We start from the raw sequence: 72,089 nt of genomic DNA, 5'->3' as shown, positions 1-72,089 counted from the left end.
CTCTGCCTTCGGCTCAGGTCATAATCTCAGGGTCCTGGGCTCAAGCCCGCCATCAGGCTCTCTGCTCAGCGGGGAGCCTGCTTCTCCCTCCCTCTCTGCCTGCTGCTCTGCTTACTTGTGATCTCTGTCTGTCAAATGAATAAATAAAATCTTTTAAAAAAAGGAAAAAAAAAAGCCAAGGAAATCTGAATAAAGTAGGCTTTCATTAGTAATAATGTATTAGGATTGGTTCATTAGTTTTGATGAGTGTATTATATTAATGTAAGATGGCAATAATAGGGGAAACTGGATATGAGGTTTATGAGAACTCTCTGTACTATTTCACAACTTTTCTGTAAATCGAAACTTGTTCCAAAATATATAGTCTATTTTTCATAAAGATAATGCTGTAGTAAACTTCCTTTACCCAAAAAATGCAGGGAAATCTTAAAATCTAAAAAAATTATCTATATATTTGCCTTCCTGCAATATTATTCCAAAATAAAGGTGATGTTAACATTTTTAGCACTGGGGGGCCTGGATAGTACAGTCATTTAAGCATCTGCCTTTGGCTCAGATCATGATCCAGGTTCCTGGGATCAACCCTGCATGGTGCTCCCTGCTCTTGAAGAGCTTGCTTCTTCCCCTCCTCCCCACTTGTGCTCTCTCTCACTATCTCTCAGATAAATAAGTAAAATCTTTTAAAAAAAATTTGTTTTAGCACTTAAAAATATGATGGAAAATTTATTTAAAAACATTTTAAAAAATATTTTTATTATTTATTTATTTGAGAAAGAGAGAGAGAGAGCACAAGCAGGGGGAGCAGCAGAGGGATGGAGAGAAGCAGACTCCCCATTGAGCAGGGAGACTGTTGCAGGACTCAATCCCAGGATCCTGGAATCATGACCTGAACTGAAAGCAGTTGTTAACCCAACTGAGCCACCCAGGCGCCCCTATTTAAAAATTTTTAACTTGGGGCAACTGGGTGGTTCATTTGGTTAAGTGGCTGCCTTAGGCTCAAGTCATGATCTCGGGATCCTGGAATAGAACTCCATGTCTCCCTGCTTAGTGGGGAGTCGCTTCTCCCTCTTCCTCTGCCTCCCCCATCCTCCTCACGCTCTGTCTCTGTCTCTGTCTCTCTCTCAGATAAATAAATGAAATCTTAAAAAAAAATTTTTTTTAATTCACATAAAGTCCATACCTCATACCATTTACCAAACTAAAATTTAAAATTCAGTATGACAAAATAGACAATTAAAAGGAAAATATGTGATTGAACTATTTTACAATGATTATGACAAAAAAGAAATAGCCTTAATTTCTAAGTTCATAAATTTTCAAAAGAAAAACACCAAAATCCCAAAAGACAAATAGTTAGAAGAATTAAACAGACACTTCACAAGGAAAGAAATATAATAGCTATTATATGTTTAATGAAACATTTTATCTTCATCACTGAAATAATCAGTAATTGTCAAAGCTGGATGATAAGCCCTAAGGATTCTTTGTACAATTCTCTTCACTTTTGTATATGTTTACAATTTTTTCATGGCATAAAGTTAGGTTAAAAATTTCACCTTATTTAAAATGATGACATATTATAAATGTAGATACAGTATCTATGAAATGGCATAGAGTTTTATGTGATTATTTCATAAAATCCAGTTATGGAGATGCTATACTAAAATGTTACATTGATACTCAGCTAATGGAAATGTACATTTGTAAAACCTTCATGGAAAGCAGTTTCATCATATATTTATATATATGTGTGTCATATATATGTCATATATGAGACATATATGTATGTATAATACATATATTTAAGTTTTTATCTTAATTCTAGTTAGTCAACATACAATGTCTTCTTAGTTTCAGGTGTACAACACAGTGATTCAACAATTTCATACATCACCTGGTGCTCATGTGTATATTGTGCCCTCCCTAATCCCCATCACCTAATTCACCCATCCCCTACCTACCTCCCTTCTGGTAACCACAAGTTTGTTCTCTACAGTTAAGAGTCTGTTTCTTGGGGGAAAAAAAAGAGAGTCTGTTTCTTGGTTTCTCTCTTTTTCCCCTTTTACTCATTTGTTTCTTAAATTCCACATTGTGTGAGATCACATGGTATTTGTCTTTGACAGACTTATTTTGCTTAGTATTATACTCTCTAGCTCCATCTATGTTGTCACCAATGGCAAGATTTTATTTTTTTTATGGCTGAGTAATATTCTATCTTCTTTAGCTATTCATTCGTCAATGCGCACTTGGGCTGCTTCCATATCTTGGGTATTGTAAATAATGATGCTATAAACATAGGAGTGTATGTATCCCTTTGAATTAGTTTTTTTTTTTTAATTCTTTGGGTAAATACCCAGTAGTGTGATTGCTGGATAGTTGGGTAGTTCTATTTTTAATTTTGGGGGGATCCCCTATACTGTTTTCAAGTGGCTGCACCTCTTTGCATTCCCACCAACAGTGCAAGAGGGTTCCTTTTTCTCCACATCCTCACCAACACTTGTTAGTTCTTGTGTTTTTATTTTAGCCATTCTGACAGGTGTGAGGTGATGATATCTCATTATGGGTTTGATTTGCATTTCTCTGATGGTGTGTGATATATCTTTTTTTTTTAAGATTTTTTTATTTATTTGAGAGCACAAGCACAGAGCGGGAGGGAGAAACAGAATCCCTGCTGAGCAGAGAGCCTCATGCTGGGCTCAACCCTAGGGCACTAAGATCATGACCTGAGCTAAAGGCAGATGCTTAGCTGGCTGAGCCACCCAGCTGCCGCATTATTTATCTTTTTAAAATAAATAGTATTTATTATACATATCCATGCACACACACAAACTTAAAAAGTTCTTCTAGGTTAAGATGACAGACTGAGCACATGTTTATCACCATTTCATCCCAAATCTTGTTGAATTCTATAAAAGATCTATGGAGGAGAACACGCGAAAGAATACTATTAGCTATCCCGAAACTTTGAAGAAATTCTGGAAGACAGACAGCAAATAAAATCAAGTTGACAAAGAAACTACAATAAAGACATGCAACTCAAAACAAAAATTAGATCAGAGGAGGCCACCTCTCTAGAAGTCCTTAGTGGAAAACTAATAGAACTCCAAGTTTGTGATGAACACTGGCTGTTATATGCAACTAATGAATTGTTGAACACTACATAAAAATTAATGATGTGCTATATATTGGCTAACTGTACATAATAAAGAAGTTTTTTTTTTAAATTAAATATTTTTAAAAAAAGAACTCCAAACTTGGAGTGAGATAAGGTAGTGAGGGGGAATAAATCTTGGGGCACTCATCATGGTAATTAATTAAAAACCTGGAACATCTAAACCAGCCTCCTAAACATGCATCTCTCTTCCTTTCTTGCAATTGTAATGGAATTTGGAGTAGGATCTTAAAATAATTTTGATTTTTAGCTAGAGAAAAAAAAATGAGTGAGATTAACTTTTTTAAAAAGATTTTATATATTTATTTGACAGAGAGATAGAGAGAGAGAGAGCACAAGCAGGCAGAATGGCAAGCAGAGGGAGAGAGAGAAGGCTCCCCACTGAGCAAGGAGCCCGATGTGGGACTTGATCTCTGGACCCTGGGATCATGACCTGAGTCAAAGGCAGCTGCTTAACAGACTGAGCCACCCAGGTGTCCCGAGATTAACTTTTTTTTGAGATGTACTTTTTTTTTTAGATTAACTTTTTAAAAATAAAAATCAATGATAATATGAGGCCACTAGACTTTCCAGCTATTAAAATATATCTAATGAGACTTGGCTTGGTATAAGAATAAACAGATCCCAGCAGCAATGTCCACAATAGCCAAACTATGGAAAGAACCTAGATGTCCGTCAACAGATGAATGGATAAAGAAGTTGTGGTATATATATACAATGGAATACTATACAGTCATCAAAAGAAAGGAAATCTTGCCATTTGTGACAACATGTATGGAACTAGAGGGTTTTATGCTGAGAGAAGTAAGTCAATCAGAGAAAGACAATTATCATATGATCTCCCTGATATGAGGAAGTTGAGAGGCAAAGTGGGGGGTTTGGGGGATAGGGAAGGATAAAATGAAACAAGATGGGACCGGGAAGGAGATAAACCATAAGAGACTCTTAATCTCACAAAACAAACTGAGGGTGGCCGGGGCGGGGTAGAAGGGGTAGGGAGAGGGTGGTTGGGTTATGGACATTGGGGAAGGTATGTGCTATGGTGAGTGCTGTGATCTGTTAATAAAAAATTAAAAATTTTAAAAAAGAAAAGAAAGAAACCTCCCTTGGCCGTTTCCTCCCCGTGAGGACATAGCAATAGGCGTTATTTATGAACCAGAAAGTAGACCTTCACAAGTCACCAAATCTGCTGGTGTCTTGATCTCAAACCTGCCAGCTTCTGGAATGGTGAAAAATAAATTCTGTTGTTTATAAGCTAAAAAAAAAAGAAAGAAAGAAAGAAAGAAAAAGAATAAGCAGATCCCGAGAGACCACTGTCAAAATAGCTTGTCAAGAATGTCTCTGGTCATTATAAAGACATTAAAATTCAAGTTCTTAATCTGATATGGAATCTGAGCATACCTTAATCTAGGCTGTGACAAATTTAACTTGTGCTTTTACTACTTTTAGTCTTTGGCATTTAGGAATTTCTCATTCTTCCTTGTGAATACAAGAAAGCATTAAAAAATTTATCTGAGGAGCACTTGGCTGGCTCAGTTGGAAAGAGCGCTTGACTCTCGATCTCAAGTCCTGTGTTCGGGCCTTACAATGGGCATTGGAGTCTACTTTAAAAATGAAATAATAAATAAATATTAAAAATTTATTTATCTGAATCCATTCTAACAGGTGAAAAATTAGTTTATAACTCCTTCCCCCAGGAGAGAAACCAAACAGCCAACTGAAGCTTGAATCTCCAAATCCAACTCTTAGCTTTCTCAGGGAATGGAGTTCATACCCTAATTTGGGTCAGAACTTCACCTCTGACACAATCAACTATAGCTTGAGTGACAAAGTCACGTATGGGAACCTGGCTGCTCCCACTGTGACCTTATGAAGGTCACAAGAAAAAGGAAGGAAAGAAGAGACATTCCCAGAAAAGCAAGAAGTAAAAAACAATGGGTCCAAAGCTATTTGTACAACTTAGAGCTAAGTTGAAATGATTGTTGATAAGGTGATTTCAAGGTTCAATACAATTAGTAAGAAAACCTTTTAAGAAAATAGAAGCATAATAATGACTATCAGGGAATAAAAGTCTAGATAATTTCAGTAAGAGATGTTTTATTTGTTTGGAAGGGAGGTTATATATTAATCACTTTTTAAGAGAAAAGTATCAGCTAAATCTCCTGTATTTCATGACTGCTTTATAATAAACAATTATTACATTTGCAACTTTAAAAGATAATGAGGACAAAAATGTTCAAATTCTATGATATACGTATTTTGCTGTTAAGAATCTATCTTAAGAAATAATTTGAAATGTCAACAGACATATGCACAAAAGGTTATTATAGTTGTTATTTATTTATAAGCATAAAAAATTGAAAATAGATTAAATGCCCAGCTATGAAGAAATTATTTTAAATAACTCTTGACATATTCACAGAATGTATGCTATTAAACCATTAAAAATGATGTTTACAAAGCATTGTTATTAATGAAAAAAATTCTTAGGTTTAAGTAAGAAAAACTAAATATGAAATTGTATAAGCTCAAAGCAGTAAAAAAAAAAAGTATTTCATAGTGAACAAAAAAACTACAACAAAATTCTAATTAGAGAAATAGAGAATTAATTAGGGGAATAAAGAATAAAGAATATCAGCAATGCTTGGGGCTTGTTGGGGTTTTTATCCAAAGGAAGAAATAGGTGAGAAGTCAGCCTGTACAAAATGACCTATCCATGCACAAAACAGAGCCGAGAGTATCTTTGGCTTTATGAAGACTTTAAAAGTCAGATTCTTAAGTCTGTACTGAATCCTATAATACCTCCTCTATTCAGGCCTGTCATCATTTTAACTTGTACATTTTCTACTCTTGGGTTAACTTTACCAAAGTGACCTGTATAAGAAGTAGGAGGATGTGAAGGCTTTCAATATTTTGCTGACATTTGTCCCCACTCGGTCCTGGCTTTCTCTGACTGGATGCAGTTCTACGCCATCAGAAGGGATGCTCCCGACACAAGATGAGGGCTATGGTGCCATAAGAAGACAGAGGCAGTGGCATCATCTTCCCATTGCTTTTTTTTCAATGACTTCAGCTTGTCGAGCCGAGGCAACTGCCCGGTACATGCATTAAAACTGGTGTTAAAGCACAGGTGTGTGACTTGATGGGTTTGGTAGCACAAAAGAGAACACTTGGACCACTAGTCCAGTGACCTTTCTCAAGAGGGGTTCTATGAGAAAACGAAGCCCTACTGAATCTGATGAGAGTGACTTTTCTCAATTATCCCCCCAATGAGACATGACTAGTGCCACTGCAGACACAGAGATGTTCCTTGGGTGTAGATGCTGAATGCTTTAAAGCTCGATCTTCTCATGAAGTCATAGTTGAGAGGGGCTGGGGAGAATAGCTAAAATAGACTGCACTTGGGTGCCTGGGTGGCTCAGTGGGTTAAGCCGCTGCCTTCGCCTCGGGTCATGATCTCAGAGTCCTGGGATCGAGTCCCGCATCGGGCTCTCTGCTCAGCAGGGAGCCTGCTTCCTCCTGTCTCTCTGCCTGCCTCTCTGCCTGCTTGTGATCTCTCTCTGTCAAATAAATAAATAAAATCTTAAAAAAAATAAATAAATAAAATAAAATAAAATAAATAGACTGCACTTCTCCCAAGCAGAATGAGCTGCTCTCACTGAGCAATTCGATCTTTCAATCCACTAAGTTCCCGGGCAGCCAAAATTACAGGACAAATAACTTCTTTTATTATCCGGGTTATGACTTCAGGAAATCTCGTGGCCTAAAAACTTTAATGGCCCAGGTTTGTATTAGTTTGCTCGTGAGGCCATAAAAAGGACCACAAATTGGGTGGTTTAAACAACAGACGTTTATGGTCTCGTGGTTTTGGATGCTAGGAGTCTGAAGGCAGGGCTGGTTCCTTCTGAGAGCTGGGAGGGGGTGAGCTGTTCCAGGCCTCTCTCCTTGGCTTGCAGATGGCCATCCATTTTCAGGTTCCCATGACATTCTCTGTACGGTTATGTGTGTCCAAATTTCACCTCCTTATAATGACACAAGTCATGTTGGATTAGGGCCTACCCCAGGGACCTCCTTTGAATTTGATTGTCTCTGTAAAAACTCTACCTCAAACTGAGGTCACATTCTGAGAGCTTGGGTTTAGGACTTCATATGAATCTAAGGGGGGCACAATTCAACCCGTAATAAGGTTGTATAGGCAACTAGATGATCTACCTGCTTAGTATCCATTGCTTTCTTCCTGAACTGAAATCGTTACAGTAATCCCCACTAGTTGTAGGGCAAGGGTAGCCTATAATTCAGCCTAAACAATCAGAAAAAGCACAACTCTCTGGCATTATGCTTGGTTCAGGGATGCGCACATAACTCAAATCGAGCCAATTAACGTTCTCACTGGGACTTCCACTGTATCAACCAGGAAAGATGGCAGCTGCCGAGGATCCTGTAAGCCTTGCTGCTGGTGGCCCTCGTCGGTGGCACATGGAAAGACAGTGCCTGAGAAGAAAGTCAACCAACTGGGTACATGGCACTCTGCCCAGATCATTGCTTTAGAACTGGAACATTTATTTCCCTAGTTGCTTGGACTCTTGGCAAATGATGGCTCTCCATGGCATACCCTCAGTCAAATAGCCACCTGGCCTAATGACTGCATAATGTGGACGGTGGGGGGGGGTTATAAAGGCCCAGACCCCTTTCCTCCAAGCAAAGCAGCCCTAAGTAGTTATCCAGAGCTACAGAATCAACTGCCTCCCTCTGCTCAGTCCTGGTTTTTCATTCTACTTGCACATGTTGATGCCAAGAACATTCCCCGATAAACTTCCTGCACACAAATCTTTTTTTTTTTTAAGATTTTATTTATTTGACAGAGAGAGAGATTACAAGTAGGCAGAGAGGCAGGCAGAGAGAGAGAGAAAGGGAAGCGGGCTCCCCGCTGAGCAGAGAGCCCGACGCAGGGCTCGATCCCAGGACCCTGGGATCATGACCTGAGCTGATGGCAGAGACTTTAACCCCCTGAGCCACCCAGGCACCCCTGCACACAAATCTTTATCTCAAACCTATGATACCAAACACAATGGAAAGCAGTGCTACCGGGTCCTGATTACCTTATTTGAGGCTACAGACTCAATAAACCTCTTGGTTATAGGAGCTAATAAATTTCCTCTTTCAATGAAGCCATTGAGTTTTGGTTTCCTGTTACTTTCACCCAAAAGAGACTTGATGAATTATAACACCTTGGATACAAGTGTCAGAAATAATCTAATGTGATCAGAAGAGGAATGCATATAAATTCATTCAGCAAGAATTCTTGACCGTCTACACATCCACGTTGTGCCAGATTCTGCTCTAGGCTCTGGAGACACAGAAGTAGGTAATTCAACGTCTCTGCTCTCAGAAGCCTTACATTTCAGTGGGGAGAAGAGAAAATAAGCAACTAAGAAATAAACATTGATTGGGACTTTAAGTAGAGGCTACCCATCAAGAGCTGGCCATGGGGGACTAGAGTGCTAAGAGATTGGCTCTAGCAGAAAGGAGGGCATTATAATGGAGTAGAAGAGGCCATTCCCAGGTTCTGACCTATGCCATAATGTCTCTCTCAAGGGCTTCTATGGCCTGCTTAGAATCATCCACAGGGACTAGTAGTAGGGGGCATGGCAATCAGCATGCTACCCACCACTGCTACCATTGACCAAGGCCTAATTAGGCAATTCGGGAGACTGCTGTAACAGATCTTAACCTTCTGAGGACTCTTTCTCCATCAACTTCACCCCAGTTCAGCCTTTCTCAGATCATCCTAAGTGCTTTAGGTAAAGATTAAATTTAACTCTCAAAACTACCTTGTGAGCTATTACTACCTTCACTGATAAAAAAGAAATTCAACTCACAGAGAGGATAAATAATTTGTCCAAGGTCAAACTTCTACTGAGTGGATCTGATTCTGGAAACCTCAGCAGCCCTTTGGAAAGGCTTATGACTTGGTAATTCATCCCCATCAGACCTGCTTCTGGGTCTGCATTTCTCAGAAAGGTCAAAAATCACGAGGAAAGGATTAACATTTACTGGGCACAGACACTGTTTCAAATACTTGACATGTATAAGGTTATTTAATCTTAAAAACCAAACAACCCTACAAGGTTGTCATTACCATCCTTATATAATAATGCCAGCATACGTTAAAAATGTGCCCACTTCTCCAGCTAGTGCTAGAGATGGGTCTCAGACCTGGATCTGGCTGATTCCAAAATATGTGCTCTCTTATGATTACAATGGCACATACTACTTCTCCAAATAGGTCATCTTCTGGATACATTGAGGGGTAGTTGTTTACTTTCATCTATTTTCCTCTGAATGAAACTGATGCTATTGAAACATCTGAACAGGATTCCTTCTTTTGGAAACTGAAAATGTAAAGAAATCAACTGATAGGAATCCAGCCTACACTATGGATTTGCCCAGCTTTTAATTCAGACATATATTGGTATCGATAAAGAGTAGTATACAGGAGTGACTTGTCCACAGTCCCCACAGATTTTCACGCTCATTTCCAGCCACAGGTCAGTGGGGACACAGCCTCAGTCCCAGTCATTGTCCTCGGCCTTCTCCTCTCCTAGACTGTAGGCTTGATCTGGCCAGATTACTCTGTCTCTTATGGTAGTCATGACCTCGCAAGATTCTCCCCAAATTCCCTTGGGCTTTTTGGCTTTCCTCACATGACCATGCTTACTTCAATGTTTTTATACCTCCTCTTACGGCTGGTGTTCACATCCATTCATCTATAATACTAAACCGTCCACTGAGTGCACTGATCTCTCTGTGAAATCCCAAAGGTAGGATTCATGGTTTCATCTGTGATTCTTTGTCCGTCCTTCCACCTTCTCAAAACTACGATTTCCCTCTGTGCAGTGGGGCCCAGAGACAATCTTCCAAGGGAAAACACCTTGGCTCCAGGATCACAGCCTCTTTCTGGCCTTCTTCAGCCTCTGGTGCATTCCTACCATCTGGGGGTTCCTTACCATGGGGGTTCCTGTTGTCCTCCAGAATCTTGGGTTCCTGCTCACACCTTTCTGGAAAGAGCTATTTCTACCATCTGGAGGGGAGGATTAAGTCCCTTAGGAATATTTGACTCCTTTCTCTATAGTTGCTTCCTGGATCCCTTTTGAAAAGGTCTCTCTTCTTCCACAGCTTCAGGGCAAGGAACAAAAAGATTTTTACTTAATATGCAGATCTTGCAACCAGTTCCCTAACTGCTATTCCTGCAGAAACCCCTTTTCACTACTTAAAAAATCCGTTACTTTTCATGCTGTGCCCCTTTGCATGTGGGTTACACATTCGTCACAATAGGATAACCTATTTAATATATCTTCCAATATATTTAACGTAATGACACTATACAAAAGAGCTGATGCTGCTCTTTAAGCATCTAAGTTAACTGCAAAATATAGACTTAAACTTTGGGGCTGATAGTAAACACGATTTTCTCATTATTTTATCATGAGATATTTATAAGTGCCCTGGTAGTAACAGATTGGGGTATTCTGATTCTTAATGCTGTTTCCTCCCAAAACCAACCCTTTAAAATTTTAAACACAATTCCAGTCCATTAAAATGACACACTGTAGTTTGTAATCATTCTGTAAGAATAAAGGAAATAGCTTATGTTTAATGAGAATGTACTATGTGCCATGTTCCTCACCAAGCACCTTATAGACTCATGTACTCCCTCAACACCTCAAGCACCTCATTTACTCCTTCACAACTCTAAGAAGCTGGTATGATAATAATAACCTCCAATAAGCTAGTTGATGTTCAGAGCAGTTAAATAACTTTAGTGGAGTCCCAGAATGAGGCCACAATGGGGCTTGCCTCCAAAGTCCAAACCTAAGCTATCAAGGGACTTTGCCTCCCAAAACTAGGTAAAGAAAAAATGTGTGTATGCATGTGTGTGTGTTGAGAGACACTGACACACACAGGGAAATACATACAGTAAGAAGTCCTTCTTCATCTTCCTAACCTTCGACCCCATTCAGATTTCCCTAGGTAGAGCCTCTACTGTGAATAGCAAGGTAACTGTTGTTAACAATCAGGACATTCCATTTATTCGATCATAAAAGGGACACATCTTTTTTCTCTTTTGAGACCACGGGAGAGAACTTGCCTTAGGTCTCTCATGAAATAACCTTCTCAAGTCTTGCTTTACTCATGACCCGTATTTGCCCACAAATGTACTCAGATTCCGATCTATGGACAGTGCTCAACCTACGAAAAGTGTGCTTGATCTTCTGTGGTGCTCTTTTGTTTGTTCTGAGGTTGCAGGCTTAAAAATAGGCTGGCATCCTGTTACATGTAGCCATTCATGTAATTTTATAAGGTTACAAGAAAATTTCTTGAGACACAGTCAAACAATTAGGTCTGTTGTGATTATTTAACTGTGGTCCATGGGAAACAAAACAGTGAATGAGCCAGATAACCCCTTAAGACCACACTGTGTTCAGAGTAAGGTGCCCAGGAAGTTGAATTAAGTTTTTCCATCTCCCAGCCTATAAAATTACCATTTGGTACATTGCAACAGGCAACCACTTCACCCAGATTTCATTGTGGAGAGGGTTGCGGTGTTAATAATAGCATTGGTAGTGAGTCATCCTGGCTGTGGCGGCAGCACAGCAATCTTGCTACTATATTTATTACATGGAGATGGTGTTATTAAGGCTACAAAACCAGACATGGCACATTCATCTCATCATCCCGCCATTTATCTGGAAAGAAGTAAATGACACCTGTTCTGTGCCAGAGTAGGTCCAGAAAACCCAAATTTGCCCCTAGACTGATGATAAATGATAAGGCCTCTTTAGTCTCTCTCCCCTGTTGCTCATCCAGTGCTGGTTCTTTACAATTGTGTGAGCTCAGTCTGAATTGCCTGCCCTTGCCTATTGCTGCACACTGACATTCACAAAATTTCCATTCCAAGTACATAAGGGGGTTCTGGAATTTTCCAAGTCCACAGCTCCCACCTAGCAAGAATTCATCATTCCCATTGACCAATGACCACCAGGTGCTTCCTGTCCTTCTCTTTTCCAAATGATAATATTAATTGAAGGTACCCTGTGTCTTCTACTCCATTGTATTTTGGGGGTAAGTGGAGGGAAGAACATGTGCCTATTCATTTGTGATCAACAAGCCAAAAGATCTACCTGTAGCCTGGCTGGAGAGGACTGCACATGACCCAGAGCTCTTGGATTTTTGAACCAGTTGTAGTCACTGGAAGGGAATTTGAACTGTCCCCTTTAGGGAGGGAGTAAATGTGTTCAGTGAGTGGAAAGAAGAATATGCATACAGAGAAGGCAAGTGGGGAGAACCGTGGACGAGACTAACTGTCCACCAAATCCATTTCTTCCTTTAATGATAGAATTCCCAAGTGCCAGGAGCATACAACTGCCAAGCTATAAGATATATCTCTCAGCAGACTGCACAGTTGGTGTCATCATATTACTAAATTTGGGGCAATAGAATGTGGATAGAAGAAACTTATGCCTCTTTAGAATGGTATCCCCCGAAAAGAAGCCATATGCTCTCCTGCCTTCCCCACCTTTCTGCTGTTTGGGAGATGAGGAGCTCTGGGAAGGAGAAGACACGTATTGGGTATGGCAGAGCCTCCCACTGGCCCTGACCTGATTAATTCTGAACTGTTACATGACAAAGTCATACTGTTGTCTTATTCAGGCCACCGTATATTTAAGTTGCTTTGTTACAAAAGTTTATCTTGTATTCACTTTGTGATTTACTATACTAATGTAGAAGCAAATACAAAAGTTAATGACTAGCAGAACTGATAGCAAAATTTGACTAAACTGGAAATAAAAATTAGAAAAAAAATAAAAATTATAACCACTTATAATAATTGTCATCCTTACTACTCATTGTAGTGGTACCAATAATGGCATATTTTTAATAATAATTGTGGTTGTTACTACTACAACCCCTGGGGTCTTGCATTTCTGTACATCTGTGGTCATCCCTATGGTATCTTTATTTCCTTCTCTTCCCTCATCTCAGACTCTGGTGTCCTCATGATCTTTCCATTGACCCCTTCTCTGAACACATTAGTATAAAGGAAGACTAGAAGACAACTCATATATTGTATATTTTCTCTATGCCTAACATTGCACATGATGTGAAGTAGACAGTATTATCATCATTATTTCTCAGATGAAAAAGGTGAAATTCAGAGATATTTATTAACTTCTCTTAAAGTAACTATTAGGACCTGGCTGAAAATCTGTCTCTCACTTTAAAACTTAAAGGTGTACAGTTATACCAGACTCTATTAGTGTAGTTTCAGGTGTCTCTGAGTTGGATAGAAAATTAGGTTTCCTATTTGTGCTCTGAGTGGAGCACTGAATCCTGGCAAAGAAATATTCACACACTTCTGAAAGCACATTAATACTTTAACTCCTTTGGGGGTTTTTAATTAATGTATTAGTAATACAAAACATAATGCAAGTGACTACGGTGGCTTTTTCTTGCATTAATGATTAAACACTCTTGGTATTTTCCAATACATTATGTATGCTCTTTCCTTTAGGAGTAGCTAGTCCAGTGCTTTCCATCCTGAAGATTTATTGAAGAAAACATGACATTCTAATGAAATCAATATCATCATAGCCCAGTCTTAACAGGAACTTAAACAAAACATAACAGAGTATACCACAAAATAAAATATCACACTATATTGCTTACAATATAGGTGAGCATTATTTTGTGAAAATACTGTATATTTGTATATGTTATATACATATATATTATCTATTTTATTTATTTATATATTTTATTGTATATTTTTATATATTTTATTTATTTATTTATTTGACAGAGAGAAAGAGAGAGAGAACATAAGCAGGAGGAGCGGCTGGCAGAGGGAGAGGGAGAAGCAGGCTCCCTGTTGAGCAGAGAGTCCGACGTGGGGCTCTATCCCAGGACCGTGGGGTTAGGAGTTGAGCTGAAGGCGGGTGTTTGTCCCACTGATCCATCCAGGTGCCCCAGGAGAGAGATAACACAGCATCACAAACTGCATGGTATTGGCACAACCATGTTCCCTCTGAAGACTCTAGAGAAGAATCCTTCATTGCCTCTTCCTAGCTTCTGGTGGTTGCTGGCAACCCTTGGTTGCTCTTGACTTATAGCTGTATAGCTCCAATCTCTGTCCCTGTCTTCACATGACCTTCTTTCCTGGGCTCATGTTTGTTTCTGTGTCTCTTCTGTTTCTAGAATGACATCGGTCGTATAGATGAAGGGTCTAGCCTAATCCAACATGACCTCATCTTAACTTAGTACATCGGTAACAGCCTACTTCCAAACCAGGTCACATTCTAAATTCCAGGTGAGGGGCGCCTGGGTGGCTCAGTGGGTTAAAGCCTCTGCCTTCAGCTCAGGTCATGATCCCAGGGTCCTGGGATCAAGCCCCGCGTTGGGCTCTCTGCTCAGCGGGAGCCTGCTTCCTCCTCTCTCTCTGCCTGCCTCTCTGCCTACTGTGAGCTCTCTCTGTCAAATAAATAAATAAATAAATAAATAAATAAATAAATAAATAAATAAATAATAAATTCCAGGTGAACATGAATTCAGAGGGGACACCATTCATCCCAGTAGAATGTGTGTGTGTGTGTGTGTGTGTGTGTGTGTGTGTGTGTGTGTGTGTGTACTGGCCCAATTTTATAAAAAAAAATTTTCTCTTCCTGTGGCTTATGATCACAAATATGAAATCCTCTGATTCTAGTTGGAGGGAGTATGGCACCTGCTTATCACAATGCTGGCAAATACATGTCAAACACCTAAGTCCTAATGGGATGCAAAGCGAAGGAAACAAGTGAGGTGTGTGCAGCCCAGGAAAGCACTTAAGACAACACCCACTCTCACTCTTATTCGACAACAGATGTGCGGTTGTCTGGACTCGTGAGTGGAGCTCATCACAAAACTCTGGACTCAGACAGTGTTTTAAATTACGTTAATGGTGGTCTTTACTATGTGTTGGTGAACATCATGAATAGTAATTATTTTGCAGCCTTGTGAGTCATCATAATAAGCTGGGTTTGAGCTAGTCACCTGGAAACGGGTTTCTTGAGCATACTGATAATACTTCATGGACTTCAAGGATCAACCTAGCCATAGTGTGAAAATGAGAGACTCCAACTGTATATTTTTATGAAACCCACACAACTAAGGACTAGAAATTCACTGTAAAACATAAGTTTCAGGAGCTCAATGAGCAACCCACATATTTCTTTTTTTAAAATCTATCTCACATATCAAGTTCTCCTAAGCTAAAAAAACTTCCAATATATTGCTGGTAGAGTTAGAAATTAATTGGGAAAGAGCTAAAGGAACTATAACAAAATGATAACATTTCATTTTGGCAAATCAATCAGCGACTTCTCATAATATCCTCTACATTTTCTTGTAGTTAAAAGCATCTCTTTCTTACTCTTTTGAAGTAATCAGTTGTGCCAAACAGTGTTATTATGTTTATTCAGACCTGGAAGACTCAAGAGATGGCTGCTGGGTTCCATTTTCAGAGCCCCTGACTCCCCTCCATGGATATCTGGACAAGCTCTTCCTGATCCGTTCTCTTTCTCTTGAATGGCACATACAGTCTTCAATTTCAGGAGAAGACTTGGGCCTTGAGTCTCTGTTGTTGGATGGCTTCCAGGCTAATCCTGGCTTGTCTTCTCCAGCCATCCTTCAGTCACTCTGGTTATGTCTCATGATCTCAGAATGTCTTCAGAACTAGCTTTTTGACCAGCCAGACCCTAAAAAGGCTCTTGACAATAACACTGCCTTCTAGAAAAAGTGCGGTGCCTGGGGACTAACCCAGCTCTGTGAAAGGGGCAGGGCAGAGGAACCAGGAGTATCTTGTATGTAGCCTACCCATGTGGGGCCTGGAGCCCTGGAGAGTCTGTCTGAGGGGCCAGCTCTCCTGAATGACAGTGGTCTTCAAACTACATTTTGCTCCACACCCTAAAAATTTTATGTGTTGACACAAAGATTTTCTAAAACTATGTATCCCTTCACATATTTTAAAGCTAATTCCAGGAGTGTTTGTTATTGTAAGGTTTAATAGCTGCATGGAATATAGTTTCCAGTTTACATTAAATATTGATACATTTGTTAAAACTGTTAGGTCACTCTGTTTAAAGTAGCCAAAGGAATCTAAATATCCTAGCCATTTGATACCCACAAGTATCTGTTTTTAAAACATATGAACAAGAAGTTCCTTTTAGCAGTCAGAAATTTTAGTTTGTTCCTGGCTAACTCTTTTCTCCCTCCTCCGCATAAATTTATCCAAATGCAATATCATTCTAAGCTTGAAAATCTTTTATAGATCACCATATTATCTTATCTGCAACATAAATGTATATAAAAATTGAACATTTTTTATTGTATGTGCACATAATGCTCTAAATGTTAAAATTTTCTATCATTATAATTACTAGTACACAGCTGATCAATACAACATTGATATGCTGATGCTTTCAATAGATAATTATTAAACATAAAATAATTTTTTTCTTGGAAATATATCTCTTAATAAGATGAATGAGGCTGCATTTTAAAAATTAGTTCATACAGTTACCTGTGAATATTATTACTGCTGGTATGAGAAAGATTTGGTATATTTCTTTTCCTAGTTTTCATTTTTGTAAATATAAGAGCTAAGCAATCTTTAATTTTTTATTTTTTCAGTGTTCCAAGATTCATTGTTTATGCACTACACTTAGTGCTCCATGCAATACGTGCCCTCCTTAATGCCCACCATGAGGCTCACCCAACCCCCCAGGCCCCAAATACCTCAGTTTGTTTTTCAGAGTCCACATTCTCTCATGGTTCATCTCCCCCTCCAATTTACCCCAATTCACTTTTCCTTTCCTTCAAGGACTAAGAAACCTTGTTTAGAAATATGTATGAAGGAATAGAAAAGATTTTGCTGAAACAAAGTCACTTAATTCTTTGAATTCTTTCTAAGTTTTATGTCAAAAATCACCTAGTGATTTGTCATTAAATTGTTTTTCATGTTCTATCAAATGACAGCTTGATTATGTTTGCCTTCAATTTTGTTGTAAGAAAAGATTTGGAAACCACTTGGCTTGCCACCACATTTTTATCCAGATATTAGCTCTTTCACCAAGAAAGCTTTGCCAAGACTTATCAAATGGCTATTAATTTTATATATACATATATATATGTTATTTTTGACTTAGAGGAATTTTCTAAAATAAGATATATTCAGAAGGATTTGGAACATAAAACTTCTTTAACAGTATATCTTTGTGTAGTCATAATTAAAAATAAAAGCATTCTTATCTTATCACATGTTTTAAATATATTTTTATCTAAATTTTGATGAGCTGAAACAACAGATTTAGCTTACTAAATATGGGGGAAATAGTCACCATCTCACCATCTAACCAACTGGAAAAATCAGCCATATCATATGCAATCTCTTCAGAGAGAAACCTGACTTCAGTTATCAATTCAAGTAAATATTTTAATCTGGAATTTAAGGAATGTCATAGAAATTCTTTTTTTGTCAAGAAAATTCTTGAGAAATAAATGTTGAAGTGTGTCTTACAAAACAGATTGTTAAAAGGTAGTTGAGAATACAAACACGTAATGGTAATAAAATTAATTATTCATTTTTACAATGAATTATAAAACAAGTGACACATTTCTCATGACAAATCTGTAGTCAAGTGATAAAATATGACGTTCTAGCTCAGCAGAAGTATGTCTTTCTCTTTAAAGTGGGAGAAGGATTTCTGGGAAAGGAGAGGCCAAAAGGAAGAACCCTGGTAAACATGCCAGCCAGTTCTCAGGAAGATCAATTTCAAATAAGAGTATGCTTGGAAGTGAGAACCTGGACATTGATTCCCTGAAAATTGTCTGTGCTTATATGCCCCTTGGAAAGTCTTCTCCACCGCAGAGCACCCCAGTGTGAAGACGACTGCTAGTAAAAACCAAATAACCAATCTGATTTAACATCAAAAGGAACCAGGCTTGTAATCAGTGAGAGTTAGGATGATGAGAAAGGCCAACAGCTATGTATAGGACAAGGACTCCCAAAATTATCATCAGTCATGCTTTTTCATGATTTTGAGATGTGAGCTGAATAGCACAGCTGGGTGACTCCCAGATTACCTCAAACAGCACATCCCTAACTGAACTCACGTGTCTCCACTCAGTCCTGCTACTCATCCTGCATGGCCTTTCTAGGTGCATGAAACCAACATCCACTGCCCCATGGAGGGGCACCTGGGTCGATCAGTCTGTTAATCGTCTGCCTTTGACTCAGTTCATGGTCCCAGGAGAGCCCTGCATCTGGCTCCCTGCTCAGCAGGGAGTCTGCTTCTCCCTCTCCCCCTGTTTGTGCTCTCTCTCTCTCTCTCTGTCAAATAAATAAAATATTTTAAGGGAAAAAAAAAATCCCCTGTGGAAAACACCTCTGTTGTTCACTCACTCCCCATTTTTCCACTAATGGAAACACTGTTTAGTTCAGAAAGGAAATATACCCAGTTTAAAATTCCCTTACAACTAAGGGTAGCTATCCAAAAGAGTTCTGACTAATGGGTATCATAAACACAGGGATGGGACTGCAGGAAATCTCGTTAGGCGGGGCAAATTCAGCCTTTTTTTTTTTTTCTTTTTTCTTTTTTAAGATTTATTTATTTATTTGACAGAGATCACAAGTAGGCAGAGAGGCAGGCAGAGAGAGGGGGTGAGGGAAGCAGGCTCCCTGCTGAGCAGAGAGCCCAATGCAGGACTCGATTTCAGGACCCTGAGATCATGACCAAGCCAAAGGCAGAGGCTTAACCCACTGAGCCACCCAGGCGCCCCCAGATTCAGCCTTTTGTCCTTCACCCTTCTTCATCCAACCCCGTCCATCCGGTGCGATGCGCAGAGTAGCTCGTGCTTCCCGCAGTAACAGCACTAGAGCACCGTGAGGATGGGGGCCCATGTGAAAGTAGGCAGAGCAGAAAGCTAGGAGGAGCTTTCACCCCAGCCGCGTCACAGCAGTAGACCACACCTGCGTCTTCTTAGCCAAACAGCAGCCTTGACATCTGAACCAACCCAGAAACCTGGATCATTTTCCAGTGCTCCCCTCACCCACTGGGTGTGTGATGATTTTATCTCCCTCGCATCTCTATCTTTCCCAGTTTCTCTGTCCCTACAACCACTGCCTCGTTCAAGTCCTTGCCCATCTCCCTATGGCACTGTTTTCTTGCTAGAGTCTCAGCTTGCTTGCCACCAAAGGTTTAAATGGCGTCAGCTGGCGCAGAATGAAGCACCAACTCCTTCAAATGAAACCCTAGGTCCTAGGATATGCTCTGGCTCTGGCTTGCCCTGACTTTGTCTCTTCCACTCTTCACTCCAGACAAACTGAGCTATGCTAAGTTGTCTGTTGTGTTTAGACCTTTTCTCTCTGCCCACTTACTTTTTAAAATAACCTTCATCCCTCACGAAGACATCATGGCAGACACCTATTCTTTTAAGCCTCAGTTCGCATCCCACTGGAAGGTTTTCCTGATTTCACCCCTCCCTTGCTAGAACATGTAAAGAAAGGACTTAATAAAATTTGATTTAATAATCATTTTATTCTTTTCTGAGAAATGGGAATTTAAAATGCTACAATCTCTACGAGGATGTAGAAAAATTGCTTTTTATATGGATTATGTATTTATATAAGTATATAATAAATATGTACCATATATTATAATATATAATACATATTTTAATATATATGTGTTTTATATTTATAACATGTAATAGATATATTTTTTGAAATCTATATATATTTAACCCAAACTATACCCTAAATCAATCCTGTTACAGCTAACATAAGTGTTTACAGATTTCATAGCTTTGTTAAAGTTAGTATCTTCACAGACGCTAGTGGTAAAATGGAATTATCCCAGAACTTTCTAAAAATGCCATACCTACCAGTGTCATTACTTTGTATGTCATGTTAACATCATGGGTTTTTTTGGAATAGTGAAAGGTGCCTGGGTAGTTACCTGTCTCATTAATTTGGCTTATGTAGGGTCTAATCACAGCTCCATCAATATGTCAGCATTTAATAAACATTTGGGGATGATAATTGAACATTAATTATGTGAATTGTTCATTTAATCATCTTAATACAGGCAGCATCATGCCTTATGTGCTGATTGTCTACTCAGACTTGAGAAGAAATAATCATGCGTAGATTTATGTTTGACTATATTAAAATTAGCCCCGAGTCTGAAACATCTGGCCAGTCTTTGTTTCCCTATAATATGCAGTGATTAGCAACTATTTTTAAAGGTCCTCTGTACAATGCTAGAAACCCTGGTGTGATAGACGCGTCAAGAAAGAGGACTGGACTTGAAAAACGATTTCCTTAATTTCACTGAGCATTTATTTTTAATTTTCATATGATTAACTTAATTGAAAAAGTGGCAGGGCACAAAGCCCCAGGAATGTGGTGCCCAATACCTACAGTGAGGGCATCTCTCCGTACCCCTCGGGACACAGTGTGAAACTGAGTCCAGGGACGCCGCTTCAGAAAAGGCTCGCTCTTACTCTTTTACACAGAAGCACCCTTCCCACCTTCCTGCCCGGTTCAGTGTGTCCTCCTTTTCATTCTCCCCCCACCAAGCATAGCCCCCTGTTTTTAATTCAGATCAAGTGTTTCCCAGGGGGAGAGATAGGCAGGATTGTCCATGATTCCTCGCACAGAGCGGGAACTGGACAGAAGTGGATAGAGGTAAGGAGGAGGGGGTCAGGAAGGAGTTAACAGAGAGACTTCTCTTCTTGCTAAATTCCTCCTCCCCATTTACCTTCTTTAAAAAGAGAAGTGACACCCAAAGAGAAGGGGCTAGAAAAGGAAGGAAAACTGCTCTTGGCTTACCTCCTCCACCCTTGGCCTTCAGGTCTGTCTCCCAAGGCTCCTGTCAACACTATCTTGGAGCCCCTGCCCCAGCCTGGCTCAGCCGTAACGCTGGGACTCTCTGGGCCACCCCAGACCCAGGCATGGGAACCCTCACCAGAAGAATGGAGGCAGGGGAGATGTGCTTTCACAGGTTGTTGGTGAGAAAACTTGCTGCCAGGATGACAGTGAGGTGAGATCCAGACAGATGGCGGAAGGAAACAAAGAAAAAAGGAAGGAAGGAAGGAAGGGGAAAGAGAGGGCAGATGGGTTGAAGAAAGAAAGAGAGAAGAGATGGAGAAAGGAGAGGCAAGCAGAGGGGCAAGGAAGGGGAGGATGGATGGTGACCTCCCTCCCTGCCCCTCATGGGGAATTCTTCCCACAACCATGACAGGAGAGGATCTGAAATTGCAGGGAGGGAGGGGGCGGGGCTATAGCATCATGGAGGCTCTATCTTCTCAGCTGAGGGAAGAGAGAAATAAAGGGCCAACTGACAGGTGCCTGGTCTGTTCTGGAGTCCCCAGAAGGAGTCACAGAGGACCTCTCTGAGGGGACCCCACTGGTAACACCTCAGGGAAGCCAGCTGGGGAGTGGTTCTGGCACCTGGGGAGCACAAGCCAGGAGCTCCCATCGTTTGCTCTTACCCATTCCATTTGTATGAAGTTGAAAAACAGGCAGAACTCATTTATGGTGACTGATGTCAGAAGTGTGGTTCCTTGAGGGAGTAACAGTCCCTGAGAAGGGGCCTGAGGGAATCTTCCTGGGCCAGCAATGTTTTATATCTTGATATGTGTGTGTATACGTGTGTAAAAATTCATGGGACTGTACACATGAGACATGTGCTTTATCAGATATTCTAGAAAACTCAAAAGCAAAATAAATCACTGTATTTTCATTTTTTAAAGCTAATCTGTTTCATCAACATTTCTAAGGTAAGAGCAATTCCAAAGTTTCCTGGATATTGTAAGAACCAGGAAGGTGGGACTCATCTCATGAAAGATACTTGAGGAACCCAGAAGCCTATAACATAAGCAATGCCTGGGGAAGGGAAGAGAGAGCGCTGTTTCTCAAAGCACGGTCTGGGCCCAGCAGGAAGCACATCACCTGGGAGATTCTCAGACGTGCAGTGTATTGGGTCCCAGTCCAGACTCTGCTGAAACACAACCTGCCTTTTAACAAGACTTCCAGGTGATTCTTAAGCTCCAAATGGAAAGTAGAAGCACTGATAGAACAGTAAGATTCACACTCTTTTTTTCTTTTTAAGATTATTTATCTATTTATTTGACAGAGAGGAAGAGAGCAAGCACAAGCAGGGGCAGCGGCAGAGGGAGAGGGAGAAGGAGGCTCCCCATGGAACTGGGAACCCGACAATGTGAGGCTCGATCCCAGGATGCTGGGATCATGACCCAAGCCGAAGCCATGACGCCTCACCCGCTGAGCCATCCAGGTGCCCCTGTTTCACACACTTCTACTTTAACTTCCTAATTTGTAAACTTCTTGAGGACAATGTGGAAGAGTGATGGAGAGCTACTTCCAAGCTGAGTCCCTTTGGGAAGTTACTAGATTCCCCTAAACCTCATAATATAAAGTGAGAGGAAAGACAGTAGTAGTAGTAGTACCTATTTTGTGGGTGTTGTGAAGATTAAATAAAATAATGTATGTAAAGTGCTTAGCATATTGCTAAATATAAAAGAATAAGAAATGTTAGCTGTTACCATCACCTTCATCCATGGTGCATGAGGTGAGGGACATTCATTCATTTATTCAACAAATGTTTTATTGTGTGCCTACTAAATGCCAGGTACTGTTTAAAGCACTAAGTAAGGATGCACCTCTGAACTAAATAGACCAAAACAAAACAAAACAAAGCAAACCCTTCTTTACAAAAAATTTTTTTAATCCTTGCCTTGTGGGGGTTTCTACTTTAGCATGAAAGGGGGTGATGGTGTAGCCGATGAGAATGTAAACAGAAGGAAATGGGCCACTCTGGGGAGATCTCCTAATTGAGTCCTAAGATATCAGGGATTGTCATGCACTGATTTTTCCTCCCAGATGGGCTGTGACCACTCTGAGTAAAAGAGGTATGCCACAATATTTTCACACCTGCCCTGGAGACAGCCTACACCAGTGAAAGAGAAAATGTAGCACTTGCAAATCTCTGGCTTAAAACCCTTTTTAAGAAATTCTTGTTCTTTTGATATTTGTGCTTCTATAAAATAAATTGGGAAGAAACATCTCCTTTTGCACTTCGAGCAAGGGAAAATTATGACAAGATGTCCTATGGGTCCATGATTTCTCCTCCAGGGGAGCTGATAGCAGAGGTCATAACCCTCCTCTCTTTGCTGGAACAGGTACCCAGGTGGGCACAATGACCTTGTGGTCATCCTCTGTCTAAATGAGCATTTGCCCTGGGGTTCTAGCCTATCAAAGCCCTCCACTTTCAGCTGAGGGCTGATAACAATGCAAACAGTAGTTGAACATTTAGCATTTGATGTGAGAGTAAAAGAAGACAAGCCCTCTCACAGCTCACTGTTTCTTGGTGTTCTTCAGTTTTTGTCCTATTGTACTTTAAAAAAAAAAAAAAAAAAAAAAAAAAACCAGAGTTTATCCCAAAATAGAGTCATGTTGGATTTTGGAAGATCCTAAAAGAGAGGCTAGTGAGTTGCTTTGGGGAGGTCTGTATTTTTGCCTTTCTTCCTCTTCTACTACATGAGTCCATGCATAAAAAGCCACTGAAAACACCTGAACCTGTTCAGAAAATTATTCTGAGCCTCAGACCTTCATTGTCAGCCTTCTTGTCCTCCCTTCTCTTGTTGTCCCATTCATTGTTGGGTTGAATTGAGCCTTGGTGACCCTCTTAACACAGCAGAGAGTAGTCAGGCTTGGAATGTAAGTAATCCAGATGCATCCATGCTTTTGCCTAGTTGGAGAGCTAAGATTGTGGGCTTGAATTCAGGATTCAAGTAGCTCCCAGGGTGAGCATCTCTGAAGTATAGGGATTGATACCCTCAACCCAACTGGGTCAGCTTGGAGTTACCCACATACCCTGATACTATGATCTCTTCTTAGAAACCCAGTTCTGTAGATGTGTTTGCTTCCTTAGCCCCAAGCTGACTGACTCTTTTTTCTGGCTCCTCTTTCTGTCTGCTTGATGCTGCTCTGTCATGCTTTGCAATCCTGTCTTGCTGAATCCTGAAACCTAGTACTTCCTAGTATTTGATAACAGAAGTGAAATTAAGACTCTTGTCTCAAAAACAATGAATACTGTTATGCTGAAAATAAATTAAAAAAATGATTTTAAAAAAACATGAAAAAAAAAGACTCTTGTCATAACATAATAGTTTTCATAGGAATTTTCGCTTTTAGGACATTTTCCTGTGTCACCAACATACAAGTAGCTGCCCTTTGTTAAAAGTTTATCAAGCTATATGTTTATACATTGTATCTCAAACTTTTTGAACCATAGTACATTTAAGTAAGAGTAATGCCCCCAAGTACCACCAAACAGTCTCATTTTCCTGGAGGAGAAAAAAATAAGTGATAAACAATCGCCTTACAAGCACATATTGTAGGTTTTATATACACATCTTCTCTAGTATTAGATTGTTTGCATGCCAAAGCCCAGTTTTAGAAAAAATTGTCAGCCACAAATACCATTGCCTCAAATATGTGTCACTATTTGCAAGTGTTCTGATTGCCAAAAGTTCATAAATAACAGAAGTAAAAAAATAACTCACCGAAGTAGCAATTAGTAAAAGTTTACTGTGTATCCACCAAAGAGACAGTTTGCAAACAGGGAGCATGCCAACCAAACCATGGGATGAGACTCAGGAATATATTGTGCGAGATTGTTGATGAGAAAGCAATGATTGTTCATTCTTCACAGTGATTGGTTATAATATTAGAATTAGAATTAAAAGAAGATGAGGATTTTCTTAAATGATAGGGAATGGGCTAGTGGTTACCTCATAACAATTTTGAAAAACAGGGTTTTTTTGTTTGTGATTTCCAGAAGCATAAGCAAGAAATGACCCAGGTCAAGCTGGTCTTACAACGTAAGCTAAATTGACCTTTGTTCGTATGACTAAACTGGTTTTCATCTGCTCAGGGAATTTTCAAGGCTGGTCTCAGTTTATTTTTTTATTTTAACATAATAAAACAGAATACGAATCAAACAAAATGTTTTAAAATAAAAAACAAACAAATTTATAATAATGAAGCTAAATTCACATTTTTTCGTTAAGTAGACAGAATGGGAGCAATTGAAAATCCTGAGCAATGCAATAAAACACTGATGATACACCATTAAACAAAATGTCCCTTCAAACAGGCGTGGGAATTCTGACCATCATTCCACGTGTGCAATTCGAGCTCTACAGCCCGTGCCCGAGTGCCAACCAGACTCATCAGTAGCGTACTGAATTAGCTGCTTTGTCAATTCTAGTATGCATTACATTTCGCTTACAAATAACTATAGTTGGCAACCATTAGATTTTAGCAGGTTATTATGCTAGTAAGCATCTCTTAGCCCTACATAAAACGAAACTTGCTTGTCCTTCGGCACAAAGAAATACCTGGCAGATGTAGACCAGTTTGAAGTTGCTCAAGAGGACCCTGCAATGGATCCCATTTTGAAAATTATGGTAAAAACCTAGAACATGCGAACAACTGTTCCTTTAGGGCACACACTGCCCATTGGTCTTGGTTCTATTGGTATCTCTGCCCTACATCCCCTACATCCTCCTCTCTTTCTTATACTACTGTCTACTTGACCTTTGTCATTTCTTCTCTCTCCCCCCAGAAGTTGGGGTCCCCCCAGACTTCCAGACTTATTGTTATTCCAAAATAAAAGTTGTCCAAACTCTTATCCAAATCTACCATTCTCTACTCTTGTTCTTTAATCATCTTGTTGTTGTTTACTCAACAACAGCCTCTTCAGCCAGGCCCATTTATGGTGGAAACTTCTAGAGGGCTCAGCTCTCTGGGAAAATTGTGACCATCCTGTCCCCAGCCCTCCTACCTCCCCCAACATCACTAGCTCCTGTGTATATAGGGCTCTGGTCCCCAAATATGCACAAGCCTAAGACTAGATTGTTCTGGATTCATTCCAAAACTTTTCAATTTTGGCTTAGCCTTGCAAACTCTCATTTTTATTTCTCTAATTATGAAACATATTCTAAAAATCTAGCAATGAAATGAAGGGTTTGTTATTTCATAAAATGCAGGAGCCATGTGTTACCTTTCTGTGAGAAAGTACTCATTTATCAGCCAAACACTGTATAATAAAAGCTGACAAAATGCTGATTTAAAAAAAAAAAAAAACTATAGCACACAGCCAAATCAAAGAAGTGTAACTGCCAACCCATATTCGTTCTTATTAAGCTGTAAGTGACCATGGGACATGAGCATTCTCCTGATACCCAGAACAACAACCAAGTTCTTCTGCTAAATTCATCATTCAGCCAACCTTTCACTCATCCATTCATTCAACAACTATTTATGAAGACAGCACTCTTCTAGGTACTGCTGTGTCATCAGTGAACAAAAAGACAAAGTCAGCATAGGATGGACAAAGGTATGATGTGTAATAGGAGGTAGAGATTTGGCCTCCAAGCAAGAATCCACCAAAAGAAAAACTACCATTTGTAAATTTGTCTCTGGAGTTAGGCCTCTGACTTTAAGCAAGACTTAAACAAGTCTTGAAGGCTGATGCTATAAGACCTTGACCTTGACCCCTTCCCCTATTTGTATTGTTGTCTTTGATGCTCAGGTTATTTTCACTACAGCACGGAAACAAATAATGGTAACAATTACAACTCTAACAGCAATGTCCCTGCCAAGACAAATAGTGGGGCACTGGGATGGCTCAGTTAAGTGTCTGCCTTCAGTTCAGGTCATGATCCTGGGGCCCTGGGATGGAGCCCTGCACTGGGCTCTCTGCTCAGGGAGTCTGCTTCTCCCTCTCCCTCTGACCCTTCCCCTGCCTTTGTGCACTCTCTCTCTCAAGTAAATAAATAAAAACTTTTTAAAAAAGACAAAAAATAGCACCAATGTTTATTGAGCAATTACTATATTTTAGACATTGAATTTTCACAACAATCCTAAGAGTTAGGTATTATTGTTGTTGTTATTATTATTATTCATTTCTCCAACCTTACAAATGAGAAGAGATGAAGGCACAGATTTGCCCACCACTCCAAGGCAAGGATCAAGTTCTTTGATTTGCTGAATGCCTCCTGGCTGCAATGGTGGAGTCCCGAACTCTGTGTTTGACTCCAGCTCCAAAAATTCCTCACCTTTCTCTTGGGTTCTTGGCACTCGTACCCTTTGCCTTTCTGCAGCCAGCTGTCAGCAAGCTCCTTCTCTGCTGATTACAACATCAACAAACAATAAATATTGAATGTATGTGTAGACTGCTGACTATTCTAATCAAATAGTGCATTCCACAAAGTTAATCTGGCTCCTATTTAATGAGACACATAATTGTTATTGAATTGCTTGACAATTAGGTAAAGTTGTTCCAATAAATTCTGTAAGCAGTCCCTAAATAATTATTTTATGTGTTCTACTCTCGTTTTTTTAATTTTGCAAGACCTACCATTTCTTGATATGATTTGCTATTCTCCTTTTCTTCTTACACTTCCTCTTCTTCTGTTTCTTCAGAACATACTCACATGAAATAAAACATGATAAGCCTAGATTGTATTCCCAGTGTCCTAAATCCCACATTTTCCACGGATGAGCTCTTCCTGGTCTTCTCCTGCTACCCCATCTCTGCCTGGATGATCTGGAAGCTGAAGGATTCAGACATAGCAAGAATCAGGCAAAGCTTGCCTTGAGAAGGCTGCAGACATATTATATGCTGGAAAATTGGCATGACAGTGACCTCCAACACAGCTGATGACAAAGTTGAGCTAAAAATGAACTCTGGGTTTCCTACATTTTAGATCTGAGAGTCTCAGAGCAAAAAAGATGAGAGAAAACAATTTAGGAATAAGAAAAAGGGAAAGATTTTCCAGTTAAATATAGTAAATTGATTAATTTTTAAATATTCTCTTATTCTTAACTGCAACAAATAAGTAGAAAAAGCCACAAATTCACAAGGACAAAGAGAATGTGAGAGGATATGACAGCTGATGAGCAACATTAATAATCTTTGGAGTTTGGAAACCAGATGGAAGAATGATACTAGATTTGAGAAAGCTGCCACCTAAGAACCTATGGATAGGGATACCAGGAGAAATTGAGCCAAGCCACCTCCAGATAGCCCTGGAAAGGCTCTGAACATGGTTCTCCTGGGAACCTTTAAGGTGGAAATGAAATATATAATTGAAATTAGGGAGAGCAATGGGTCATCTACACAGTGAGCAAGTAGACCTTTTCCATAAACCCAGAAAACTATCTATCCTCTCCAATATATAGAGACCAAGGTCTCTGAGAAAATGGAGAGGAAGTATCTCCATACCAGAGAACCCCAGATATGGCAGAGAGCAGAACTGAAAACAGAAGAATCAATAAAATTTGCTGATTGAAGAGCTGGACCATCAGCCTATTCCCTTACTCTTTTTCCAGAATGCTGGTGTCTATGAGGCACATCCATGTAGAAAATAGGTGAATTCTTCTCAGGAGAAGATGGCTTCAGGTGTGTGTGTGGAGGGGGGGGACCCTAAAATGTTGATATTTGGGATTTTTACAGTAAAAACTTACCTGACATCTGATTACCATATAGCAAATCTCACTAGTATAAGTTGGTAAAAACTGCCCATTGTTCCAAAGCCTCCTGGAATATTAATAGAATATTAAGTATTAAATATTAATTATTAAAGAATTCTAAGCTGTTTGAGGGAATATTCCAGGAAAAATACACAAAACTAGAGATATAAACAAATTGAAAAAGGACCTCAGTTGAAAGAGACAATAGAGAAAGGAGAAGAAAACATCAATGAAACCACAATTAATATCCTTAGAGAGATGAGACACAAAATGAGCAGAATGCTATCCTTCAAAAAAGGAATTAGAGAGATGCCTGGGTGGCTCAGTCTGTTGAAAATCCAGCTTTTTTTTTTTTTTTAAAGATTTTATTTCTTTATTTGACAGACAGAGATCACAAGTAGGCAGAGAGGCAGGCAGAGAGAGAGAGGAAGGGAAGCAGGCTCCCCGCTGAGCAGAGAGCCCGATATGGGGCTTGATCCCAGGACCCTGGGATCATGACCTGAGCCGAAGGCAGCGGCTTTAACCCACTGAGCCATCCAGGCGCCCCGAAAATCCAGCTTTTGATTTCTGCTCAGATCATGATCTCAGGGTTGTGAGATCGAGCCCTCCCACCAGACCTCTACCTCCACAGGGCTTAGAGGTCAGCAGAGAGTCTGCCTGAGTTTCTCTCCCACTGCCCTTCTCCCCATTGGAGCATGCATGCCCACAGGCATGTACTCGCTCTCTCTTTCACTTTCTCTCTCTCAAATAAATAAATAGAGGTGCCTGGGTGGCACAATTAAGCTTCTCTCTTGGTTTCAGCTCAGGTCATGACCTCAGGGATGTGGGATCAAGACCAGCATTGAGCTCCATGCTCAGCATGGAGTCTGCTTGGGACTCTATCTCCCACCCTCCCCTCTCAAATAAATAAATAAATCTTTTAAAAAATAAAGGGCCATGTCACCCCAGGATTTATTGGCACTTTTTTTTTTTTTACCAGGAGGAAAGATGTAGAATGAAATCAATAAAACTGATATCACAGAAGTCAGAATGGAGAAACAGAAAGAAATAAAACAAAACAGGATCTTGGGGACATCACTGATTTGCTTGATCAAGCTATCTCTGAAGCCCTGTGAATACTGCGTTGTATGTGCCAGGTAGTTGCTCTTTGGCCATTTATGACCAATCCCCAGGAATCACTGGCCTTACTCCCACTGCATTGTACTTGTTGAAATAGTCACAAGCCTGCCAAGGTTCAAGAGGAGGAAATGTAGAACCACCACTGACTCTGAGAAATGAAGTTAGTGAGTAGTGAACCCTGAGGCTCAAATACAGGCTTTCCTGATATAATGCTATTGTACACAAAATCATTCCTAATCTGTGAGCAGAACACCTATAAGAAGCTACAGAGCTAGTTCATGGAGTCCAGGAAACCATACCAGCACCAGGCATTTTCTGTAGATAAATGATAGGCCTTATATACATAATAAACGTACTATTATCTTTAAAGTGTAAGTACTACTCTTATGATTAATAACATACAAACTCTTAAAACTTTGGCTGAAGTCATAGTAGTTTTTTGTATTTTGTATGTTTTGTATTAAGTATTTTCTTTCTTTCTTTCTTTCTTTCTTTTTTTAGATTTTATTCATTTATTTGAGAGAAAAAGAGAGAGTACATGAGCATACATGAGCTGGGTGAGGGGCAGAAGGAGAAGCAGGCTCTCCATTGAGCAGGGAGACTGATTCAGGGCTTGACCTTGGGACTCCGGGATCATAACCTGAGCCAAAGCAGACCTTCAACTGACTAAGCTAGACAGGCACCCCTGTACTATGTATGTACTTAATCATGGACTCTAAGAGTACAACTAATGCGTATAGGAAATATTTTTTATGCCTAAAAGGGGTGGCCATATCCTCCAAATTGAAAAGTACTGACTTCACAGTCTATCATAAATCAGAGAATCTCTGAAGAAATTGTTAGAACGGAATCACATTGCCTCCCAGATCCCCAGGCACATCTCAGGAAGCTCGATGCCCGGACCTTGTTATAAGCAGCCGCTCTGAAATAGATGCCCGCCCACCCTTGCCCCTCTATCGACCTAGTCATAACTGATTGGCCCAGGCAAGTGCAGCTGACCAAATCAATTTCTGAGTTGGCCAATGATCTATGGGGTAGACTAGCACAGAAAGTTCTGACAGCTGAGGGCCAATTGAGCTAGTCAGACTCATCCTATTAAGCATTTTAATTTACACAACCAGACACAAAGCCCGTGAGACAGCTAGCGGCTAGAACAGACACTAGTAAGTCAAAGCAATGAGGGGGCAAAGTAAAAGTTAAGTAGAAGCTATGAATCAGAGAAAAGACAGAGGATGAGGAAGCTAATTGGAAGCAGGAGGAGAAGCAAATGGAAAGTGGCTCTGTGAACACAGCTGAGTGGTATTAACAAGGGAGCTGGAAGGCAGCCCAGGAGGGTTTCTTCCTGAGAGCTGCCCATCGGAATCCGTCTGGGAGATGTTTCCTCATGGAAATGCTTGGGCCCATCCGGATCTACGGAATCAAAATCTCTGGAGCACTGAGATGCTGAAAAACTGCAGAAGCTATTCTGTCTTAGGGGTCCCTCATCTCCAGAAAGCCCCACCATGGCCCATCTCACTCTCTTGGATTTCAGTGAATAACTTTATCGTCCTAATTGCTCAGTGTAAATCCGGATAGTTAATCCCTGTTAACTAGCTAAGTTTGTCCCCATTACTTCTCACCAAAAAAATGTCTCACTAAAACACTCACTAAATTCTCCCTGATTCTCACTAAAAGAAAAAGAGACCTATGGGGAGAAAAAAAAATTTTTTTTTAAGAGAAACCTTTTTTTGAGGCTGTAGAGATAAACAAAAACCACAAGAAAGGGGTTGTCATATGGAGTCATCTTTAGGAAAAATGTGGTCATTTTTGATATCTCATCAAAAAAGGCTTCTGAGGAGTGAGTTTTCTTTGAAGAGTTATTTATATCTTTTGTTAAAAAAGAGGAAACTCTAAGACTCTTTGATTATAAATAAATTAAAGGTACATGTCTCTCTCTTGACTTTGTCTAGATATATGAGGCAATAAATTAATGAGTTCAATACCACATGCCACACAATAAAGTGGGCTTGTTCCTTTCCCATCACATATGTTTGTATTTTGTCTGTCAGTCCATAGGCTTTTCTCTTCTTATTGTCTGGAACCAGAGGAAGCAGCTCAGACCCCAGGGAAATCTGGGATGTTGCTGTTCCATTACGACAAATTCCTCAAGTCAACCATTCTGTGACTTATTTTCAAACCATCTCTCCAGGATACAAGGGGTGCTTGGATTTCTTACAATGGGAAATTAAGGAAATTTGAGTATGCAAAAGTGGTCACTTTCATCACTTCTTCAATTAACAGTCACTCTCTGTAAAGATGATAAACTATAATTATAGATTGTCTTCTACAATCACGATATACAAAATAACACTCTTAGGGAACTTACAAGTTAAAGTCACTTCATAATTAAAGTCACATTATTTTATATAAGATTTTTTTAGAGTTCTTTATAATTCACCATTTTTAAAACATACACTTAGAATTGTTTCTTCTGTCTTGAGTTCAGAATAATGCCCCAACCTTCTTTTCCGCCTTACTCACAATATTCCTTTCCTTCCTCACCTTAAGCTACTTGCCTTTCTTTCCCTTTGTAACCACTCCACCAGGAAAGACCTTCTCAATCATTCTGCTGCTTTAAGACAAACTTCACTTCATCCCAGTCTCCCCCTGCAACAATTCATCATTAGTATACTTGTCTCCTATAATCATCTACCCAAAGCTGCTTCTATATTTTATCTATATTATGCAAATCATTTGTTTCTCTTTGAAGACTAGAATCAAATTTTACTTATTCTTATTTTGCTTTGCTTTAATAATCCCTAATGCCTAGCATAGTGACTTGGAAAAAGTAGATGCTATACATTTTTGTTGCATGAAGAAACGCTTGTATACAGCTGTTCATAATTTCTAACCCCCACCCACCTATAGCCAATGACACCCATTACTGAGACAACTGGAATGTAGTTTATGGTCAAGAAAGATTATTTTCACTGTGAAGCTGGCTTAAAGAAATCAAATTAATTGTTTTTAACTTTTAAGGCCATGATCCAAATAAGAGAGAACTATCCAAATATGAAGTCATTATAAAGGAATTGACCATCTCAAATCTGTAGGAAAATATGTAAAACTATCATGGATCTCAGCAGCAGATAAGAATGCTATGGTGTCAATAGTCTCAAAATGACTAAACAATCATACAGATATATCTTTTCTGGGAAATGTACCAAATTCTCCATCATTATGGTTTGCAACTTTGAAACTTCATTTGATATAGACCAAGAAGATGCTAAACAAAAGGACAGATTGAGTGACTAGCTCAACTCACTTCTGCAGATTTTTAAAGCAAGTCTTTTTGATTCTATGAGGGCAGCCTCCTCTCCACAAACCTCTGTTGGGCCAGAGTTTCCCCAATTGCTTTCCTCTGAAGCTTGCTTCAGTTTCTCACTCTAGGCTCTTACAAATCCTGTAGATTATAGGTCTTTTCCGTTTTCCAAGTGCCTGGTAATAAAAATGTCAAGTTAATGATCATCATAAAGACAGAATTATGGTTATCTGTACATACCAAAATTGAGATGAAATCAATCTTGAACCATAATTCTCAAGCTTGTTTTTTTTTAACTTTTTAAAAAAGATTTTATTTATTTGTCAGAGAGAGCGCAAGCAGGGGGACGGCAGGCAGAGCAGGCAGAGGGAGAAGCAAGCTCCCTGCTGAGCAAGGAGATGGATGCGGGACTCGATCCCAGGAGCTTGGTATCATGACCCAAGCCAAAGGCAGACACTCAACCCGCTGAGCCACCCAGGCGCCCCTCTGAAGCCTGTTTATACTCCTGAACCTCCCCCAAGTTCCAGAACCAAATCCTCACTTGCTTACTATATACATTTCCACACTACCCACTTCAAGTTCACCAAGCCCATATGAAACTCTAAGACCTGTTCCATCCAATTTCTGTCTCTGGTAACAAATTATTCTCAGTCACTGATCCCTCATCTGATGTGGCTTTTAACCAAACCTTCTCCTTTATCTTTTATTTTCTGCCGTGCAGTTCAAGAATTCATCCTTCAAAAGGTCACTCGTATTTGTAGTGAACTTATGTTGCTCCTGTATACCCAGCATCCTTTTTTTTTTTTTTAAGGGAACTACCCCTCTCCTACTTGAGGTGAGGCTGTAATGCATAGCACCTACCATGTCCTCACTTGAAAACAAGCTTGTGACTTAGGCTTGTCAAGTCATCCATCGTACCTTATTCCTATGCAAATGTTATTGGTCAAAGGGGTAGGTTTATGCTGCAGGTGGGGCCAGAGCTCCTCTTCCAGAATTCATAATTAGGCATAACAAATTCTCTTTCCAATAGGGTTGCTAATCTAGAAGTATGTGAATTTGCAACTACAAGCAGGCATCCTCCTGGCTATATGCAGAACCCTATTTAAAGTAGAAATGGGGGCACCTGGGTGGCTCAGATGGTTAAACATCTGCCTTCGGCTCGGGTCATGAATCCAGTGTCCTGGGATAGAGCCCCACGTCATGCTCCCTTCTCAGCAGGGAGTCCGCTTCTTCCTTTCCTTCTGCTACTCCCCCTGCTTGTGGTCTCTAGCTCTCTTTGTCAAATAAATAGATAAAATCTTTAAAAAGAATTAATAAAGTAGAAAGAGAATGAGACCAAACCAAAGAAGGCATCAGTAACTATACAAAAAGCCAGAGAGTTTGATATTGTTTGAAACCCTAGGGCCATGCCTGAAGTCCATCCCATCCTGGTACTTGCCAGTTAGATAATTCTGACTTGCCCATTTCTAGCTAGGTGAACTTGGGCAAGCTATTTAATGTCCCTGTGTAACTCTTGCCTCATCCATAGAATGGAAGATAATATTAATACCTATCTCACAGGGTTGCATGAGGATCAGCACAGCAAATGCTCAATAAATATTAACAATGACTATGAGGTGCCGGTGAATACTACTGTTGTTTAATCTAGTTGGAACTGGGGTCTTGTCACAATTGAAGTGCATTGATGAGAGTTTCAGCTTCTTTAAAAACGCACTTGGAGTCCATCCTCCCTCTGCTTTTCCATGATCCCCACCCCCACGGATTCTGAGCAGTGTTTTAGCTGGCTTGTCTGACAGCATCTTTGCTCTCCAAAATCTTCCCTAGTCACCAGGGCCAGAGTCACCTTCACGAAACATCACTTTCATCAAGCAGCTTCCCTGCTCCAATTTCTGTTCACACTCCTCTCCACGGTATCCCAGGTTCTATCTTACTTATCCAACCTGAATCACCTCTCTCCCTAACATTCCAATCAATCTGACATCTGACCTTTCACAAGAGCGAGACTTGCTAATCTGTGTTCCCTTGCTTTACCTTGCCGGAGTCTTCACCCTTGTCCATCCCATCTTTCTCGTGGATGAATAATCAACTGCAATCATGCAGATTCTAACTCTTCTAGGATACCTTTTCCAACTCGAATTGGTTTTCACAGATTTTACCCTCCTTGAGATTCTGTATCATTTTTGATTCTGTACCAGAGGCTTCAACAGGCTTTTATAGACATTTCTGTATTATTTCAGATGGACCCAACTAATCTCATTAGAGAGTAAAATTTTTAGGTTTTGTTTCTTTTGGCATGTCCCCTAACTCAGTGGTAAGCACATAACAGACACCAAATAATTTGTTACAGGGCCCAATCATAACACATTCCTACTTTAAAAATTCTGTAGTTTTAAGGAAATTTTCCTTCAAATTATGATAACTTTTATTGCAATTATCTAAACTTGACGCAAAAACTTCTAAGAGGCTCATAAATCTTAAGTGACCAAATAAGGCAATCAGACAATTTTAACATAGTTACATATTTTTATTACATAAACATTACAGTATTCCTTGTGAGAGCTGGTCTTCAGTTTTGCCTCTTGCTTTTATGGAATGTCAAATGTCTGTAGAAACTGTCTAAGAAGGATTTATGAAACACTCTTGTACACCCACCAAAAAAGCCTCAATGCCAACATTTTTCCAATCAGATTCCTGAGAAAAAATAATGGGTTTTGTTTATTTTACAGTGTAATGCATAAATTTTCTTTCAAGGTATAAAAAAGGACAGACCTTTAAAATAAGAGTCTCCTTTTGTTTACAAAGTCCTATAAAAATACATTAAGTATGCTCATGTTTGTCCTTTGACTTAATTTTCCAGTTTACTGGAAACAAAAAATAACAATAAGCAAAGATATGCAAAACCACATTAATCCTGTAGCAGTATAATGTCTACATCATCATGAACACCTTGCAAAAGTAGCTCTCCTGGGTACGTAACAATCTTTCTTCGTTTTGCAGCTTTGAGAGTTCCCACCAGTGCTTCAAAGAGGTTGGCACATTTGTCGTCTCGGAAGAGGACCCCAAATTTCACACTTAACTTCCCATCAGCATCTAATTTGAGCAAATACAATGTTAGCCAATGCAAAGTCTTACCCCCATATATGGCAGATTTACTTAATCAAAAAACATCTAACTATATGTTAACCAAGATGACAATTTTACAGTTCACACTCATAAATTCAATGTCCTCTCTTGCCAGATGCAAAAGTGATGAAATAAATACAACGTGTTGCACACCTCCTAGCCTTAGGATCATCTGGACAAAGACTAGAAGTGAACCAAAACTGACTTACAAAAAGTGAATGTGTTACAATGTTACCACTGTGGACCAATTTCCCTCTGTTTACATTTTGATTTTTTTTTAAAAAAAGATTTACTTATTTATTGGAGTGAGAGAGTGTGTGTGTCCATGTGCTATGTGCGTGCAAGTGCATGAGTTAGGGGACAGGGAGAGAGAGACCCCTTCAGCAGGCTCCCCACTGAGAGCAGAGGCCAAAGAAGTGGGGCTTGACCCCAGGACCCTGAGATCATGACCTGAGCTGAAACCAAGAGTCAGATACTTAACCGACTGAGCCACCCAGGTGCCCCTACATGTTGATTTTTTACTTGTGGTGTTGCTGAATCAATTAAAAAAAAAATACAAGAGAAAGTTTGGGTCAGGAGCAGCGTTTCTCTAAGTTTATTCTAAACACACTCAGAGCCCCAGGGTAGGACTGGTGACCTTAAAAATGAAGATATCTGTATTTACCAGATCTCTAGATTATCCAGTTTAGAGACCAGTTTTTAATATAGATGTTAAAAATTAAGGTAAACCCTAAAAAGAAATGCACCATCAAGCCATGAAAAGATATGGTGGAACCTTAAATATGTACTACTAAGAGAAAGAAGGCAATCTGAAAAGGTTATACGCTGTATGATTCCAACTATAGGACATTCTGGGAAAAGCAAAACTATGAAAAAAGACAAAACTAAATAAAAAGATCAGCAGATTTCAGGGGTTGCGGTAGGGGAGAGATGAACAGGCAGAGCACAGAGGATTTTTAGATCAGTGAGTATACTCTGTATACTATAATGATGGATACATGTCATTAAACATTTATCCAAACCCATAGAACATACAACACTAAGAGTGAACCATAAACTATGAACTGTAGTTGATGATGTATCCATGTAGATGATCAATTATAACCAATGTGCAATTCTGCTGGGGGGTGTTGATAACGGGGGAGGCTATGCATGTGTGGGAATAGCAGGTATACAGGAAATCTCTGTACTTTCCTCTCAATCTTATTGTATTCTGAAACTGCTCTAAAAAAAAGTCTTTTTTAAAAAAAAATGAAATAAATGAAAGGTGGATCTTTGATTAAAAATCAATCAACTGGAAACCTGTATAAGAATACTATGAAACACCTCCCCATTGTTGGTTGATACCCTTGATCTACCTGGCTAAACTTCCGACTCCCTTCCTTCAGCACCGCTCCACATTGTCCCCTCCAATAGCTGTGCCCACTCTCGAGGACATGGCCATCAGAGTGAGTGGGACTGTTCCTTGGCCAGGGCTTCTTGAGTTCCCATGATCCCCTGCTAGAACACTTCTAACCTGAGACTTAGTGTGTTCCTACTGTGCTGGGCACTGGAGGCAAGTAGAGGAAGTATAGAATCACTTTCTAGCTTTCAAAGAAATGGCTTCAGTTCCCATGGGGAAAGAAGAAATACACACATAATAAGTAAAGAAACCGGACAAAGGAGTATGTGACTGGATGTCCAGTAAGTAGCCAACACAGGACATCCTGCAGTTTGGAGAAGGGCAGGATGGCTCTGGGCTAGAACAGGAAGGGAAGACTTCCTGAAGGAGGCAGCACCGGTGCTGGCTTTGAAAGGGAGTGTAACATGGAGCTTTTCATTTTTTAAAAAAGATTTATTTTAATTTGAGAGAGAGAGTTGGGGGAGGCATAGGGAGAGAATCTTCAAGCAGACTCCCTGCTGAGTGCGGAAGCGGAAATGGGGCTTGATCCCACGAGCCATGAGATCATGACCTGAGCGGAAACCAAGAGCTGGATGCTCAAGAGACTGAGCCACCCAGACACCCCCAGGTTACGTTTTTTAAAGGCACAAAAGGCAGAAACCTGGATATAATCCTGGGAGCTCTGCCCACTCACTCCTCAATCTCATAAGTGATTCCATTTCCTTTGTATCTTCTGTTGCTCTAGCTTCTTCTCCATGGACAATTAATTTCTTGGTTCAGGCCAGAATTGATTCTCATGCAGATAACTGCAAAACTTCCTCTCCAGCCTCCCTTTCTGCATTTTTGTCCCCAATACATCCTCCATATTGGTGCAGAATAAAATCTGTGAAAGAAACCTTTAAGATGCAAATCTGTTTGATGCTCTTTTTTTTTTTTTTTTTTTAAATAAACTCTACCCCCACGGTGGGGCTTGAACTCACAACCCCGAGATCAAGAATCACACGCTTCACAGACTAAGCCAGCCAGGTACCCCCGATGGATATTCTCCTACTCTAATCTTTTAGGGGTTCCCTACTACCTTCAAACAGTGATGCCTTTGGCGTTCCAGATAAGACCCTTCATCCTTGACCTTGCACTCTCTCTTGCCTGGTCTCCTGCCATATCACTCTATGCACCTCTTGATCCAGTCAAAAATCAATGACTTGCTAGTACCCAAGGTGACATGACAGATCCTGCCCTGGCAGTTTTGTCCATGTGGAGCCCTCTGCCCAGCATCCCAGAGCCCTTTCTCCAGCTAGGTCTTTTTCTTCAAGAATGGGCTCAAATGTCACTTTTTCTGAGGAGTACTTTGTGATTCCCTCAGTCAAGTTAGTAACTTCTTATACGACTAAGTATATATTAAAGCACTCACCAGCAATTATAGTAATAAGAGCTAATATGTTTCTATATGTATTGAGTCCTTGCTCCGCTCCAATATGTTTCTATATGTATTGAGTCCTTGCTCCGCTCCTAGAACTGGTCAATGCATTTTATAGTAATTAAAACTCCCTTACTCCTTATTTCATGGAAGGCAAGGCAAATTCATTGCAGGAAGCACCATTATTTCATGTTCCACTTAAACTACCAATTTAGCTACAGCACAACATGGATTATAAGATGCATTCTTATTTTAGAGATGTTAAAGTTTGGGTAAAAAGTCTCTTTGAATCATTGAACTAGAATATTATTGGCCAAATAAGGAAATGAAGGCATAAAAATGGTTACTGATGTGCCCAAGGTCACACGGTAAGTGGTAGGGGAGCTGGGATTCATTCCCAGAGAATCTGACTCCAGAGCCCATGCTCCTAACCAGTTCCCCATACGTGCTTCCAGCTCATTTGTCTGTCTTCCGGCTACCTAGAGAGGCCCGCAGGGGCTGAGATGGAATTTTGTTTATTTTCACATGGCCAGCACTTGAGCACAAAGACAGCACTCAAGAAATATTTGTTGAATCAAAGAATTTAAATCTCCAAATAATCTTTATCCACTTAACTTTTTTCCACTGGATGAAAAATGAAAGACTTTAGAGAATTTCATTTTAAAAGAAATAGATAAATAGGTTAACTAACTAGAATTAAAGTAAAAATCTGGAGAAAAAGAAAAAGAAATAGATAAAACTAAATTTGTCCATTTCCAGCTTCACCTAATACATTATATTTAGATTAGTCTAAAAATGATTCTCCTAAATGCTAATTTAGTCAAAATTATCCCAGACACATCTTACATAATTAACCATAACCTGTCCAGAGATAACTTATCTCCATAGATGCTTTCCAGCTCAAGAAGTCATTTATTTCCAGGAACAGGTAAATCAGGGAGGCTTAGGGAAGCTGCAAAGTTCAAAACATTTCATCCTTACAGAAATGTGATAATTACCGTGTAGTCTTCTAGTTTGTAAAGCTGCTAATTTTAAATGCAGGTTCAGTCTGCCCTAGTAGAATAATAACTGTTCTAGGGTAAAGGTCAGAATTTTAAATGCAATTGAATCTGACCAATAAACACTTGGCTAACATGGAGACAGATCTAGGAGAGAAGAAAATCCTACAAATCACTCAAAAATATATCCATAATATCTTTCATAATCTAAACATTAGTACTACTCCCAAGAGCAACATAACCTCACAGAGGTAGAAAGCTGGAAAAGTAGAAATGAGGAACACGGGTTTCTTTCACTATTGAAAATAAGATTCACAGGGCACTTGGGTGGCCCAGTCAGTAGGGTGTCTGCCTCTGGCTCAGGTCATGATCCCAGAGTCCAGGGATCAAGTCCTGCATCAGGCTCTCTGCTCAGTGGGGAGTCTGCTTCTCCCTCTCCCTCTCCCTATCTCTCTGCCTCTCCCTGCTGTGCTCGTGCTCTCCCTCTTTCTCTCTCTCTCTCTTTCAAATACATAAAATCTTAAAAAAAAAAAAAAGAAAAAAAAGAAGATTCGCAACAACAATGGAGAATTAGTACAGAGGACATTTGATACAAATTGTTCAATGGAATTTTCCAAGTAGGTCTTCTTTCAAGTGATTTGTGATTCAAAAGCAGACTGATTATAAGTGAGAAAATTCACAAGCTAAAATGAAAAAACAACTCTTACGAGGTACTTTTTAAAGCTGTTTTTCACTTAAAATGATATAATTTTATTTAATTCTTTATATGATGTAATTTTAAAATTTTGAGTTCCACATTACCTTAGTTGTTGCTGAATATGTCTATTGCTCTTACAATTTTCAGAATTTTCCTGCACTCCAGTATATCTTATCTGATATGTACAAATACCTAAAGCTACAAACATAATAGTTACTTTAATTACAACTTAGAAAAGGACACTAATACTACCAGTTTCACATGGCACTAATTTCAAGGTAGCTGTTTCTTTGTTGCTGAAGAAAAAGCTGATTTTAAAAAAATGTAGAATAAAACTGGACCAATTTCTTACAACATGCCTAAAATAAATTCAAAATGGGTGAAAGACCCAATTTTGAGACAGGAAACCATCAAAATCCTAAAGGAGAACAGACAGTAAACTTCTTGACTTCAGCCATACAAGTTCTTACTGTGTGCCTGTCAGTTGAGTGTCTGACTCTTGATTTTGGTGCAGGTCATGATCTCAGGGTCATGGGTCAAGTCCTGAATCCAGCTCTGTGCTCAGTGGGAAGTCTGCTTGAGGTTTTCTCCCTCTTCTTCTTCCTCTGCCCCGCCCCCAACTTATAAGCTCTCTCTCTCCCCTCTCTATAAAATAAATCAGGGAAACCTGGGTGGCTCAGTCAGTTAAGCACCTGCCTTTAGCTCAGGTCATGATCCCAGGGTCCTGGAATTGAGTGGAGAGCCTGCTTCTCCCTCTTCCTCTGCCTGCTGCTCTGCCTATTTGTGTGCGCTCTCTCTCTCCCTCTGTCAAATAAATAAATAAAGTCTTTAAAAAAAAACAACAAATCTTTTAAAAAAAAACTATGTAAAGGGTTCTTTTAATTACATGTACATAAATACCTGGTTATACAAAACTCAAGAATTTGGAGAAAATAAAGACAATTTAGTATAATTTGTATCTGAGTCCCTAGTAATTTGGAAGTTTGTAAGATAGTGGCAAGATAAAGCAGAAAATAAACATTTGCCTTTGGTGCAGGTCATGATTCCAAAGTCCTGGGATCAAGCCCTATGTCGGGCTCCCTGCTCAGCAGAGAGCCTGCTTCTTCCTTTCCCTCTGCCTGCCATTCTGTCTACTTGTGCTTTTTTTCCATCACTCTTTCAAATAAAGAAACAAATAATCTAAAAAAAAAAAAAAAGAAAAGAAAATTAAAAATGATAAAGCAGAAAAAATAAATTTTAATAGTGTGACATAAAAATTTGAACACGAGGGGTGCCTGGGTGGCTCAGTGGGTTAAGCCTCTGCCTTCAGCTCAGGTCATGATCTCAGGGTCCTGGGATCGAGCCCCACATCAGGCTTTCTGCTCAGCGGGGAGCTTGCTTCCCTTCCTCTCTCTCTGCCTGCCTCTCTGCCTACTTGTGATCTGTCTGTCAAATAAATAAATAAAATCTTTTTAAAAAAAAGAAAAATTTGAACACGATTCAATCGCCAGATTTCAATGCAGCCAGACTAAAGAAGCATAGCAATTTTCTTTCCATTCAAGGGTTGATGGAATATCTCAACCATTCCTTGCATCAGAATCACAATACCCCAAAGGCTTTGTCTCCAGAAATCACTCCCCGGCGGAGGGCAGAGCTGCCATAACTATGTCATGACGTCCTGGGGGACCCCTTCATAGGCTTCTACCAAAAAATCTGTTCCTACCTGCTCTGAGAATAACTCAGAATACCGTGGCTGTGTTGGAATACTTACTTTTTGAACCCAGACGATGAATTTCCTCCACTAAGAGGTTAATTTCGTGATCCACATTCATTGCGGCCTGAGGGAGAAAAAAATGCTATATTATTACCATTTCTATATCCCATTAAGCACATCTTGCTAAATTCAAGGGCCATTTCTTTCTTTCTTTTTTCTTTTTCTTAAGATTTTATTTATTTATTTGACAGAGAGACAGAGTGAGAGAGCACAAGCAGGGGGGAGAGGCAGAGGGAGAGGGAGAAGCAGGCTCCCCACTGAGCAGGGAGCCTGACACAGGGCTCGATCCCAGGACCCTGAAATCATGACCTAAGCCAAAGACAGCCCCTTAACCAACTGAGCCACCCACGTACCCCTCCTTTATCCCCCCAAGTTGCATTTGTCATTGTTAATTTACCACGTCCCTCTTCCTAAAAATACTTGTGTGATGTACAGGACACCAGAACACCTCCATTTCCCTTCTGTCTTTAAAATTGCCCCTTTGTGCTGACCCTACTCTTATTCTATACAGGATACTGAGGAGAAGGCAGCACCCACTACTAACCTCTGAGCCCATCCTCAGGATTCTCTGCTCTGCACCCAAAACTCACTGTCCAGAAGCAGAGAAAGACCTAGAATGAATAATGGCAATGTGACAGCATTCTCTGAGTGGTGGGTCCAAGGCATTACGGGAGTATAAAGGACGAAGCCACTGAAGATTTTATGGCAGTCACTGGAGACAAGTGGACCAGGTAGACAGTTGGCAAAAAGTGCTCTATGAGCGGGGAAGAGTGTGTGCAAAAGCACAAAAGCAAAGGAGAAAAATCACAGCACATCTGAGGCAACTAGCTAGAAGCTGGAGTACCAAGAGAAAGGAACACACTTCCAACCTTCCCGGAACCTGCGGTCTGGTGGGGAAAGAAGATCAATACAGGGCAACCTGAATTCTGTCAGGTTAGCACCATGATGCCCATGGGTCACACGCAGGGCACTGCATCCTTCCCTGGGCAGTGCCCAGTACAACCTGACTGCAGTGGAGAGAGCTAGTGGTAAGGAGCAGTCATCTCCAATGGGGAAGAGTCCAATACTAACAGGAGCTGTGAGACCTACCTTGGTTCACTAGGTCCTCTCCAGCCTGGGTTCCGCACACTCGTAGCACACTCGTAGCCTCCGCACACTCGTAGCACACTCGTAGCCTCCTCCACCCTACCCCCTTGAGCTCGGAGCTGCAGCTCCATGGAGCTTCTTTTTGTTCCTCAAACACCCGGGGCTCTCCCACCTCCAACCTTCACACATCCTGAGTTTTTGACCCAGGCTAATGCTATTCCTCTTTCTTGCAGCTAACTCCCACACAGCCAGTTCCAACTTAGATGCGACTTCCTCCAGGAAGCCTGCCCTGAAACCCTGGGGAAGGAGCCCTCCCCCATACCACTGTGCACCCTCTCCATTGCACTTGGCTGGAACTACCAGTTTCTTGGCTTTCACCATGAGATGGTGAATCTTCGATGCAGATTCCACCTTCGACCTTCGACGCAGGAATCTGACTATAATGTTCACTGCTGGGTGACATCTGGCACCAAGAGCACAGGCTCAATAAATACCGGTTTCAGGGACACCTGGGTGGCTCAGTGGATTAAAGCCTCTGCCTTCGGCTCAGATCATGATCCCAGAGTCCTGGGATCGAGCCCCACATCCTTTCTGCTCAGCGGGGAGCCTCCTTCTCTTCCCCCACCCCACCCCCCCGCCTCTGCCTGCCTCTCTGCCTACTTGTGATCTCTGTCTGTCAAATAAATAAATAAAATCTTAAAAAAAAAAAATACTGGTTTCAAGCTGAAAGGACAAGAGCATGGAGAGGGATGAAACTCTGCCTGTGGAAACTGTCACCGCAGAGTTGCTGATTTGGAGCAAGTGTTCAGAGACAGAAAAGGGAGGTAAAGGGGCATGGCAAACACCTACAGAAAGGAAGGGGGAGCAAGAAATAGGGAAAGAGCAGGTGGATGTGGAGAAGAGAACGCCAACCATGCAGGGTCAAAGAAGTAAAGGAAGTAGAGAGTTTCCTTATGAAGGCAGTGACTCAGGGAAAATGCAACAGGAGAGTCAGAAAGTATGAGCGACCGGCAGAAGAATATGTGTCAATTGGGGTCTGTTTCCCAAACAAATAAGGGACTAAAAAAGTGGGGTTGTATGAAGTGTTTACTTTGGAGTGATGATTTGGAAGAAACAATTGTATCCAGACAGATTGTAACTAATTCTCAGTAACCTTGAAAAAGAAGAATGAAATCCAAGTTTAAGTGATACTGACTGGTACCCCAGGTTTTCCATCACCTCCTAATTGAAAGCACCCTTACTATCTGCTACGTTATTTGTGCAAATATTATAATTTAAGAAGTGTTTATTGTGGCAGGAGCTCTTTCTGCCCATGGGTCCTATTTCTGTGCTTTAATAAAACTACCTTTTCCACCAAAAAAAATAAATAAATAAAAAGTGTTTATTACAATAAGATGCAAAATCTTGAGTCAATGCATCCACATAAAATTCAGTATCAAAAATTAGTTTCCAAATATTGAGAGCTTTGTGTTGGTCAAATTACATCCATAACATTACATTCAATTTGAGATAACTTGAGAGATGCTAAAAAGTTAAAATATAATCAGAAGGCACAACAGAAAGATAGGCCATGAAAATAATAGTAGAAAAAAAAAACCTATAGATGTTAGTGTGATGGACAGGTGACATTTTTACTTACCTGGCTCCCATTCCCCACTCCGGCTTGAGAAGTCTAATTTTTGTTTGGGTTCAGTCTTTTCCTTCCTGTTCTAAACCAGTGAATTTCAGTAGAGCCTCACCCTAAATTCCAGGAGTAGGTCAGAGCCAGAATAATTGATTTGGGGCATAAGGTCTGTGATCCCATCCTAAACAATGAGGTTCAGCCCACGGACTTTGCCAGATCAGTAAAACAACACTTTCCTATTAGGTGCTAAGATGTCAGTTTAGAGCCCCTAATGTAAACTATGACCATGTGAAAAGAGCCTTTCAGGAATGAAGTTAACACTAAGAAAAGCCCACCCATGTTACAATGATTGTGTCTGTATATGACCCTGGCCTTTCCGGTTGCATGAACCAATCAGTCTTTTCTGGCTTTGCTTGTGCTGGTTTGATTGAGTTTCTGTTACCTGTACTCTAAGGAATCTTGAGCCATAAAGTCAGTCTAGAGAGGACCTGCAACCATTTTCTTTAAATTAAAGCTTCTTTTATGTATTTATGTGGTAGCATTGTTTCATGCTGCTGTATCGGGTAGGATAGATAAATGTAATAGACAGATTTGGGAGCCATATAAGAAAGGAATTTCCTAATAATCAAAACTGTCTAGGAATGAATAAAGTTTGTACCTGTTACTGACAACACTGATGCAAGTAGTATAGATCTGTGAGGGTTAGTGAGGAAATTAGCCTAAACGGAAGGGAGAATGAAATGTCCAAGGGGATTACGGTCCTCTCCAATTCTCAGGTTTTCTGTTTTCCTCCAACTCTGAACATCTATCTCTTTAAAACTGCCTCCCCAAAATCAGCAGCACACTTCAGACCTAGCTCTCCTTTAATAATGACACTCAAAGGGGCACCTGGGTGGCTCAGTGGGTTAAAGCCTCTGCCTTCAGCTCAGGTCATGATCCCAGGATACTGGGATCGAGCCCCACATCGGGCTCTCTGCTCATCGGGGAGCCTGCTTCCTCCTCTCTCTCTGCCTGCCTCTCTGCCTACTTCTGATCTCTGTCAAATAAATAAAATCTTAAAAAAAAAAATGACACTCAAAGAGGAAACACTAGTATTAAGTAGTGTGAAAACCTGCATAATATTAAGCAGATATAGGCAGATCCAATTTAAAGAAAGAAGGCAACCAGCACCTTTATAATTAGTTACACACAAGACTCCTTATCTATGTTAATTCATATAATCCTAAGAAACCTTGCAAAGTATGCATTATTTAAACACATTTTACAGGGGGCGCTGGGTGGCTCAGTTGGTTAAGCGTCCGCCTTCAGCTTGGGTCATGATCCCGAGATCCTGGGATTGAGTCCCACATCTGGCTCCCTGCTCAGCAGGGAGTCTGCTTCTCCCTCAGCTCCCCTACCTCTGCACCGGAACCCACTCCCACCTGCGCTCTCTCAAATGTATAAATAAAAATCTTAAAAGGGGGGGGTGGTCACCTGGGTGCCTCATTCGGTTAAGCATCTGCCCCCAGCTCAGGTCATGATCCCAGGGTCCTGGCATCAAGCCCCTGGCATCTTCTCCCTCTCCCTCTGCTGCTCCCCTCGCTGATGCGCTCCCTCTCTGCCAAATAAATAAATAAAATATTTAAAATAAAATATTTTAAAACACCCATTTTATGGATAATGAAACTGGGTCAGAGAACTCCCCACAATTAAATGCTGTTTTTACATCATTCTATTTTTTTCTTTTCCTCTTCCTCATCTTCTTCCCAGTCATTATGCAAAGTATGCTAAATATAATAGTGAGTTGTGTTTGTATGGAATATTACATGCTGAGTACACACCAAGGCAGAACAGTTACAAAGCAAGAAAGGCTCCCAGCCCAGACCCCTGCAAGTAGGAAAACAACAGACTTACGAACTACTGCTAGCACACATAATTTGGCATGATTTATTTATTCATTTTATTATTTAGCGGGGACAAAGCGGGGCAATACTCATTGTTGTTACACAATCCTTAAGGCCCATGACATTGTATAAAGTACGGAAGGCTGGGACCGGAATAAGCAGCAAGATGAAGAACAATGAAAAGAGGCCATCCGCAGAGCAAGTCTAAGGGAAAGAAAGATTTTCAGTGGGCGCTCAAGGCAAGGCGGTGGCAAATGCTGGTCGGGTCCTCTGTCAGAATCTAATTAGCCATTGTGCGTGGGAATCACAAAGAAAGCGGAATGTCAGGGAATTGGGCCATATCCCGAAATGCTCCACCATCAATACACACTTAAGAACATATTTTAGGGCCTTTTTATAGTTTTTGTTTTGTTTTGTTTAAGTTTAGAGGCAATACATGGAGATTTTCGAATGTTCGAGGAATAAAGCCTGCTGGAGTGGGGACGCCTGGGAATCAGCAGCCTGCGCCGCACCCACGCCCTGGGGCCGGCCACGTTTCTCAGCTGTCCTTGCAATCTCTGACTAGCAGCTGGTGTGGGTCAAGGGATGACTTGGGTTCCTTCCTGCCTGCCCGCTGGCGCGCACACGCTCCATATTTGGTCATCCCTGCTCCAAGTTTGGGAGCTGGCCCGGAAGGGGTCCCAAGCTCCTGTCCCTTGCAGGCCACCACATGGTCACCACCCGCACCAGTGCAGGGTTAGGGAGCGCAGGACTCGGGGGGCCGGGGCCGCATGGCGGGCTCCGGGGCTGCCCCCAAAGGAAGGGCCGCGTCCCGGAAGCCTTTGTCTCCGCGGATCCCGCGCCAGCGCCACCCGCCCGCGCTCCCCGTGGCCGGTGCGCCCCGGCGAGCCGCGAAAGCCAGCACCCCAACCGGGAGACGGAAATGGAATGATCCCGGGGCTCCCCGAGTCCCCAGAGTCTCTCACCACCCCCACCCACCACCCCCACGATCTGGAGCGTAGGGTGCCGCACCCCACCGCCCGCGCCGCAGACTTCCCGGCGCGGGGGCCATCGCAGTCTCCCGCGGAAGCCTCGCCCCTCGCACCGAGCCCTTCCCCGCGGGGCTGTGCAGAACGCGCCCCCGCGCCACCTGCAAGTGCAAAGCCGCCGAGCCGCACCGCAGAGGAAACCTTTGCCTGGCCGCCGGCTTCCCGGTCGCCCCGGGCCGGCACAATGTCACGTGAGCCGATGCGGAAGTCGGCGGGAGACGCGGGGGCGTGGGGGCGCGCCCACCTGGCCCCCAGCGCGGGGTCTCAGCCCAATTCCAGTTGCAATCTCCACGCGCCTCGGCCCCTCCCGGCCCCATCTCCCCACCCGCAGCCCCCGATCGCCCGTCCGCCTGCCCTCCACCGGACACCTCCGTCCGTCTTTACACCTGCCGGTCCCCTTCCCGAGAGACCCACTCACCTATCCGCCTCTTTCTCTTTTCCTCGGGAAAGCTGGGGCAGCGGCGGTCCGGACCCGGTTATCTTCTTCAACACACCGAGGAGGAAGAGGCTGAGGAAGGAAGTGACTGAGGCAGAAAAGAAAGACTGGCGTGGAGGAGGGGGGTGGGAGGTAAGAGTTTAAGCGCTCGAGGAAGGGGCCGCCCACACTCCCAGGGACAAGCCTATGAGGAGGAAACTCAGCGGAGGAGACGCCCGGGAAGCGGGCCGACTCCATGCAGGTGGCAGGACGCCCGAAGCTTCTAGGAATAGGACTCGAACTTCGATTCCTGCCACCTTTCCCCTGTTCCACTCGGTACCTATGATCTCCAACCCCCGCCTCTGATCCTGGCCTTAGATTTCCTTCCAGGATCTCCTAACGTTAGAAATGAAGCACCCCCAATGTGATGACTGCTGGGGTCTAGAAGGAACGTGACATTGGTTCTGTATGCCAGGAGCAGGGGTCTCCATAAAACTACGAAATGGCACAGTCTGATTGGGGGAGGGGGACGTTCTTAAAAACCAACTTGTTCTATTGCAAAGAAATTTTACTTGGACAATGCTAGTTCTTGATCCCGAGTGAACATAATTTTCTTCTCTTCTTCATTCATTATTTCCTACATGTAACTGCCTAGTTCAATCGAGCTATTTATACTTCCTTTATTTTAGTCACTGTTATTTCACTCGGTGTGTTTTACTCGCGCGCCAAAGAGAGAAAGAAGAGAGATGCTTGCTATACCCAGAATCCCTTAAAAAAGGAAACTGAGGGAGGCGCCTGGGTGGCTCAGTGGGTTAAGCCGCTGCCTTCGGCTCAGGTCATGATCCCAGGTCCTGGGTTCGAGCCCCACATCGGGCTTTCTGCTCAGCAGGGAGCCTGCTTCCTCCTCTCTCTCTGCCTGCCTCTCTGCCTACTTGTGATTTCTCTCTGTCAAATAAATAAATAAAATCTTAAAAAAAAAAAAAAAAAAGGAAACTGAGGCTCTGCTGAAATGGCCCAAACTATTCCTAAGGCAAAGGTTGCACAAATAACCCCAAAAAGCACCACACACCCCTCGATAGCTGATTAGATTAAGGGTGATCATGTGACCCAAGGGCACACAATCCATAAACTGGCCATCATCCTAGAAGGTGACCTGGGACAAGCGATTCACACCAAACTGGAATGCTGATAATTAAGTAAGCCAATAGGATTCTCCCCTGGAAATTGAAAGAGGAGAGCACAGAATGGGCTATGTCGTAGAAAGGCTGAAGCTGAGAGAGCTTGAGTCTGGAGTAGAGAAAATGGTCCTCCAGAAAGCAAAACACTGGAGTAAGCAGAAACCCCCTGGGATGAAGTGGGGGGCTGGTGGGGGGGTGGGCAGAAACGGTAGAAGCAAACTCTAAGTGAAGCTGAGACCCAGGGATGGAAATAAGAACAACAAACCCCTGCTCCCCAGGGGGATATTAGTACCCAGGTCCCTAAGGCCACACTGGATCCATCCACTTTCCAAACTGCACTCTAGTTACCCTCTCATAGTAAACACCTACCACTCTGGGCATCACTTTGAATGCGTCTCTGTTCCCTACCACCAAAAGGTTCTGATTCAGCTTATGTTTCCCATATCAGATGAAGTATACGGTGACTCTGAGATCCTTTGGGGCCTATCTTTTCCTCACTAAAAAACAAAGTTCAAAAGTCACACTTTAATATCTTTCAAAGTCAATATAATGCAAAATTATAATTCAAGAAATTAACCTGTTTAGCAGTTATCCAAGCAGGATTTGGCTCTTTGGCCTGTGGCAGTGGTCATAGTTCTTCATCTGGATAATATCCAGTGAAATGAAGAATCAGTCTGTAGTGTGCTACCCATTACAATTAAGTAATTACTGTTTCACAGGACTCTAACAGTGGGCAAAAAAGGAAATGTTTCACCTAAACAAGGAAAAGTCCCTATTCATAAAAAAATGGATAGTCTTTATACATATGCTACACTAAGTGTAACATAAACTTCATGTGCATCTATAAGGAATTACAATTCAAGAAAGTTGTTTTTGATGAAAAATATTAAAATGTTTGCCAATTCATATTTTCAATTCATACCCATTTTCCATTCATACCCAATTCCTATTATTTCCGTTTCTATATAGACTTTTGCCATTTTTTCTTCTCTTAGGAATGTTATCATCATGTAGCTAAACGATGTAGAAATATAACTTAAAAAACAGAAATTTTAACTTAAAAAGCAAAAAGTAAGTTTATTAAACAGTTAAGAAGTATTTATTAAATATCGAGGATATACCAGCATCAGTGTGTCAGTATTAGAGCGTACAAAGTAGCCTATAGCATGATTTTGTCAAGAAGAACTTTCAGGGCACCTGGGTGGCTCAGTGAGTTAAGCCTCTGTCTTTGGCTTGGTCATGATCTCATGGTCCTGGGATCAAGGCCTGAATGGGGCTCTCTGCTCAGCAGAGAGCCTGCTTCCCCACCTGCCTGCCACCCTGCCAAATTGTAATCTCTCTCTCTGTCAAATAAATAAGTAAATAAAATCTTAAAATTAAAAAAAAAAAGAAGAAGAAATAGAACTTTCAGTAAGGTACATATGAAATATTAAGACGGGGGCACCTGGGTGGCTTAGTTGGTTGGGCATCTGCCTTCGGCTCAGGTCATGGTCCCAGGGTCCTGTGATGGAGCCCCACGTTGAGCTCCCTGCTCAGTGGGGAGCCTGCTTCTTCCTCTCCTGCTTCCCCTGCTTGTGTTCTCTCTCTCGCGCGCTACAATCAACAATATAGATGAACCTCATAAACATGATACGGAGTGAAATGCTCCTGACTAATCTTTTTACATAAAGTTTTAAAAGCAGGCAAAACTAATCCGTGGTATTAAAAGTTAGGGTAGTGGTTATCTCTGCTGGGTGGTGGGGTCACTAAAATGGGGCATGACAGGGGCCTTCAGGGTGATGATGATGTTCTGCTTCTTGATCTACTCACTGGTTAAACAGATGTTTTGTTTTGCAAAGTCACTAAGCTGGACACTAATTTTTTTTTCTCTTGTGACTATGTTCTTTCTTATTAAAACACTAAAAATAAAACATTAAACATTAAACATTAAAAAAATTAAGAATACATAAAGAATAGAATATCTTGACCAAGCAAGGCCTATTCCAGGAATGTATGGATTATTCAACAACATCCAAAAATTTAAAAGTTCCCTATGGCTAAGAGTCTTTAAGTTTTATCTTGTTCTGTAAGTGAGATTTCTCAGTTGGACCATTATTCTAGTTCAAATTGTCATCACATTGTGCTCATGTTAGTTTTAAAGATGATAGTATTATTAATGATGATTGCGTGTCTTGGGCATTAATTCGGGATCCAATTGTGGTACTATTTGAGCGATTTGGATGACACAAAAAAGTAAAAGTAAAAATTTGTGCCCTCAAGAAGTAATGGAAAAGGATTATGTATCATAATCAAGGGGTATTTATTCCAGGAATGCAAAATTGGCTCAACAAATGGAAAATAATCAATAGACTACAATATATTAATAGAATGGAGGGGGAAATCCATGTAATCAACTCAGTAGATGGGAAAAAAGCATTTGAAAAAACGGAGTACTCTTCTGCAATAGAAACCCTCAACACACTAGGAAAAGAAGAGAATTTTCTTAACCTAATAGTAATAAGGGCAACCACAAAAACTCATAGCTAGCATCATACTTAATTGTGAAAAGCTAAAAGCATGTTTCCTAAGATCAGGAACAAGACAAGAACATCTGCTAAAGAATAAACTAAAAAAGCTATTAGAGACAATAAACCAGTTCAGCAGGGTTACAGGGTATATCAATGTAAAAACCATTGTATTTCTTTTTTTTTAAGACATTTTTCTTTTTTAACAATATTTTATTTACTTATTTGAGGTAGAGAGAGAGAGAGCATGAGCAAGAGGGAGGGGAAGAGGGACAAGCAGATTCCCCATTGAGCAGGGAGCCCTAGGACACAGGGCTCGATCCCAGGACCCTGAGATCATGACCTGAGCCTAAGGCAGATGCTTAATCAACTGAGCCACCAAGACACCCATTTGGTTGTGTTTCTATATACTAGCAATGAATAATCTGAAAATGAAACTAAGAAATAAATTCTGTTTATAGTAAGGTGAAAAGAATAAAAAATTTAGGAATAAGTTTAAAGAAGCACAAAACTTGTACACTTCTACAAAATATTGTTGAGAGAAAAAATTTTAAAGATCTAAGTAAACAGAAAACCACCCTGTATTCATAGATTGGAAGGTTTAATATTGTGAAGATGGCAGTATTTCCCCAAATTATCTACAGATTGAAGGCAATCCCTATCAAAATTCTAACATTTTTTTTGACAAGTTGATCAAGCCAAAAGAATCTTGAAAAAGAAGATAAAAATTTGGAGGACTCACGTACCCTGATTTGAAAGCTTGTTACAAACTGAAAGTAAGTAATGTAAAACTTACTACAAAGGTACAGTAAGTGGTACTAAAATATATAGAAAATGGAATAGAATCGGGCTCTCTGCTCAGCAGGGTGCCTGCTTCCCTCTCTCTCTCTCTCTGCCTGCATCTCCATCTACTTGTGATCTCTCTCTGTCAAATAAATAAATAAAATCTTTAAAAAAAAAAAAAGAAAATGGAATAGAATTTACAGTCCAGAAATAAACTCATCCATTTATGGTCAATTGATTCTTTTTGTAAGGGTGCCAAAACCATTCAATGGGGAAAGAATGGTATTTTCAACAAATGGTGCTGGACCACTGGAAATCCATAAGGAAAATAATTAATTGGATCCCTATTTCATATAATATGCAAAACTTAAAATGGATCAAAGACATAAACGTAGGAATGGAAACTATAAATCTCTTAGAACACATAGGTGTAAATTGTCATGACCTGGATCAGGCAACATTTTCTTACATATAACACCTAAAACACAAGTGAACAAAGGAAAAATAGATAACCTGAATTTCATAAAAATGAGAAATGTCTATGCATCAAAGGACAGCATCAAAAGTAAAATCTGGGACAGCCCTAGTCAATTTAGGACAACTGGTCACCCTATCCATAGTTCAGCCTTCTCTTGTAGATTTGTTTCATTTGGTTTTCAGTTCTTCCACTTTCTTTTTCCTGAGTCTTTGTTGCAGCTCCAGGAAGAGAGAGACTACATTATCCTTTATTGAGCCTGGGCCAGATGGTCTGTGTTGCCAGCTGAGAGTTAAAATTTCAAGATCATTGAAATTAATCACAAAAGGTTAAATGCTGTGTGCCAAGAGCAACCAGACAAGCAGCTGAAGTGATCACGGTGATGTCAGGTGGCAAGGTGGGCACCAAGAAATGTGATTTCTAGACCAAACGTCCAAGGTGTTGTATGAGGGTTACAAAGGTCTGGAGTGAAAGAGGTGAAGGCCACAGAGCATGACAGTGGTAGTAACTTAGCTACACATTAGAATCACTTACCAACCTTTAAGAAGTAGTGCCCAGGACCTACTTAAGCTAATTAAATCATAATCTCTGTGACATCAATGTTTGAAGGTCCCAAGGTGGTTCTGATGTGCAGTCAAGGTTGAGAACCACTGGTCTGGTCAAGCCTGGGAAGCCAGTAAGCCAGGGAAATCTTGTAGCAGCAGTTGCTCCAAGGAGTTCCAAGGAACTTTCGTTTTTCAGCTGCTACAGCTACTACTGTCTTTTTAGTTGATCCCACAGAATGTAAAGGGTCTGTTTAGTCTCTGCCCAGGCTTTGTCATTCATGTTGACTGTGGTAGGGGCACTTTCTTAGGATGATCAGAGGAAAATCTGATACTGAGGCAGGGTAGGGACTCAGCAACATTGTAAGACTTGGAAGGTGCTCAGGAAGGTCTCTTTTTCCCAAAGTGTCTCCTTTATCACCATAATTTATGCCTGAAATTCCAATCAGTATAGGTTGCTTTAGTACAGAAGTTGCAAATTCAAATGCCTCTAGAGATAGGCAAATGAATGCAGTCTTTAAGTATTTCAGTTTCAGGTTCTTGAAAACATATCTAACTACCCAGTTTGGATTGATAATTATTGATTAATACCTCCAGTTAAATCTGGTGTGTCCAATTATTATGATTACTGATTCCAAAATCTGTAAATGAGGTAATTTCTCTACCGAGGAGCTATGGGAGAGGAATCACCCCCAAAATATGTCTACCATAGACAATAGCAACTCTATAGATCTGTCTTGTACAATAATTAGCTACTAGCCCCATATGGATATTTTCATTTACATTTAAATTAATTGAAATGAAATAACATTAAAAATTCAGATCTTTGGTCACAGTAGCGTCATCTCAAGTGTTCAACGGCCACAAGTGGTTAACAGCTACTATCTTGTATGGCACAGAACATTTCTGTTTTCCCAGAAAGTTCTATTGGACAGAGCTCTTATAGATGACCCCCCAAAAAATCAACAAACTTTTCCCCCCACTCCTAAGCCCACAACCAAAAAAAATTTTTTTTTGCAAATTACTTCTGTTCTAGGCCTCCTACTTTTCTGACAAGAAACCTAAGTTCTCGCCTCAAAATGATTAATCCTCTGGTTCATTCACAATTCCTCCCCCATGATCCTCTATCCTGCTGCTTGCTTGCGCTTTTGTTTTCTTTACTTCTCAACAGATTTCTTCAAGGAACACTTTCAACTTGCCACTGCAATCCCGCACCATCCAAAATTTATTTTACTACTTGTAATCTGGCTTTTGCCTTCACTCTTTTACTAAAGCTACTCTCTCTAGTCTAAGGTCACTAATGACTCCCAACTGGCAAACACAATGACCTGCTCCCGGTTCTCACTGCCATGCAGCTCTCTGTAGCACTTGGCATTGTCACCAATCCCCTTGGTTGTGATAGTGATCATTACCCAGTAAGGGAGAGTAAATAGTTCAGGTGTACCACCTGCTTGAAGTCTAGGCTGCTGGAAATCAGGAAGAAGTGGACCCCTCAGACTGGATGCCAGGGAGCAAGCAGGAGGTGGAGGGGATGAAGGAGACAGGGTCAACTAAGGTCTCCTGGGAAGGAAGTGATATTCTAAGGCTGAGTGCAAAAGAAGCACAACTAAAGTGGTTTGGAGTTGGGGGCTCTGGTCCAGAGGTTGCTACCAGGAGAGAAGATGATACATGGTTGTGTGCCCAGGACACCAAACACTAAATAAACATTAACAGAGCAGAATTGGCTCTCCCCCAACCCCCATCCCCTCACTGTACACTGGACCAGATGCAGGAACAGAAACAGATCTTGCCACTAGGTCCAGGACTGGTGATTGAGGTAAGGAAACAACAGGAAGGTCAGGGCCCTGGGGAAGGAAATCAGGGGTCAGGTCCCCAGTCTGCACACCCAAAAGCTTTCAGCAGGATGTCAGCAAATAGTACCAAGCTGATGGGCACTCTCCCTTTCTGAGGGGACTCTGGGAAAGGCTGGAGTAGACAGCCTCAACTTCCTTTAATTAGCGGCAGGAGAGAAGTGGGACCAACAGCAAGCACTACCACGCAAGTAAGCACAGAAAGGCTGGGGAAGTAGGAACAGCTCACCAGCTCAGACACTTGCCAGCATCAAGGGATGGTCAAAGAGCTATCTCAGTGCTCCTCCTGTTGCCATTTCTTCCTTCTCTAACTCCTTCACTGACCCTCTTTTACTACCTGGAACTCTAAAAAAATGAAGTCCTCACAGACAAGTCTATACTTCTCTTCTGTGCCCCCACACCCCAGCCTAGAACATAGTCCTCTGGTATTCCCCTGTATGGAGGTCTCAGATCCCCCAGCCCAACCAGCCTCTCTGTCAGAATCTCTAAGGGAGAGAACTTCTTAGACATACAGAATCTCAGACTGACTGAAACTGCATTGGCATTACACTCAAGTCTGGGATGCCCTGCTCCGGTCTATCCTTCATCTTCCTGCCAGGTTAACTCTCTAAAAGTACAGCTGTAATCTGTTACGTTAATCCTTCAGAGTTTCCTGATGGTCTAGTGAATTGAGTATACACTTCTCACCGTGCCCTTTAAAACCGTCCACAACTTCTACTACCTTCCAGATTCCTGACCACCCAAAACCATCTGTGAAAACCATGAATCAGTCAAATTGAATTCTACCCTTTTCCTGCACCTGGTCCAGAGTCTAGGGTGGGGATGAGATGTAGATTAGTTTTGTTCTGTAAATGTGTAGTTGGCACTTCCTGTGTGCTTTGGCATACAACCTTGTACTTCTCTTCCTGGCCTGAAACCACCAAATCCCCACTTTCTTGCCTTTGCTCAGATCGTTCCCTTTGCCTGATGAGTCTTCCCTCCTCGTCCCCCATGATTTCTTTGTCTACTGAACTCCAAGATCGAACTTGAATGCTTGCTCTTGAATAAAATTCCACGTGTGGCATAAAGTAGAGGTGACCCAGTCACCATCCTGGCTCCAGTCCTGACTGTGGGCATCCTTGGGAATGGAGCTATGTTCTAGGTACCTCAGTTTCCTAATCTAAAAATTAGTGAGACCAAAACCAACTTGCTGGATTGATGTAATGATTAAATAAAATCTTGTCTCTTTTAAGCATCCCTGTTCATTGCAAAAGGATTTGACAAGAAGGGAACTAATATAGAAAACATGCCCAGGGGCGCCTGGGTTAAAGCCTCTGCCTTCAGCTCAGGTTATGATCTCAGGGTCCTGGGATTGAGCCCCGCATCAGGCTCTCTGCTCAGCAGGAAGTCTGCTTCCTCCTCTCTCTCTCTGTCTGCCTCTCTGTCTACTTGTGATTTCTGTCTGTCAAATAAATAAATAAAATCTTTAAAAAAAGAAAGAAAGAAAGAAAGAAAGAAAGAAAGAAAGAAAGAAAGAAAACATGCCCAGCCCTGTTCTCTTCCTTCATTCCACTCCTCCTGTCCTGAATGTGTCCTATCCCCCTTTGAGAGCCCTCTCGCACTTTGCACATCTTTTGGGACCATTATCTCATGCCACCTTCTGAAATGCAAATATTACCATAGTCTTCTGAAACTTAATAAAATCAATTCAGGTTTACTACTCCAATCCAGTGCTCTGACTTATATTTTTGCATATTCTCAGGATGTACATTCTCCTGCTTTCTGCTGGTTCTGAGTTCTCTAATCCTAATTACATCTCACATTTCATGAATGTTTAAAAAAAAAAAAAGACATGGAAGAGCTCCATCCCTTTAATTCACTGCAAACACACCTCGCTAACCAACATTTGGCATTAGGTGAAGAATGTCAGGGCAGCTATAATTTACAACATGATGTGAGAAAAATTTTTTAAGATTTTATTTATTTATTTGACAGAGAGAGAGCATAGCAGGGAGAGCGACAGCCAGAGGGAGTAAGCTTCCCCCTGAGCAAGGAGACAACGCAGGGCTCAGATCCCAGGTTCCTGGGATCCTGACCTGAGCTGAAAGCAGACACCTAACAACTGAGCCACCCAGGCATGCCTGATGTGAATTTTTAAAAAATCCATGCAAAGTTTATTAAAAATAGATTACACAAATGAAATACAGTTGGAATGGAGTTTTGATGTTTTTTTCATAGTGATACACAGTTGTGAGCAGCACTTTTACCTGGTTGTCCAAGGATGGCCAAATCCACTTGTTTATGGGTTTTACAACTCCACGTACAGATTCCCCTGCATGTAAATATTTACATGTATTTGCATATGCTTATGTGTATTTGTTATTCTCTGTATAATAATATCTTTTCCTTTAAAGAAAGAGTGTGTTGGTGTGCCTGGCTGGCTCGGTTGGGAGAACATGGGACTCTTGACCTCAGGGTCTTGAGTTGAAGCCCCACATTGGGCATGGAGCTTACTTAAACAAACAAACAAAAAAAGTGTGGGTTTAGGCTCCATAAAGCTGCCAGTATCTTCAAGATAAAGTTTAAGGATAGAAGCGATTTATATTAAAGGAAAGCAGGCAATTTATAATGGAATATGAGATATCGTGTTTAAAAGTCCCTTTACTGCCCTATCTCTGGAATTGCTCACGGGCCCCTTTCCCTGCAGTTCCAGGCTCCTACCTGCTGCCAGGCACTGTCCTCACATCGCCCTGTCTGTGGGCCAAGGTCGCACTGCTCAGGCTCCAGAACCTCCCGTTCCCTTCTTTATTATACAGAGCAGGTTAGCTTTCTAGTCCAAACTTCAAAGTCTCCTAAATGTGCTCTGCTGAAAAAAGCACCTTCTTTGGCCCTTGAGCAGCTTGGAAGACCTGAAAGAGGCTTTAGAATTTGCCTGCTTTTCTTTCTTCTTCCTTTTTCTTCTTCACTCCCTCCCTTCCTTCTTTTCTTTTTTCTTTCCTTTTCTTTCTTTTTTTCTTTCTTTCTTCTTTCTCTTCCTCCCTCCCTCCTTCCTTCCTTCCTTCCTTTCTCTCTCTCTCTCTTCCCCCACCATGAATCTCTATCCATGAGACTAAGCTCATAGCAATTTCTTCTCTGTGATGTGAATTATGACAAAACCCTCTAAAGAAGACAAAAAATGCTACAGTCTATTGTTTTAAAAAGCACATTTATTGAAATTTGTATTGGAACTTGTACCATAGTGATTCCCCTTTGGTAGACTTTAAAGTTCTTGAGGGTGGACGGTGTCTTATTCATTTTGTATCCTTTGCAATGCTTGGCACCGTGCCTGGCAAGGAGTGAGCACTCAACAATTGCTTAGTTGAATGAACTGGAGGGTTGACTATCTAACCTCTTGACTCCTCTCAGGGCTATTTAAAATGAAAGATTTATACAACTGTATAAACCAGTCATCTTAGCCATTGTAGTCTAGATCTTTTTCAATTTCACCGAAATTTAAACAAGTTTCTAGGGAAGAGATAATTTAAAAAATTGAGTATGTATTGAGCACCTATAATTATCAGCATATATGTGTATATATATATATATAAATAATATATATATGCATATATATTTCTTTTTTTTTAAGATTTTATTTATTTATTTGACAGAGAGACACAGCGAGAGAGGGAACACAAGAAGAGGGAGTCGGAGAGGGAGAAGCAGACTTCCTGTTGAGTAGGGAGCCAAACGCGGGGCTTGAGCCCACGACCCTGGGATCATGACATGAGCCAAAGGCAGATGCTTAAAGACTAAGCCACCCAGGCCCCCCCTCTTTTTTTTAAGTAGGCTCCACACCCAATATGGGGCTTGAACTCACAGCCTTGAGATCAAGAGTCAGATCCTCTACTGGCTGAACCAGCCAGGCACCCCTCAGCATTTATATTTTTTATTTCCACTGTCCTTTTATTGTGAAATTAATGTCCAGTCTCTACCTTCAGGATCAACGACTCCGGATCCTGCTCAATTGAAATAAGCTACTAAAATAATAACAAAGACAGTTTCACTGGTATTGTAGTTTACAGTATCATGTAAATTTTAAATGTTATTAATTACATGGGGAAATTCTTCATAATATCTATCTTTTTGCTGTCAATTACTAGTATTTGTCACATACATTTATTAAATCTTCCTAAGAAAAATTTCAGAAAAATGTGATCTGATGTTTTGTCAATATAAATTTAGAAGATCTATGTGTAAATTTTAAATCATTTTGGTGGTTGTTCCATGTACTTATTTAAGGGATGAAACAACAAAAATGTGTGCAGAAGGCACCTACACTACCCTTGCTCCTTTCTTGTCTTAGCAGTGTTGATCAAATTGTGATGCTCTAAATAAAAGAATTATTCGGTAAATAGAGATTCCTTTCTAGGACTAATTCCAGTCTCTTCATTGATTTCTAAGGAACTCAGAATGTGGTTTTTATTGTCCCAAATTTCCTTAAAATAGCTAATTACTTCCTTGCACTTATAAAGTCTGATGGATTTTGACAGGTTATGTCACTCAAGCCTTTAGATTTTGATTTAAAAATGCAAATATCCAGATGTTTCTAGATAGGCTTCTCTTCTGAGCAGTTAAGCGGCTTCGGGGTGGTCCTCCAAGTTTGACACATACCAGGAAGACTGGCTCATGTTAACCAACTGATGTGTATAGAAGATTATCTTTGAAATATCAATATTATTATGTAGTAGAAACTGTAACTATAAGAAAGTTAGATTAGTTACCCACGTAGAGGCATCTACAATTTGCAGAGTACTGTACTTGCAAAATCAGATTGCTTTTTACCAAGTGACTTTTATAAGGACAGAAATAAAGGCAAAACAATATGGATTTTCCTAGAGGTTGTCAAATTCCTGAAACAGTAATAGGAATTCAAAGTTTGTGAGACAAAAGAAAGCAAGGTATGTTACAGTAATGAAAGACTTTAATACTAATATTTTGTCAGTTTGGTTATATTTGCCACTGGTAATTTTATCCATTAAACAGACATTTATTGAGTACCTACTGTGAACTGGATCGGTCACTCATCTCCAACAGGGATTTTCAGTCTGCTCTCTAGGACCATCCACTCTGTTGAAGAAATATCTACTAGATAATGCTTGAGCTGAGATAATAGAAGTCTCTTATCAAGCTCTCCCTTTTCAGTTTTCTATAACAGTCTTCAGAAGCTTCTGTTTATAGTTGTTAAACTATTGTTCTGTTCCCTATGAGTAGAGATCCTCTGACAGTTAGCTAAACCCAGGCTTATTTTCAAATGAATTAAGGGCAGAGAGGCCCTCTGTACACTAAGGGAAGCAGCCATCAGCACGCCAAGATTTGAGATCAGATACTAAGAAGACTGGTTGCCAATACTCGTCAAAGCACCTATTTGCATTTCTGCCAGCAAAGGGTCGGAAGGTGGCCGTATCAGGAAGGTCACTTTGTTATCAGTGAAGCATTGGTATTATTTTGTGATAATTCTTGTTTACAGTTAATGTTATTCTGCTTTTTAATGATCATAAAGTTAAGTATTGTTTCTTTTTAATGATTGTAAATGTTAAGTATGTGTATGATTAATTAGAAATGACTCTAATTAAGTATATCACTATTAATTTAGTGTGTATCATTATATATTTACATCAGTTTAATTCCAGGCTCCATAATTTTCTAAACCTTTCCTAAATGACACATACTTTTGAAAAATATCTCAAATTTGCTGTATGGTAACGTTCACTTAATTAGATGCTCCCATTCATCTCTACTGTTTATGCTAGGCAGTCTCTGGTGTGGACAGAGAGAGGGGCTGTTTGGTCCCTGAGCCTAGACAAGGGGCCTCTCCAATGAAATTAGGGCTTCTGAGACTCGTGATTATTGTGACCTTAAACACTGCCCCTCTCGGTAGTCCTTTCTGTTGGCTCACTCTGCTTTTCTGAACAATGACCCAAAGTTTTCTAGACTGCTTCCTTATGATCAACTCCCAGGCTCCTAAGGAGTCCTCCGATGAGCTCCTCTCACTGGAAAATCCCTCCTCCCCCACTCTCTGTTTCCCTCTGGAGCATTGTATTCTTTCATGTCACCGTCTTCTCCTGTGGCATTTTCACAATAGACCTGATCATGTAGAAATGAATATGTTAATTAAAAACAGAAAATGTAGCTCTCCTTGAGAGAAAGGAAAGCTTAACTTCAAATCTTTGGTGGAGGTGAGGTGAAATATTTGCATTTCATCTCTCCAGGGCAGACAAGAGGGGAAAACAAGGCTTTCAGAGTAAGCAGCCTAAAAGTTCACACACTACTGCAAAATGTTCACATCAAAGGGGATCAAAGGCCATTAAAGGAGAACCAGACATCCTCAAACTGGGAACACAGCCAACTTGAGACTGAGAGGTGGAGTGTGGGGGTAGGGAGGGGCACGGACAGAAAGTTCAACACAGGGAACAGGAAAATTTTAAGAAGTGTGTATTTGTCTCCTCCACCACACTATAAATTTCTCAGTGGCAACATTCTGTACTCAGTTTCTAGTACAGTTATTAACAGATAGAAGATGCTCAATAAATGTTGGCTCAAAGTGAACTGAACTTACCAAACTGTTTCCATGGCAGGAATTTATAGGCATGTGCAATGCCTCCAAATTGTCTTAAAAACCCTATAGAACCCAGACAACTCTTGAACCTTTAGAGGGTTAGAAACATATCGAAACCTTAAATAAACGCATGTCAGAAGAGAATGGAAAAGTATAGAAAGGCTAAGATAAAGGAGTTGGGTGAGAGGCAGAGGGAACTCAGTGCCTAACAACTATAATTTGAAGAGCGGCTACAAAAAGAAAAATTAGCAAACAAATGTATGAGCATGGGATGAAGAGATCTTTGAACACTGCTATTTTGTTAGTTAACATTGTATAGTTTTAATAGTGAAAACTGTACTCGAGCGCTGGGTGTGGTGCATAAATAATGAATCTTGGAACACTGAAAAAATAAAATTAAACTAAACCAAAACAAAACAAAGTAAGCAGCTTCAAATTGACTTTACTAATCTTAAAATTGGACCCCAAGTACCATATATATGCAGATCTGATATAAAAACCCGAACTTGAACTGCATCCTTAAAATTACTTATGTATAACATTGAAGTATTTGCATTAAATATGCTTTCATAGCAGAGTCTGAATGACTACTATCTCATCGATTTGTGAATAAAAGCTGCCTTTCTATTCACTTCCTTTTCACTTTCTATTCTACCTACACATTTTTTCCTATGAACTATGAAATAAAACATTTTATTTACTTATTTTTAAGTAATCTCCATACCCCACGTGGGGCTTAAATTCACAACCCGGAGATCAAAAGTCACATGCTTTTCAGACAGTGCCAGCCAGGTGTCCCTTGAATTAAAACGGAGAAGGAAAAAAAGAGGAATACATGCCAATGAAGGTCCTAATAAAACAGAATGAAAGACAAATGTAAAGGAAACAGGCAGAAAATACCTGGGTGTAAAAAATAAAGTAAGTGGTGATTCTCTTTTCCAAAGCTAGTCACAACAAACAACTCCCTTAATTTAGCTCTAGTGGTCTAATTGGAGCATTGTAGAAACATCGGGTACTAGTTTAATTTCCAAAAACCCCCAACTTTTTCTTAAAATGATAAAGGCAATGGAGTAGGAATTATAAAAAGGAAAACGTCAGGTAGATTCTGGAATCAGTCTGGTATGAAGAAGTAGACACCACTCTCAGTTCAGCCTGGTCAACACAAAGATTGGTGACAATATTGCTGTTGTTTCAAAGTTATTTTAAAAAGTTCGACCCGCTTGAACTTTTAAGTGCATAATATTGTGTTGTTAGGTGCAAATATATGTTGTACAGCAGATTGCCAGAACTAATTTATCCTGTGTAACTCTCTTCCACCCTTCTCTTCTTTTTTCTCACTTTCACTTACCTTGCCTTCAGCATCATTTCCAGTTCCAGCCTCCATTGTCCCATCTCAGGGGACTTAATTTGAAATGTCATCACTTTAAAAAAAAATTATCCATTTATTACTCCAGTGAGAGAGAGAGCCTGAGGTGTGGGTGAGGGGCAGAAGGAGAGGGAGAGAAAGAGAATCTCAAGCAGGCTCCCCACTGAACAGGAAGCTCAACTTGGGGCTCGATCCCCAAGATCACGACCAGAGCTGAAACCAAGAGTCAGAGGCTTAAATGACTGAGCCACCAGGCGCCCTGAAATGTCATCACTTTTATCTTAAGTCTCACTTGCCTTGTTCTATCTGTCACAGAATTTATAATCACCCCACAGTTCCTCCTAAAGGAGAGGCCCATAGCATCTAAGACTAACTTGAACTTACTTTTCACCACTCCAGGTCTGTATAGAACAAATTTCTGTATAGCCTAAGAGAATTCTATTTTTATCTCCTAGACCATCTACTATATTGTATCATTTACTCCTAGTGAATGTCACCCTCACTAAGCTTCCTACCTCTTTCAAGGCAAGAAACATTTCCCTCAAATCCTCAAACTTAGCATGCTGCCTGACAGAGTAAATATTTAATAATTGATGAATGACAGGGAGGGAGGAGGGAGAAAAAGGAAGAACAGAGAAAAGGGAAGGAAAGAGGAAGAAAGAAGTTAATTAGTTGGGAGAATTCTGTTCATAAAAGAGCAACCTGTAATACTGAATTTGTGGAAACTAATTATTCATAGACATGCTGACAACAAAATTACTGCCACTGCTCTTCAGCCGTGTCCCTTGAAATGAGTTGGCTAGTTAGGGAACACGTCTTGAATTAGGTCAGAGGACCCAACTTTCCCACAGGCCAGGTATGTTCTAGCCTGTACGTAAGGTAGAAAATTAAAGCAACTGTTTTTTTTAAGGGTCCCAAATTTTACAAATACAATCATCAACAATAAACACTAAACCCAACTAAGCAAATAAACAACAGACTTCATTTTGGTGATCAGGCAATTTCAGGGAAACATTTTGTTTTGACTCCTTTCCTGCATTTCTCTGTTTTGGCTTATTTCTCTTTGTACATACAATAGTTATTCTAGTGACTGCCTTCCTCATAAATAATCCTTTGAAAATTATTGTCTTTGAGTGAATGAACTGGTTTATTGGGTTACTTTGGTAAAATAGCTTTCTGTCTTTAAATGAAAGCATTGTTCTAGAAAACATGGGTGTTGTAAGTCCTGGCACCCGAGACTGAACCTTAGTCTGCTTATGGACTTCTTGTTGTATTGACCTTTGATGGGTTTCCTGAGCATACACCACAGAAAGCAGACAGTTAATTTTATAGCTCCTAGCTGAAATAAATGTATCTTGGTAAAATCAGCTTTGCTATTGACTAAGTAGTACATTTCATGATGAAATTTTTAAAAAGTTTTTTTAAGACACCATAAATCTATTTTTAAATTACCCAAGAAACAAGTTAAACTTACCTTTTATCCTGAAACATAATTATGTTCTGCCTTTAAAATACTCACAAAAGACACATGAAAAGGATTGATGTCAATTTTAAAAATCTCAGTGCAATGGATACATTTCTGAGAAAAAAGATTTATTTAATAAGAAAAAGAAGATCTCAATGGGCCCATAATCCAGGAAGAAACTGATAAATTGGCAAAGAAACACCATGCAAAAATGTCAGACGGTTCCATAGGTGATCATTCCCATGGTAAAGAGAAAGACTGTCCAGTTAATTTGGAGACAAATACAATCTTGATAGGGAAGTGACAATATAGGATAGTGCCAACAACAGAAAGATGGGAAATTGAGTGAAAGAAGTAATCTTTCTGAATCTGAAGTAAATCCGCTGCTTAGTTGTGTTCATTTTTTGTCAGTTATAGTACATATGGTATTCAAAGACAAATCATTTTACATGGCTTATTCATTATAATGGAAAACATTGGGCCTTTCTATCAAGAGGCGGGATATAATTCTCTCATTAAATCAGGGCTGACCTTCGTGACCTACCTATGATCAATAGAATGCACTAAAATGATGCTGAATGATTTCTGCCTTGATCTTTTGGGGCACTTGTTCTTTAGGTGCTCTCTTAAAACCCAGCCATCATGCTGAAGAAGCCAAGCAAATGGAGTGGCCATAAGATGCTCCAGGAGATAATCCTTGATGGGCTCCCAGACAACAGGCAGCATTAACTACTACCCATATGAGTGAGTCATCTTGGACAGTTAGCCCAGTCAAGCCTTCAGATGACTATGCATAGATCACAAAATCTAACTGCCTGTCAACCCCTCCCCAAATCCTTGACTCACAAGGTCATGTTTCGTGTCATTCAGTTTGGGGGTAATATGTAATGCAACAAAAGATAATCAAGCCATCTGCCTAAGACCTAAATATCAGTTCTAAGAAACAATCTATCCCCCAATCATGCACCCACCAATATTCTATATGGACAAGTGGAACTGTCAGTGGGAGGGCTGGTGAATGACAGAGCCCACCAATACAGAGACTTAAGGATTAGAGTTAAAGGGATTTTGTGATACCCGCCTGATGCCTTAAAAGTTCAGACTGGACCAGCTAACTCTGAGGATACCTCAACATAGACTTAGGGACCAGGTCACACCAGTCACCTTGCAGGGGAACCAGAGGATAACTCAGGGACTCCAGCTTGCAGATATAAGGCCCCTTCTCTCTTACAGTCAAGAAATCATGTGAGCTATCTTCATCCCCTCCCCTTATATACCTCCCCATGACATCTGGGAAGAGAGCAGGGAAAAGAGGAAGAAATGTGAAGGACTGAGCATTTAAGTGAAATACTGAACTACTTAAATGATTACACTTTAACGGAAAGATCCTGAGATATGATAATTGTAAAATTAAGTTAAACTCCATGCAGCTATGGAGGAAGATTATATTCATTAGAGGAAATTAAAAGCCACTTGTGGTGTTTAAAATGTTTGATCTCACTATACTTATGTGCCTGTATAGAAATAATTATTAAAAAAAAAAAGGTAAGTAGATCTTAAGCATTAAATGCTTACTAGTTGTAACACTTGTTAAATGTACCAGATCACTAGATACAGATCGGGTTCTATTTATCTAGAGGCTTTACAGGACAGTAACAACGTAAAGACTAGGAGGAAATGTATATGATAGTTATTAATGATGTTTTAAATAATTATTTATATCTTAATAAAAGAGATGCCCCCTGGGTGTTTGAATTGTTCAAACAAAGAACAAGAACAAAATTTGAAACAATCCAGATTTTATTTTTTTAAGATTTTATACATTTATTTGAGAGAAAGTGAGAGAGTGAGAGAGAGAGAGAGAGAGCATGAGTGGGTGGAAGCAGCAGAGGGTGAGGGAGAAGCAGACTCTCTGCTGAGCATGGAACCCAAGGTGGGGCTTGATCCCAGGACCCTGACATCATGACCTGAGCCAAACAAAGGCAGATGCTTAATGGACTGAGCCACCCAGGTGGCCAAAAAAAAATCCAGATTTTAACTGATCATGTTTGCCATTGAAAATAGCTGGTAGTTGTTAAGCACCAGCTGGATAACAACCTTTTATAGTCATTCTTTCTTATCCTTGCACTGGCCAACTAACTCATCCCATTTTACAGAGGAAGAATGTGAGGCTGAGAGAAATTAAACCTGTCCTAGATTACCAGGCTAATAACTGCTGGAATCAGGTTTCAAAGCCAGATGCATTTGGCCTCCAACGAGGACCATTGTGTTTTAATTACACCTTGATACCTTCCTATTTCTACAGCCATTCAGATTTGTGCTCATTTTACACATTTTTAGTTTTTAAGATTGCACAGAGATGACCTCTAAGCATCCTCAGAGAATGAAATATTGACAACAGCAAAGCATGACATAGGGTTTAAATGGAAAAAGATATTACAAAGCAGAAACACTGTAGCTCTTAAGCACCATGGACAGTTATGGAATGCATGACACTAAAATATTTCCAGGGCAGGGTGATGGAAGTTAACAGAAATTAATAAAGGCTGTGGAAATAAAATGAAAGGTGGATTATCTTGTTTTACTTTTGTTTAGTCAATAGTTTAAAAAGTTGACGTGTTGGAGATGACTCCACCGAAGGGCAGAATTTTCACTTTAGAAAACGCTACGGGTGGGGGCGCCTGGGTGGCTCAGTCAGTTAAGGTCTGACTCTTGATTTCCGTTCTGGTAATAATCTTAAGGTCTTTGGATCCAGTGCCATTCCTGGCTCCGTGCTCAGCACAGAGTCTGCTTAAGACTCTCTCTCTCTCCCTTTGCCTTTCCCTCTGCTTAGCTCTCTCTCTCTCCCTCAGATAAATAAATAAATCTTTAAAAAAGAAAAGAAAAGGGAAGAAAAGAAAAGGAAATGTTGCTAGTGGCAAGGAACATGTGTTTGGCATTTTTCACAACTACTTCTACATGCTTTAGTATTACAAAGAATAGGTAAAACCATTTTGATCTTTTCTATGTTAAAAATTCATAATATTGAGAAAACACTAATTGAGAATGTTTATAAAAGAAATTTAGAGGGGAAAACTGCCCTCTATGGAAAAAGTAATAAATATTTGCTGGGTTGATTTTTATTTGGAGAAAAGTGCTTTTTCACTTTTGGCTAATCTCTTCCGAGAATTCTATTTATATAAAAATTGATTTATTTTTGCTTCGCCAACAATTTTGTATAGATTTCTCTGCCTTTGCTCCTGATGAATCTCATGGTAATATGAAATCTTAAATTTATTTGGCATTTTCTATCTCATTATGGAAACACTGATTTACAACTACAACATCCAAAAAAATGATTATTTTATGATTCCCTTCTAGTTAGGTAATTAAAATAGATCCCATTGGTAATAAAGTACAAGATTGCCTTAAGTGGTTTCTGGAGGATAGAGTTGTGTTTTTCCAACCTGTTAATCTGATTATATCATTTATATTGCTGACTCCAAAAAAGGAAAAGAAATAAGATTCAAATTAAGTTAAGAGAAAAGGACAACTCTTTTTATAAATATAATCTTGAGTGAAAAAGACCGGCTACAAAGGATTATAAAGAAATAGGCATACAGGGACGCCTGGGTGGCTCAGTTGGTTGGACGGCTGCCTTTGGCTTAGGTCATGATCCCAGAGTCCCGGGATCGAGTCCCGCATCGGGCTCCCAGCTCCATGGGGAGTCTGCTTCTCCCTCTGACCTTCTCCTTGCTCATGCTCTCTCTCACTGTCTCTCTCTCAAATAAGTAAATAAATAAATAAAATAGGCATACAACGGCAGATAAAGGAATGAATTATACATATACACACATATATAATATTACATACGCAATATGTAGTAATGCATCCATTCAAGCGATATATTTGAATATATAGTAAGGAGTAATGTGTACGTATAATGTACACATGTACATTATATATATATAATGGATGTGTATATATATTTACACACATATAATCCATCCTTTTATTTGATATTGTATGCTTGTATGCCTATCATTTTGTGTGTATTTTATTTTATTTTTTAAAAGATTTATTTATTTATTTTAGAGGGAGAGAGAGCATGAGTGGGAGGGCCAGAGGGAGAGGGAGAGAATTCCAAGCAGACTCCACACTGAGCTCAGAGCCATGGTCACGATGATCTGCAAACATGACCCTGCATTCGCCACCTGAGCCAAAACCAAGGGTCGTCTTAACCAACTGTGCCACCCAGGTGCCCCCATTTTGTGTCTATTTTAAACAAATGATGTTAGGAATATTCACCCAAATGTAATAGAGGTTGCCGGCAGATGGCAGGATTCCAGGTAATTTCTACTTTTTTTCTTCGTTCTGTCCTGAGATATTTTGTTTTCACAATAAGTGCGTATATTTTTACAAAAACAGTAAGAGATTTTTCAAAAACAAAAAACCAGAAATTTTGATTACAGATAGGAAACTACCCTCCACTCCAGATTCTACACAATCAAACAAGAAGCACACACTGAATTGGCTGTGTGCCCAGCACATAGATAGGGTACCATGTTTGCTTCCAGTCCCCCATCTTTCTTCATGAGTTCCACAGCCAATTCAACAGCAACATTTATTAGCAACTTACTGTCCTCATGCCATGCCAAAACATCATTTTTGGTTTTTATAGAAACAAAAACCAGTGCACCGGCATGGCTCAGTCGGTTAAGAGTCTGCCTTTGGCTCAGGTCCTGATCCTGGAGTCCACAGATGGAGCCCCACATCAGGCTCTGTGCTCAGCAGGTAGAGAGTCTGCTCCTCCCTCTCCTTCTGCCCCTCTCTCCTGCCCCCCACCCCGTGAGCGAGTGCGTGCGCCTGTGCTCGCACTCTCTCTCTCTCTCTAAAATAAATAAAATCTTTGAAAAAAAAAAAAAAACAAACACCATCTTCCTGTTTTCCAAACTAATTTGCTTACATAACATTTAATCAATGATAACAATTACAACAATAAGTACAACAGGCTGGTAACTAAGTAACTCGACTTAATAGGAGCAGAAGTGCGTGGGTGGCTTAAGTTGGTTTCCCCAGGAAACACACTGAAATGAAGATTCGGGTACAGGAAGTTCATTGATAATTGTTGTCAGAACAGCACACATACAGAAATGAAGTAGAAAAAGCCCATAATTGGCCAGAGGGAGATCCGCAATATGGTAACAGCAGAGGCGTTAACTAATTCCTGGAGGAGCTCTGGGGCTGAGATGGTTCTTAAGTTGTCTCAAAACAACGCAAGGACCTGGGTGCCTAGGTGGCTCAGTCAGTTAAGCGTCTGCTTTCTACTCAGGTCTAGTCCCGTATCCGGCTCCTTGCTCAGGGGGAAAGCTGCTTCTCCCTCTCTCTCTGCCTGCCTCTCTCCCTGCTTATGCTCTCTCTCTCTCTGTCTCTGTCTCTTGCTCTCTCGCTCTCTCTCAAATAAATAAATAAATAAATAAAATCTTAAAAAAAATGCAAGGACTTTTATTCTCTTATATCCACTGGCTAATGTGCTGGTCCCAGGACACCTTAGGTGGGGGAACTTCTTTCTCTCCAGGGCAATTCCTGGAGAGGGATTCAGCTGTGAGGCCCTGGCCCCCCAACATTCCTAACAGTTAAAAGACCAGTATCTCAGTCCTTAGGGGCCGTAAATCTGGGTAGCATGCCCCAGCAACTACCACAGTCCATACTGACAGCACTCAGATCCGTTTGCTTCACACGATGTAATTACCCATAGGGGAACAGCTTCCCTGGGATTCTTATGGGTGTTGTTTCCCAGAAATTTTTACAAGAGGAAAGTTAGTGGAGCAAACTGTACCTGCCACCGTTGCAGCTCATTTCAAGGCCACATCCGATATTCATCGTCTCCTCCCTACTTCTCCTTCCAGATACCTCTGACCTCTGCTAACACCTCTGCAGCTCCAAGTGACTTGCCTTGTAAGGTGACACAGACCATCCCTAAGTGGTCTGAGACCCTTGTCACCATACTCTTTTCAGACTGGGCCAGTTACACTTGTCCGTTTATCATTTAAACTGAACAGAGGACTACCAGTATACACCGCAGTGGTCTTCTGGGTGTGAAACATATTCTTTCCTACTTAAGTTGTGTAAAATACACACTGCACTGTTTTCTCCTGATTAGTAGGTTCAATTAACCTCTGGTATGTTGATTCTTTTCTTTTGTACTAATCTATTGTCAGGAGGTGCCCTAAGTGGCCGGACACCATTTGTAGCTTCAAATTTGGTGGGGCTCATCATAAGTCTCCTAGTGGAGGCACTCCCCTTTGAGAGCCAGGACCTCCAGATGCACAAAACCTAGAATTCAGAGGATGGGAAGTTCAAACTCCCCTAAGTAGGTTGCTGAGGGCAAAGGCAAATGGGGCCAGCTTGAATTCTACCCGTTGGTTTCATATCCCATCTGGTCAGGCTACCTATTGGAGATGGGGCAATACAGCAGGCTGCTAATTTAGTGTGCATATTGTGTCCTGGAATATAGGGTTCCATATTTGTGGAGTATCATCTCCAAGCTAACACAGCAACTGCACTTCAAAAGGCCATTCCGTACTCTCTGACATCAGCAGCTTCTGGATGATGTGATGTGTAAGCAGCCCAGTGGGTCCTATGGTAATGCACTTGTATTACCAGAAACGGAATATCTCAGTCTGAAATGATGTTACATAGATTCTAGGTTGGTGATA

At 40.6% G+C, this 72,089-nt stretch overlaps 1 protein-coding gene across 4 annotated transcripts; it reads right to left on the bottom strand.

The window, feature by feature from the left end:
* Positions 1–35,752: 35,752 nt before the first annotated feature.
* ABRACL (ABRA C-terminal like) lies at positions 35,753–48,919 on the bottom strand. 4 transcript variants are annotated; one of them, XM_047734808.1, is made up of 3 exons: positions 48,658–48,919; positions 42,616–42,682; positions 35,753–36,339 (listed from the first exon to the last, which is right to left on the bottom strand). In XM_047734808.1, exons 2-3 carry the CDS (start codon positions 42,674–42,676, stop codon positions 36,155–36,157), a joined length of 246 nt encoding a protein of 81 aa, XP_047590764.1. In that variant the 5' UTR covers positions 42,677–42,682; positions 48,658–48,919; the 3' UTR covers positions 35,753–36,154. The 4 variants fall into 4 exon arrangements, with proteins under 4 accessions (XP_047590764.1, XP_047590765.1, XP_047590763.1 ...); XM_047734809.1 differs by lacking the exon at positions 48,658–48,919 and adding an exon at positions 48,341–48,387; XM_047734807.1 differs by lacking the exon at positions 48,658–48,919 and adding an exon at positions 43,163–43,184.
* Between the last annotated feature and the right edge of the window lie 23,170 nt (positions 48,920–72,089).

This window comes from Lutra lutra, chromosome 6 (assembly GCF_902655055.1).
Source record: "Lutra lutra chromosome 6, mLutLut1.2, whole genome shotgun sequence".
Taxonomy (NCBI): domain Eukaryota; kingdom Metazoa; phylum Chordata; class Mammalia; order Carnivora; family Mustelidae; genus Lutra; species Lutra lutra.
The sequence above is the reverse complement of the archived record's forward strand: the minus strand, read 5'-3'. Positions and strand labels throughout refer to the sequence as shown.

Bases quoted from the DNA above. Each gene is read 5' to 3' on its own strand.
- ABRACL (XM_047734806.1), bottom strand. From the start codon at position 48,556: ATGGGGCCGGGAGGGGCCGAGGCGCGTGGAGATTGCAACTGGAATTGG. The intron at 42,683-48,340 runs GTGGCGCGGGGG...TTTCTCCCTCAG, and splicing joins CGGCGGCTTTGCACTTGCAG to GCCGCAATGAATGTGGATCA. The intron at 38,637-42,615 runs GTAAGTATTCCA...TTTCTTTCACAG, and splicing joins TCATCGTCTGGGTTCAAAAA to ATTTTATTCTGCACCAATAT.